Genomic DNA, 68,990 nt, shown 5'->3' with positions numbered 1-68,990 from the left:
GCCGAAAAGGATATTTGAGTCATTCAATTTCGCGAATGGGGAGTCAAATTCCGAACATTTTCATTCAAATTATGTTATTTCCTTTCTGATTAGTTGAGAACTTTTTGTTTCATCCACGCACTTTTAAGCTGTAAAATTATTACTTTTTGACCCGATATAACTCGACTTTGTTGATCTATGAATCCCGTTTTCTTTTATACATACAGTCCTACATGTACCAATACTACAGATTAACTTCATCTTCTTACAGTCATGATAGCACAAGTTAGATACAGACGTATATTTCAAGAAGACAGAGAAAGAATTATAGGAACATTTGATAATCATAACCTTTACTTCTTTGAACTGGTCGACACACTCGGAATAAAGCGCTCAACGGCCAGATAAGTTGTGGCCACATGCACTATTTTCGGACTGGGAGACTCAATAAGCACATAAAAAAAAAAAGCTGTTGCCAAAATCTCCAAAATAAATACAAAAATATGAAGTGTATTATGGTGCTTACAAAACAACAACTATGTTGTATAAAGTAAAGAAAGAACTAAAGCATAAACATGTGTGCTAAATTGACTGCAAAAGATGTTAAATTGGATGCCAAAAAACGAATTTGAATGAACGAGCACAGCATATACGTGATCACGTGATCAAATCATTCTAAAATTTGAATGAACGAATAACAAAATGGTGCTTGTTTAACGAATTTAAATAAAAACGTGTTAATTAGAATGAGGTTGAAGGTAATTTGAATGCTCCAAAATGAATTTGAATGAAGAGATCATAAAATTGAAATACCGAACATGTCATCTATGCTAAATTTTGCTAAATTTTGCTAAATTGAATGCAGCAATAACGAATTGGACTGACAAAAGTGCGAAAATGACCGGGAAAACCTATACTTAGAAAAAAATATATATAAGATAACACTGTTATTGATATTATGCGTAATAGAGTGCAATTTAGTTGGAGGTGATATGGATATAAAATCATGAATCAGTTTCATTAAATCCATGATTAATTTTTGAAGTTAAGTTCCAACTTTGGTCAAATTTAAAACCTCTGTACAAACTTGAACTTTACACAGAAACCAATGATGTGTATGTGAGTTTTATGTTTAAATGAACTTGAACAATAGACATGAATACTACGAATACCACATTTCCAGAGTCCTGGTGACTAGGCTCCTGGTCTCTTGCTCCAAGGCACATGAATGCTTTATTTGCATGATGGATTGCCCTGGGCACTGCTATTCTGAATTCATGGTAAAGGGTAAAATGTATGCACATTAAAACAGTAAGCACATGTTTTTATGTGCTTGCATACACTACATTTTAGAATGAATAAATCCCAGCTGTGATAATGGAATTCCTCATGAATATGTAATAGAGCATTCAAACCCCTGCCATTGTTCAGGACCATTGTCTGGGTGTTCACCACACACTCCTCATCAATTGACCCCTGTGCAAAGTTAAAACTTTTGCACAGAGGGTTGAAATAGAGCAAAATCTGAACCATAAAGTTCAGAATAATTTTCAACCAACGGGACATATTTCTTGCTGAATCTCCTTCGAATTTCCTTCAAATTTGAGATGAATGTATCCCATCATAGAGCTGTGGGTATATTACGGTTATGTAACTGCCGTCTGGTTGAGTTAGGTGTAGTTATTTATACTCTAGGTTGGGTCGTTCCTAACATGATAATATTTTGCCCCCTGCGACAAGTTTGCTCCCATTAAGATATCTAATTATTCTACCCACAAACATAATCCTTACCCAAATCATCATATCACACTAAACCTAAAACACTGACCCAATCCTACCCCAATTAGTCCTTGGCGAAAATACAAAAATAAGAAGACCGGAGCTATTGTCGCAGGAGCAAAAATAATGTCGTGTCACCCACTGATCTCTATAAAAATGTGGAGATCAGTGGTGTCACCAGGTTGCGTTCATAACAGCGCCCTCACGTGCTCTATCGTTTCAAAGGTGGATGAACGATGAGGCAGATATCATTTTCTGTTGCACTATAAATGTGACAAAATCACATTGGTCTTGGAAATGCATTTGCATTGCACGGCGTCGAACGTTCCTAATAAGTATGGAAGGAATTTTCTGTAAACGGCATTGCTCGTAGAGGGTTTCTTAAAAGAGAAAGTTCATACATGTTTAAACACGTAAACTACAAAACATAAAACAAAGCATTACTTTGATTTCAAATGACTTTGAATACTGCCCTGTGGATACACATAATGACGATTTCGAATTAAATTAGTCTCCAACACATACCAGCGGGAGTGACAACTCAATCGATCCACCTCTTTAAAAAAGAATATCTTACATAATCCACGTTGTTGTTGTTGATGTTGTTCTTTTGAATTTATTGAGCTTTGCAGGATAGGCAATCTGCTAACAAAAAATACAATTCATTAATTTCATTACTGAAATTTGAATACAAAACCTACCCTATACAACTAACCTTTGACATACTAGTGAGGCCCCACCTTTGACATACTAGTGAGGCCCCATTTACAATTATTACTATATAAAATATGCATGAATGTTTGGGTAAATTGTTTTTCTTTTTCATTCATACATGCGTGTGTGTGTGGGTTTTTTTTTTATGAGTCTGGAAATGAAAAAAAAATAATGTTAACTTATTTATTTCTTCTCAGAATATTTTTCTCAATTTGTTTCCGTCATATTGTGGGAATAAAACTTGCAATGAAAGAAAACGGTTGGTTCGCTTTGGTTGGCAAAACGTGCATGTATAACCAAGATTAATAAAATAACTTTAACCGGAGGTTATGCCGCAATCCTCTTAATTGATTTTTTTCATTCTCTCTTTTTTTTTTTAATTTCCCTTTTTCTGTCTTCATCTTTCGTATGGGAATGATACGAAGTGTGTTTACGTGTTTGTAATATCAGTAAATAAATTTCTTCATAACTCTCTAACCACCACTCTCCCTTTAATTTGTAGCCCTACCAGTTATAATTGAATTCTAGCAGCAGCTGTAACCACTGGTTACGTAGCCTTTTGCTAAGGCAGCTCGCTGTAATTTCAGCATGCGCGCACACAGCGCGCGACCGGCGAGCTGCGAGAGTAGCGAGCGTCGCTACCATCCGATCGTTGTGTGCGCGTGTCGCTACCATCCGATCGTTGTGTGCGCGCGAGTCCATCACCTGCATAGAGATGTATACTAATAATATACTAGAGCGCGGACTGCGTGTGGCGCGTACGCAGTGCTCGTGTGCCGAGATGAAGAGGCCGCGCGCCATCTTTGTCCGGGCAAAAACAAGCATCGCGTCCGGGCAGCGCAGTAGTGGTGGACACGTGAACACGTATACAACAAGCGCTCAAACACGTATTGCATTTCAGCAAAAAGATGAGGGGGTCGGAGATGAGAGAAGGAAACAACTCAAAAATTTAAGTTGCTAGCAATCTCTTATTATGAGTGGTAAAGAAAATGAAAATGAAAAAAAAAATTACTTTATTCTCAACGAGGTAATACTTTCAAGCCGACCAACACGACCATGGTCCATGCAATACAAAGGGTTCTCTTGGTCTCTAGACTGCCGGATGCCCCTTGTGATACAGTATACTGCGTCAATTTTTTTTTTTTTTTTTTTTGCAGTTATATTTTTTTTTTCTGTATGAGGGGACTGCATTCTATAGTCCTATCTGTGTATACGAGTGTTTCATTGTATTTCTTTTTTTTCTGGTGGTGGTGGAAATGAAATAAATCATTTTTATAAGTACGTGTAGGCATATTGGTTACATGACATATTGATGTTCAAGCTCGAAATGCTAATGTTGAAGCTTACATAAACCCTAACCCAAATCATAACACCCACGGTGACCCTAATCCTAATCCTCACCCTGCCTTTCTTACAAGAGCCAAAAGCCCAATCAGACCCATGATGGTAATTCTATTTTCAGAAAGATATCAATGCCGGAGCATATGTCCTGTCACCAGGCATATATTACGTATTCTGAGCTTTTCTCACACTATCTTAGTGAAATTAACTGCTGGTATAGCAAAGGGTGGAGGAACGATTTTTTTTTTTGGGAGGGGGGGGGGGCTCAAGGGCCAAATAGGGCACTTAGAAATGAGCACTTTTTTAACTTAAAAAGGGGAGTTTTTGTTTCTGTTTTTGTTTTGAAATGGGGCAAATGCCCCCTCCCCCGTTCCGCCGACCTTGCATATAGTTATGTACTGTATTAGCTATCTATATTATAGTAGCAATAGATCGAGAATAGCTGAGGGAGGGCGGAGTGCCCCTGACGAATTTTGCGAGACCTTTTCTTTTCTTTTTCCTTCTTTTTTTTTTGCCTTGAATCAATCTGTTTAACACACACTATAAATGTAATTTTAGTTACTTGTGAAAGGAAACTCCGCTCCCCTTCTTTTCTCCTGTTTCTACATCCAAAAGCAGCACATGAACCAGGCATTTTGCAACATAGATCTATGCTACTTTAAGTAGAATTTGCGAATTTAAGAACATTTTTCGATTTCCAAACTCCGATGGAGACCTTGGCATAGATGCTAGCCTACTGCCGTTGCATCCCGTCGTCGATCTCCCTGCATGCTCCGCTAGCGCTACACGTTATCGGTACGGTCGCTAGTCGAAATTTGCCCGGACCAAAATGGCGAACGCCTCCTTCTAGGGCTCACACCTGTAAATAAAATGGACTGTCCCAGACCCCTTCACAAATTCGTACCAAAGATACCAAAATAAATGAAGAAAAAAATTAATTAAAAATCAATGATGTAGTTTGGCAAAAAACTGAATAGCTGTAGATATTGAGTATGAATTCCTCTACAAACTGCATTTTGGTTGGAAGATGAAAGCTTTTCTGATGGAATTTGAGGGGACTATATTTCATTGGGTACGTGTACGGAAAATAGGTGATTTTTTGAGTGACAAGAACTCGTAGTCTGGCTTTGCGGACCCCTGGACAGAATTAGAGCTGAACAACCCACCCTGGCAATCTGATGGATGAAAGGTAATATCTCACTTATTCAGGTTAGTGAAGATGAAACACCTGATTTCTCCCAGCTATTTTACAGAATTTTTTGAAATTTGAATTTTAACACACGTCTCTATGGGGAATTATTTACCCGTGTGAGCCCTCTATCGGTCACAGGGATTTTACGGAGTCCGCCCTCTAGTGTTCTTAGTATACATCTCTATGATCACCTGCCGTATGGAGTCCATTTGCGAGCTGCTTTTGCAAAATGCTACTGGCCAGTACGTGGCAACCACCGCTTTCAAACAATTTATAATGATATTATAAAAATGTTCTTCCGTCTGTCGGCATAATGTCAGGTATCGCTCATTGATCGTAAATGTTCTTGTCTCCTGGCATAAACACTTCGATTTCCATCTTTCCCTTCACCATACCTTGTCACCAAGTAGGTTTTAATTTGTTATTCATTATTATCATTTCTTTCTTTTACATTTGAATTACTGAAACTGTACTGGTCTTACACTAGAGACACAGTGACCAGTTCCAGCGTGCACGTTTATTTTCATAACTATTAAATTTTCACTTGACATCTATACATACACTTAAAAAAAGCAAACTAACAAACAAAAACAAAAAACAAACAAGCAAAAATATGATATAAAGCGGGTCATGACTAGAAAGTGTGTCAGCATACATTCATGTACATAATTATGATTATCTACATAAAAGACAATTCTCTATAACTTGTGAAATATGATGGGACCGCAATAGGAAAGCACGTACACGCGGGTTCCAGGAAAAAAAAAAATCAAGGTAAATAATTTGTTTTGCAATGGAGATAGGACACGAAGTGCTAATGACGAAACTACATGAAAGCTAAAATAGCAAGGTACAAAGGTAAGAAGAAGTAAAAGAAAAGGAACATGGAATGAGAAAAAGAAAAAGAAAAAGAAACAAAGCAAAAACTATTATAACTGAATCATAATTTATTGATTTCATCATGAGGGGAAATATACCCGTATCCCCCTCCTCTCCATGGAATTGATCATGGGAAAGGACCACATGTCACGGATGGAAGAGAAATTCAATTAATTTACCTCATCTATGCACGACCTACCATTGGATGATTGATTTGCATTGCATGGGCCTCATACCATCGAGTGCTCTACGTTATATAGCTCTTAATTATTTGCGTTCATACTGGCTCGATGACAACACATCTATGGGCTTTATCAGTTTTGATTCAATGTTGGCTAGAATACCGACGCTACAGAGCCATCACGCTTCCTGCAACTAATCTGTTGCACACTGCATGCATCTACATAAAGCTATACATACATCGGTGACACGGAGAAACCATTTCCCCATCTCCACTTGATTATAATCATCATCTCACCTGTCCATTCTTCATCGTCTCTGATCGGACTTTAGCGATGCTCGTCTCCCAGATGGGAGGGTCTCTGCTGGACACCCTGGATGACCCACTGGTCCCGAGACCCAAGGATGATGTCCCCATCATCTCGCCGAAGAAACCGTGTCCTGTTGATGATTGGGGCAGTAAGTTGTCACCATTTACTCTCCCCTCTCTCTCAATTGTTTCTTTTTCTTCCTCTTCAGTGCAGTCTGTATTTTGTTGTTTCTCTCAACAACAACAACAACAACACACTTATTATAAAGATTGTTATTTTACAGCTATTTTAATTGTCTACATGTCTCCCCAGCATGTTACTAGCCGTAGCGTGTCGGTGTGTGTGTCGTAAAAAAATGACCGGGGTAAATATTTATAACGACACTTGCCCAGCAAAAAAAAAAAAAAAAAAAAAATGAAAAAAAAATGAATAAATAAATAAAATAAATAAATAAATAAACAAATGATTCATAATACTGAGCATCAAGATCATGCAAGCCGCCAGCATGAAAAACAACTTAATGAAGTGCCGCATTTATTATCAGAATACACCAAACCCGGGCGTGTAGGCGTGATTGCCGTAATGTAGGTGGCTTGGGTTGTCAGGCCTATAGATATTTGTAAAGACGATATCCCAATGAAAAAGAAAATGAATGAATAATTCTCAGCACCAAAGTCCTGCAAGTTGCCAGTGTATATCAAAAACAAAACAAAATGTGAAGAGAATCCTTCAAGAGTCAAACTAAATTGACCCATAGACTCATACTTGTTAAAATGACTAGAACAGTGCGAATGACAGTTTGTTCACGTGCATGTGATTAGGAGCACGACTGTTCTTATGCAATGATAATTATGCATAATGGTTCGCAGCCATTTCAAAATCTTAAACACCTCAGTCAAAAAAAAAGTTCTCAATATTTCCTTTAGAATGATGTACAGTGTCTGTAAAAATTTTCTGAAACTTCATCTTGTAACGTTTACTTGCCATATCACATGCTCCAGCACTAGAAAATATGTATGATGATTCGTGTGAGCCGTAGACAGAAAGCAGAAACAAAAACAATACAAATGAGCAACGGATGCAACTTTGTCGTATGTAATTTTATTTTTTAACTAATAGGGCCTAGTTGTTTGCTGACCACATTGAGTGTTTACTTAGGAAGTTAACTTATTCTGCGTGAATTTTGGACACCATTATGTGCATTTTATTCAAATGAATGTAAATTGCATAGAAAATGTCGACGTAATAACTATTCCATCTCCATTATTTTCATATTTCATATTACACTGACGTATATATTACCCTTAGCACAGTTTGTTGTGCTTCTGTGTTCTCTTTGTCACATACCCTTTATGTGAAACGTTCAACGTTGTTACCATAGTTACATCAATAATAAAACTCTGGCTCGTTCCCGTGGAAACCACGCATCTGAAACACAATTGCCACAGGCAGTTGTTAACTGTGGCTTAATGTTGACCTTCATCGCTTCTAGCAATGAGGAAAAAAGAGTTCGTGGCAATTACACTTATTGAGCGATATTGATGACATCGTCCTTCCGTATGGACGGGTATCACGTATAGACACCAAATTAATTCCATCACTTTTCGCACGGCATCAGGGTCATAGATCTTCATATGCTAATGTTTCTTTCTGTTGTAATATGTTTAAAAGCACATGCTTGATAAGTCACACACACACACACATACACACACATAAATAGTATGTTTCGATAGTAATTGTCTTCTCAAGAAAATTGTGCTTTACTTTTTAGTTCATGTGACACCGTGAGTAAAATTTTTTCATATGCCCATCATAATATGTCTATCAGAGCAAAGGTTTAACCGATCCACGACTTACATGTTTGTCTCAATGAATCTGTATTTTCTTCTTTTTCATATACATTTTATATGTTTGGGTCAAATATCCAAGACAAAACGTTGTTTGTTTTGCTTTGTTTCTTTTTTTTTTGTGGGGGGGGGGGGGGTGGGTGGAGGGCGGGGATATTTCTCAGACATATCTATGTTTATTTTGTGATATGTATCAAATTTTGAAATTTTCTCTTATTTATTAGTAGGATGATAGTGCTTGGTTTGGCTTTGGCTTGAATTGCTGCCTTATTTCTGCATTTTTCAAACACAAACAAAATACTATATGACATAACAGTTAAATAACAAATCATAAATTTTATGCATATTCGGTATCTAAATGCAGCGTGCAATATCTAACACACTTCAATCTTATGAAACATTTAAGCAATATAACTCCATGCCTTTCGGATAATGACAATAACGTTTCCATTAATTTTATCATGCATGTCTTTAAATCTCTTGGAAATGAGTCCAAAAAGTACAACTTTAGCCGCAAAATTGAAATGAGAAACGTTGAAAAAAGGGAAATAATATGTCATCTTTGAAGAAGACGAAGAAGACGGTTAATTACGTAGCGATATCTTTCTATTTCCACTGTTTGTATTGCACCTAGGCCATCGGGTATATAGTGCAAGCATTGAATATTACTCCATCCAGTTGAGCAAAATACACATCATCACCAAGAGAAGCGAATATCCATACAACTTTTCTAACGTTGGTTTTTTTTTTTTCTCATGTTTCTTTGCTTATTTCAGTGTTTCTGAGCAATACAACATGACTGAAGGATATGGATAAAATTTTCAAATTTGACCCATATTCTGTTTGGTTTTTTTTTTTTTTGTGCTGATGCCGAGTATGGTTTCGATCTTCTTTTTTTCTTCTTTTTCTTATTTTTTTTTCAAAGATGCGTCTATCGTTCTATGGTGGAAGTGACCTTTGAGGAGATTTTGCACCTTTTGAGCGTGTCTTGTAAATACTCGTGATAGTCCTGAAAGTAATTAAGGCCTAACATGCCGTCCTCACTGTCTTTTCATTAGTATCATAATTATTATCTTAATTGATTATTCGGTATTAAAATAATGACAAGTTTACTGCCGGTTCAGCACCACCAACGCTTGAATGAAAAACATGAATCGCCTCTGGAACATCGTGAGTTAATAATGAATCCTATGAAATAAGAAGCCATGTTTTCGATACCCTGTGAGTTCAACATTGTCAAAGCTCCCGAAATAGTAGCACTACCCAATTGTTGTTCATAGGCACAATGCCTTGCTCGTAAACAACAATCAACGTGGGAAGGTCATCGTTAAAATCGATGATTATTTAAGGTACTGCCTGAAGGGGGCGCCCTTGCATACCCTGTAAAATACGTTGAGCATAAATTATTAGTCAGGATCTTACTTTTCTTTTCCTTTTCTCTTCCATTCGTTGATTCCTCGTTGTCAACAGTTGAGTATGTGTTGATAACTTACTTTTGCGAAGGGTCTGTGAACGCAAAATTCTGCATTAATCAGTTTATTCTCTTCTTAGTTTAACGCAATGTCAGCCACTATTTGAAACGACCAGTACGGCCGATACATTCATATACAGTAGATTTCTTCTTGTCTATTCAACAATGCCTACTTTAGGGAAATCATTCGAAGAATTGAATACTAGTACATAACCTGGTCCTGCTTTTTGCTACCAGTCTTATCATAAAGAGGACATTGTGTCCATCATGCATGTAGCAATCCACTTGCTCGTAAATTGCACTCTGGGTTTGCGAAGTTATGAATTAATTCTGGACTACCACCATATTAGAACATTGTGAGTTCTGGACAACACATCCTGATAACTTATGGCAAATTGATAGAACAAAAAATAAACAAGTAAATTATACGACGTCATTACTAATTATACTCTTCACGTAAACGGTCTGTAGATAATGTTAAGCTGTCATATTGTCTACTCTATATACAGCGTATAATGATAACCTACGCTAGCGCAACCTACGCTAAGACAGTGAAATAGAGTACGGAACATACAAAAGGAATTAACGTCTCTTTTATCGAAAACTGTGAGTCACATGATAGCTTTAAACTTACACAGTACCAGCGGTAAAAGACTTACATTCTGAACTTTATCATAATCATAAGATAATAATCATTATCACATAATCATTTGCTAAAAACTTGTAAGAAGTACCGGGTGCTGTTCGTTATTCCGAAGGTCCGCTATTCCGAAGGTTCGTTATTCCCAAGGGTCGTTAATCCGAAACACGCAAATTCCCTATACCTAGAAGTTCGTTAATCCGAAAATGACAAGGGGTTCGTTTCTCCGAAAATTTGTGGCGTTATTCCGAAGGTTCGTTATTCCGAAGATTGGTTAATCCGAAAATAAATTCGGAACAATGAACCTTCGGAATAACGAATCTTAGGAATAAAGAGCCTTCGGAATAACGCGCTGTAACCGAAGTACCAACGATCATTGCTTCGTTTATGGGAAGCCCAAACTCGCAATGATAATATAGCACTTCCAGCAGAGAAATCTTATGTATCTCTCAGACTGATAAGATAAATAATCGAATATTGATTGTCTTAATGACCAAGAACCACAAGTATTGGTCATTACGTGCACATTTACACCACAATCAATACCGACCGCATGGTATATAGGTTACCAGAGATGGAGATCGACCTTGGAAGTTGAAAGTTAGTCTTTACTTTTAGTCAAGTCTAAAGTTTTTACGATAATGTGTTTGTCTCTATTTACCCTTCACTGTTTAATGAGTCCATGGTTTATCTTTGTCAAATAAGCGTTTTTCAAGACTTGTGTAAATTTATGCCTATAATATTGGTAGGTATATCTAAGCAAAGAAACAAAGACAGACCAAGTGAGCAATGTAAAGAAGGATAGAACAAACGAAAGACTACGATCTTCTAGTGCAACCCACCCCGCTGGTAGTTGTGTTTATATGTGAGACGAAATGACATCGTCTGCCAATGTTAGTAAACGCTGATCGGTAATAGAGATACCACGATCTCGTATAGTTTTCTCCCCGTGTAAACACATCACCCCCTGTGCGTATCCATTGACAGGTACACTGCATCGCGTGCAACCGCAGAGGTCAGTCTGCCGGTGAACCCGCCTTTGTATCGATCATGCAAATAAAGATTCACAAAGCGTCTCGTTTCTAGGGGACGGGGGATTAGTACACAGCGGTAGAACAGCGTGAAGAAGTTTGAGCTTATGACAGGGTACACAAACTTCCGCACATGCACGAAGACGTTGCATTGTAGACGGTAGGCCCACTATCTTTAACGACTCGCAGCCGTGAGCAAAACCGAAAGGGGCTTGTCGCCGCACCTGGCTCTCGAAGAGTTAGCGATTTGGGCAACAATATTGACGTTATCCATTGGGATTTGGAATAGTGTTAGTCTGGGAAAGACGCCCCTTTTGCTTGGTGAATCTCTGTCGATTATCTATTTTTCCCGGGCTTGTACCTATTTCCTTGACACCGTTGTAGACACCGATCTGCTTCGAAGTGGGCTGCAGCGCCGCCACAATGTAAAACCTTCTTGGGGAAGGTGCGATAAAGTCATCAACAGAACCCTTAGTAGTTCACAAAGTCTACTTGGATACGCACGTAGCCAATGATCTTTATTGCTGTGCACGCGGATATCACATACTCACTTTGTCATCTTGATAGAAAGCCCCACATCCATAGAACGTTGGTCAAGAATTAGGGGGAAAATTTTCTGCCGCGAGCTTCCTAAAGATGAGATCCACCTTCTTCGCCTATCTTTGAGACCATAATTGTGAGCGATCAACTACGTGTCTCGAGACATAATGCCAGTAGCAAAACCGAAGGGAAAAACGAAGAAAGATGACAGTGCCAAGGCCAAGAAGGAAGAACCTCCCCCAACGCCTACAGACGAGAACTTGAGTCCGGGTATGTATCTCGTAGACGTTGAGCTCATCAAACGTACAGTACACTGTACGTTTACTGGACTCTTTGGTTTCATTTTTGTTCATTTTCAACAACAGGTACAATTATTGTATTTCACGTTGTTGGTATACAAACAAAAGGATATAACACCCTGTCATACATTGTACATGTGGCGTGATATTGTTACATCCATGGCACACATCGTAATTCTCAAATCTCGACAAGACCTTTCATAGCATCCACATTGTTAGAATACAATGTACATGTATGTCAGTGCACAGTAATAATTATCACAATTACGTAGGAAGATATCATTTTTACCTCAGAAGCACAACATAACATTGTACACTGTGTACGTGGAAAAGGCGGCAACAATACACCGATGGGCTGAAATTTGGCCGAAATCACTATTGAGTTATTCTTAACATGTCAATAAAGCCTAGAGTACAATAATTATTTTAGTTGCCCAAGCAATTAAGGAGGGACTCTAAACAGGAATCGCTCCAGCAAGCAGCATGACTGAAATCCTAATATATTATTATCACAGCTACCATGTAGGAAGATCTGAAATATACGTAAGAATAAATGCCACGCAAAAGACATGAGAAATCCTCAAGTTAATCTTTCTCCGTGCATGCCTCAATGATGTTTTGTGTAAACCAACAAATTGACAAAACTATTAGATAATGATTAAAACATAAAGTAACCTGACCTGTACGTACATGAGCATTTACATGTACAATGTATGTTGGCCTACATGTACAAGTATTTCCAAAGCTTTTGATAGATTTAAGAAATAGAAAAAAATAAGCGCGAGTGTGCTCAATGTTATACTTTAAAAATGTGATATAGATCATTGCACCGCATGACCTCAAGCAGAGGAGAGTTACTTACAATTGTACGTGTACACTGTAACAGAAAAAAATGTCAGTCTATTTTGTATAGAAGAAACAGCTAGAAGCATTCAAAGCGGTATCTTCATCTATTATACACGAAATAGATAGAGAGTGAGTTTGCGGTTGTTCCCATGGCACGCATCATGAGAGCCACTCGGCACAGGGATTGATTCGTTTGATATCTACACTGTAAACCGTGAATACAGAGGTTGTACATCCAAACCTCAGAGCGAGTCGATGTTCTCGATGATGCGGATCTGTTTTTGCACGGTGGTTGATCAAAACAATCAGCACGAACAAACTTTATCCGCACAGAAAAAAAAAAACAACAACAAAGAAACAAACAGTTGACACCAAGGAGTTCGTCATGTTATGCTATTTCATTATCATTATCATTGTTATCAGTATTATTATTGTTTTTATTATCATCATTATCATTATTATCATTATTATTGTTGTTATCATTATTATCATTATCATCATTATTATTATTATCATCATCGTCATCATCATCATGTCTTATTACTCATTACTTATTACCCATTACTTACTCGACCAGATAAAGAGCAAATGCTTATCATAAACATGCCAGTAAAAGACTGCAAATTTCTAGTTATGAAGTTGAGTATGAGTACAAGTTTTCCGCGAACGGGTGGGTTGATTGTGGAAATGGCTGGTAGTTCTTTCGGTGTTTTCCCCCTTTCAAAGCACAGTGGCTGGTAAATTGCAATATTCCTTCTCTTCCGCATGTTCCGGGTACATGCACACTTGTACATGTACAAATGTACAAGTGTACATGTACGTGCAGCAGTCCCGCGATTACTTTTTCCCCCTTTGTCTCTGATTTCCTGAGCAAAAACAAACAAACAAACAAACAAACGAAACAAAACAAAACAAAACAAAAAACTTTGTAACTTTATCGGTGAGTTCTAATTACTGTATCACTCCGTGACGAGATCATCTACACTTTGTACCTCTCTTTTGCATCATCATACTTGATACCTTTCTGTGTGTCTATATGTTTGTACCTCTGATCTGTCTCACTAGATCACATGATGAACAAAGTTCATACCTTCGTATTTGATAATATAATTGTTATGTTGTGGATGAATTATTGTGCAAACTAATTTACACTTCGAATTGGCTCATTCTCATACCACAACTGATTAACTATCATCGACCCTTCGCCCACATTTTGATATCATTACTGTACATTTCAGCTTAACTAGTCCTGACTATAATCAGCGATGTTACCTCATTAGGGGAGAAAAATAGCCTTTTACATACTGTATACTAGTATGCAGCGTTCGCCTTTTCAAGGTTATCTTGATACACATCAGCAAAATACACTGTAAGTATCATCCTTTTGTCAATGAGATCGGATTCAAAGTTAATAGATTGCAAAGGGAATGATGACACCCGCTGTAAAGTTGAGTGGATAAAGCCTCCATAATATACAATGTATTATTCATAGTCATTGTATTACGATCATAATCGAGCCCATTTGAGGAGGAAAATAATGATTGACTGGAACTTGGGTCGTGCTTTATACTTGTTGCGTTTTCATCGCTGTGTACCCGTCGGGTGATTTCTTCGTATCGAGACCTCCGCGATGCCTTTTCCAGGCGATGTCATTATCTTCAGCAACTGAGTAAAAATTGTAATGTAGTACAGATCACCCACGATGTTTCCTTTATTTGATAGTCTTTTTTATCTTAAAATTTGACAAGGAGTCCCGCCCCTCCCCCCGGGCGCTCATTGTATAGCTGGTGCATGTAGGCCCTATACATACAAAGATTTTATCACCGATTTACATTCTTCTCCACTCCACAAAAAGTATACAACTGTGTGTCTTTTGAATATATTCAATGGAAACAGACGGTACACAAATTGTAATTGCCCACCAGTAAAGCTTGCAACCAAACAGCGAGGCAGATACGTGTACACCTATATTGCACACTGTGCTACAGGCAGAAAGCCGTCATGATTTACTGAGCACGATGTTTATTCTCAATTGAAAATAATCCAAAAGACCATCGCGGCGAAATTGACAAATGAAATTGAAACACACCAGCAACCATGGTAGGCCTAGATTGTAATAATGCAGTTGTATAAACGCCGTTGTCAGTTGATGTATTGGTTACATTCAATCCAAAGCATGTGGTCATGGCTTTCTGACAGCTTATTTTGAAAGTCTTCATGGAATATACTATGGTGGAAACATTGTGCGCCATAGCTTATGATGCCGTGGCAAAGCTCTAAATTTTCCATTATAACAAACTGCTAGAAAAGAAATAACGATGACAATGATGATGGCAACGAGTTGGATAGAGTTACTGTACACTTACACGTTACATGTATACACAAACCTCATACAACCAGTGCAAACACTATAAAGGCTGTCCTGGATCGAAACATCCAAGACATTCTCACCATTACATAAAATCTCCGTGAACCAAATTGGACCAAATCATAAACACGTTATCAAACTTCGTTTTCAACTGTATTTAGAATGTCCCTTACTAACATATAAGCATCAAATCGACATATTCAAAAAGCAACTGGCGAAGGTATACAGATGTAACTTCCTCACCGGGAGAAAAACAATATATACAAAGTATGTAATAGGACGAAACAAAACAAAGTGAGGAGCAAATCTCGATCAATTACATGATGCTGCGGTGTGTATGCCATTAATTGTACTCAGAAAATTTCTTGGTGACAACTCCAACTGCCGAACTATTATAACGTATTGTAAATCGCATTGATCAAGCTGTATTACATGTATTTTGAAAGCATCGCATTAAGAGGGTTATGCTTTGGAAGTAAGCTTTAAATCATACATGTAGATTATTAAATATAAGAATAGGCTGAGAATCAGCATCGACACTGTCCATACAGTAATATTACAAGACAAATCCGGTCACAGGTGAGTCGTATTTTGCTTTGTAATAGGGGCGATAGTCCAGTATATGTATCTGCCGGAGACAACGCTAAAAGTATTATTCTTTAACAAGTTGTAGCCTTTTGAGTAAGCGTATTAAGTCATTTACTTTATTGTGCCTGCTATGAAAACATGCCTAACGTATCAAATTTATATCACGCATTCACTATTCCTCCACATTAATTTGAAAATATACCCAGTATCCCAATGTGAACATTAACATCAACTATTATATCTCTATCAGTAATATTTTTCAAATGATGTTTTAAAAAAATATAGAAACCCTTCTCCTTATTTGTGTCAATTTCATGGTACGACATTTAGAAATGTCAGACAGGGAAAATTATTTCTTGATCCATGTCTACATCACACAAATCAATACACCAACCTCAGGTCTTTTGCATGTGTACTGAATTCTTACCATCAGTACTGACAATTATGTTCATCTACAATCTGATGTACAGGTTGTACATGTACAATATATATATCAAGTATATCAGGGAATTTTATTTTCTGAGTATATAAATGAAAAACAGGTAAAGGTTGTGTTCAAACTACATGGAGAGATGCTCAACATGTTCAGGTATGCAAATTGTAGATCACACAGACTTGACAATATTTTTTTCTCATTCTCTATAAACGTTTACTGTTCAAAAAATGTGTGTCCGTTCTTTTTCCAAATGTGTACCAATCTGCAACTCTAATTTATCTCTTTCATACAAAGCAACATAATCATAACGAGGGTGAAAGTCAATTTACAGATCAGTTATACTGTCAATCAAGTATTAATCAATGACAAAGTGAAATGCAAACAGGGTAATAGATAGAGCAAAACTACGAAACAAGAACTGCATGCAGTTGCTTGTACAATGTATTATTCGGAGAGAGGGCCAGCAAGATCTCACCAGGGAGGTGAGACACCTCCCTGATTTTACCCATAGCCAAGAAATCACATTGAAGGGATTGTATAGTATTGGTTGAGATGAGGATTCGGCTTGAACTTTTTGCGAAATATAATGCTAAGAGTATTTCAAAGTTTATTCGATGGGAATCGGTTTTGAAATGGCTGAGATATCCAGAAAACAAAGTTTGTAAAACCGAAGCAATCCTAATGAAAGGTGGGTCCAACATTTTATTATTTATCAGGAACACTTTGGTTTGGATATCTCAGCTATTTCAAAACCAATTTTCATCAAATAAACTTTGAATTCCACTAAGAATTGTGTGATCTTTCATATTTCATAAGAGGTTTCTAAATTATCTCTCAAACAAGTTGAAAAACGTAAAGCCCGATCTCAACCGAAACTGTATCATCCCTGTGAAGACTGTTGGAAGATGATACCTACCACCACAGGGTGCTCACCTTTTAAACTTCATTGTGTCATGGGTTGGATCATATTTTATTACCACTCGCTATATTGGTTCGTTTGTTTTGCTTCGTTTTTGTTTTGTTTTGCTTTGTTGTTTGTTTGTTTGTTTGTTTGTTTTGGGTTTTGTTTTGTTTTGTTTTGTTTGTTTTTTGGGGGATCTTTTTTTTCCCGTTCTTTCGTTGTTCCTGTGTGTCAGTTTGTGCAGTCTGTCTGAATAACTTTTTTGTTTGTCTTTTTACAACAACAGCGTATATATACAACTGTACATACATGTGTTTTACGTGTACATAAGTAGCTACGACTTGATCCACTTTGAGTTCGGGCGAATCTCGAATTGGCACGGCGCAGATAGTGATGAATCAATGACAAAAACAAAAAACAAAAAACAAAAAAAAAACCCGCAGCTTGTCTCCGTAGTAACCAGAAAGCTACTTCATATTTTATTAGCCATCACTTAAATCTATTGCAGGACTCGACAACTGCTAAGCGTGCCTTGATGTACAAGGAGATTACCGATCGCAGAGCATGCAGCTGCAATGTGGAGAGCAGATATCACTAGTACCCGAGTACTATAGACTTTTAATTCCGACGATATTTGCTCCACGCAAATAATCTGCCGTCATTAAACTTTACGAAGGGGCGTTTGATCTAACGCAACCAAGGTGAAATGCCTATTTTTGCTTCGTCTTCTTCTTCTTCTTCTTCTTGCGTAGGCCATAATTATGAGGCAGCGGCAGCTAAATAAAATCTCTCAGGTGTTCTAGCCAACCTACAAATGTACATTTCCTTCAATCGTAATATCTCGCGTCAGTAAAGAGCCTCAAGACTTACAATATACAAATGTAGTTCTACTTATGCCCTGTTTTGAGCATGAACACAGATCCTACTACTAGATACCTGTATGTCTCTAAACTGTGCATCATGAGCTGGAGTATTTATGATTTAACGACATGGACACGGGGAAGAAACAAACAAAAACATGAAAAAAGGTAGCGTCAACGTTGTACAAGTACATTATAGTATATGATATACTTTCTTTGTTATAGTTTGTAGTTTGTTTCTAATAGAAACACAGTACTAATTTTTACAGAAGTATATTCAATATGCAAGTGCTATGTAGCGCTGAGTAACGTGATTATAGTTACATAGTGATCGTTACAAGCCCCGATCTTGTCAGACGGGGATTTGTATTTCGTTCGAAGTGTTCTGAAAAAAAGATGAAAAGTTTTTACAAGACAGTGATAAGTTGAGATGACGACTTCTGATTTATTCCATTTTGAAATGTTTGCAATACATTGAAAGTCTCTACCAAGAAATTCTTATTTTATTTTTTTTAAAGTATAATCACTTTGAGATCAAAAGCGGAAGATTACTGAAGATCGGTTGATACTGCTGTTTCCCGATTTGTCGATCGTCGATTATCCATCTAAAAAAAAATGCGTAGCAACCACGATTGGGTATGCTATAGTCTTAGACTGTCGTACTTTCGGCGAACCAATCTTGGCTGATATTTCGCATTTACGTCGTCACCCAAGTGAAATCGTGTTATTACTTATTACAGCATTATTTCACACATTTCTTATGCATATGTGTACATTTTAGAGTAAAAATCGACAGTTCTGCAGACATGAGAACTATGCAAAACTGGGCGTGCCAAAATGAAACCATGTAAGCGCGTATTGTATTTTATAGTCCTTACTTGATAAAAACGCGCATATCTCATTCACACGCTCGGTCCGCGTACCATGTGACGCGCAGCATGCATGAAAGATCAAAACCCGGCATCGTGCAGCTCTACAGAGAGCTAGAGCTGTTCGTTTGAGATGATGAAGCGGAGATGGGGAAGAAGAGGAAGAGAAGGACCACGAGTAACCCGCGGAAACAGAGGAAGACCAGTGATGGCGACGTCTATGATATACGCAGCGAGCTGCTTGCCACTGTCGAGCGAATTTGCAACAAGGAGAGTCAAAATCGCCGGGACGGCGGGGATGAAGGTGAAGGTGAATGTTACCGAATCCAGAGAAACTGAGAACTTGGAGGGTTAACGTTGTTGTTGCTGTTAGCGTGGGAAGAGGTACATGTAAAAATGTATGTGCGAATTTTTCGGTCCAGTTTCTCTGTTGTTTAATATCTTGAGGCATTCATGTACTCTGTATGTATAGGCAATCGACAAAGCCTAGTCGGTATTCTTTCATGATCTTTTTTTCCCCGTCTCTTTCGTTTTCGTTTTCGTTTTCGTTCTTATAATAGATTGGAGGCTTTTGTTCATCCATTTTTCCTCATCCTCAGCTTTCTTTTGTTCCTTCGTCATCATTGTCATCTCCTTCCTTCCTTCCTTCTTCCTCTTCTGTCTCCTTCTCTCTTTCAGTCTTCTTCTCTTCGCTTCATCCCTCTGCCGTCGTTTTCAAAAGTGTGGGGGGCCCACTTCTGGGTTTCGTGAGCTAACAAGCTAAAAAAAAAAAAAAAAAAAGGTCCTCAGCTCATTATCTCCCCTTTCCGGGTGTTTTCACCTGACAGGCAAAAAAAAAAAAAAAGGTCTTCAGAGAAAAAAAAACATAACCTTAACGCCGCCATACTTAAAGATCTCTATCTACTGTATTTATATTTTAGTGCCACTTACGTACTTCCGGGTTAAAAAAAGTGTGGGGGCCCAAAGTGATGACACCTTATGTATTCCTTTGTATGGTGCACAAAAAGTGTGGGGGCCCGAGCCCGAGCTATTAGTTGGGTGCCGCCAGGCATCAAGCAAAGAACACTACATCACGCCAGTTTAGTTGTCTACAATTTTTATTTGCGCGGTTTGAGACTTGAAAAGAGCACCTGTAAATATGTACATATAACATTGCTTCTGTTAATAATGTAAATACGTTATATACAATGCAATCTATATCATTGAAAGGACTGGCCTCGACTAGCCTGCACGCTGTTGCTGGTTCTTTTTTTTTTTTTTTTTTTTTTTTTTTTTTTTTTTGCCAAAACTGTACTTCAACTATTGACTGTTTTGACTATGTTGACGATGTTAGTTTTGTAAATAAATTTCATTTCATTTCATAAGTGCGCCTTGTCGTCACGCGAAAGGAATCACGAAAATTCTGCCATTTGAGGCTCTAAATCGATAAAGAATTCTCTCGCTGTTGTACAGTCGTCACGAGCAATATTTCACCAAACTACCATAACACTGTCTAATAACTTTGTGCTTCATGTCAATTTCCGTGTATTGTCTTATATGTAGGTGCGTATGGATCGGTCGCTGCATCTAAACAATAAATATTATCGATCTTTTTATTGTGTTGTTTATTGGGGCTTTGAGTATCTCCGATTTGATTATGTTGTATGCATGTAATCTACATTCACGAAAATCTAGGTCGTTTAAAAATTGCTAGGGCCTTTGCCGAATGAAATACGTACGCATGAACTGTTCCAGTCAATTTATTGATTTCATCAAGAAACCTGGAAAATAAAAATGAGTACAGAGTAATGTCCTGACAAAGAAATGTAATATGAGGGGATGGGGGATTTCTGATAACAGAATGGATGAAGAAAGTGTCCTGTACACTCAAACATATACATTGTTGTAAGTAAAATAAACTTGGTATATATACATGTACATGACACATTGTATATGCAAATATGGATGATTGTGTTTATGCTCTCACGGTCATAGAAGTCGTAGATGCACAAAATGATTATTCCCTCGCTGGTATCAAAACCGTTTCGTGAAATGCTTCATTCGTACACTGTAATATGTCTTGGGATGTTGTGGTTTCATGCGTTCTTTTGCACACAATGTTTGAAATATTGGTATACAGCTAGCATTTAAGACCGTGCAGGTTAAAGTGAATACATTACCATTCATGCATTAAGAGGTGGAGAATAAGTTATCAGCAACAATATGAAAACAGTACATGACAGACATTATTCAGTGAGAGTTACTCAGTAGTCATTGTGTCGGTTGTCGTTGATTAATCGTCCCATATTCACTACAATTATATAGCATTAAGCACCGCTGTACAGACATCCAAGTACATTATGTAAACGAAGTTGTTGGTGGTTGAAAGACAGGCTTATTAGTAATTTTTTTCTACTACTCTTTTGTTTCGTAGCCGTACAGGAATGCCGGCAAATTCTCGTGCTCTACGGCCAGCCGCTGATCAACAACGTGATGGCCTACGACATGCTGCAGCACCTCCAGGAGAAGGTGGTCATCGACAACGAGAAGGCTCGACTGATGAGGCGGATGGGGAAGGGGCAGAACGGCGAGACGAACCGCCTGATCCTCACCGAGCTCGGGACCCGCGGCGTGCGTGAGTTCGAGGTGTACGTGGAAGGGTTACGCAAACAGGACTTCAATCTTCTCGCCGACCTGCTCGAACAAAAACACTACTCAAGTAAGTTAGCGAATCCAAGGGATATTCCTCCGTCCGGACAGATAGATGTGTCTTCCGGCAGTTTATTGATTTTTATGTCGAAATCCGAGCCTTTGTCTATTCGTGGACAGCGCCCTCTTTGTTTCGCCAACCGGTGTCCAATTCTAGGGACAACAATGCTTTGTTCTCTGCCCTACTGGAAAGAACACAGTGTCCCACAGTGTGTTTACAGTGTGTTCACAGTGTGTTCATATAGTTGACTATGTGAAAACGCTCGAATTTAAGTGTGAAAGATGATTTCACACTGTGGTGTGGTTTTCACAGCGTGTTCACATAGCAATACTTTGTTTCACACTGTGAATTGACGACTCGCATTGTGTTCACACTGTTAAAACGCTCGACTTTAACAGTGTGAAGAGATTTCACACTGTGTTCACAATGTGTTCTCACTGTGGGACACTGTATTCTTTCCAGCATTCTGATCTCTGTAATATCTCAGAAATTCTTCTCTGGATGACGACTGACCCAGGAATGAAAGGCATCAGGATATCAGTTAATCTGCATGCTAACCTTCTGTTTTGGTTGGGAAATATGAATTTGTATATTTAAAAGTCAAATTATTTAATTTTGAAGTATGTAAGTGCAGATTACTTCTCGTTCTTGTTTTCAATGCAAGACCAGAAAAGCTGTGAAAATGAGTTTTATTCTGCTCTTTCAGTATTTGAAATAAAATTATTTACAGACCCTAATGTTCAATAGCATTCTTACTGTTGTGTTCGTGCATGGAAACGATGCAAATGTTTATGATAATCATTATTATTAATATCAAAATCCAGTCCTTCTAATGGTTGAAAAATGCGTGTTGTTTTTGCGACTGGGGAATGTATTTCGTATTTCGGTTTGTTTGCTATTAAATCCATCGGAAGCAGTTGGTTGATATCTTCCGCATCTCTCTTCCCTTATTTTTTTTTTCTCTGTCAGAACTTATCAACATTCTCGATCCCGTTGCCAAGAAACTCGGTCACCACTGGAAGAGGGTTGCGCTGGAGCTGGGCACCGCCGGCTTCGTGGTAAAGATCGAGACCAAGTACTCGAAGATCAGAGAGCAGTCGCTGTACAGCCTGCTGCTCTGGGAGGAAACGTCGGGCGTGGCCGCCACGGAGAAGAGATTGGTTGACGCGCTGGACTTCTGCGGCATGAAATGGGCGATTGGTAGGTTGAGATGATGAAGCACCTGGGTATGTCTGTAACCATGGTAACCAGGAGATCATGGTAACAAGTCAGTTCGGGTTTAGATATAAAATTTGTGCATGGGTACAAATGACTTTTCTTTTTCTTTTTTTTTTCAGTTTGCTGGGCACAACGCTCCTTTAATTCAAAACGATATAATGCATAAACTTCCCCATCACGTAACAAATTATGGAATTCATTAGTCATGTTCAAACAACAGGATGATCTTGCATAGACCAGGTGACCAGAATGGTTCGTTAATCATTAACAATTAGGAAAGCACCGAAGTCATTATTTTGCATTTAATGCATTAACAATCCTTTTCTATTGATATTGCCAAATCTGAATTGCTATCAGGTGTATGTGCTTGCAAACACCAATCAAGTCATTTACACGGATTACTTGAATAATCGTGACATCACATTTGCATGTCACGGTGCAAATCAAAACAAACATGCCCTGATGATAAAGTTGATGACTTTATTCTGCTCATGTGCAAATAGGAACCTCGAACTGGCTTACTGCCAAGTACAGGAACCTATTCTGGTTTCCAAAAGAAAGAAAAAAAAAGAAAAACAATGAAAGAAAGAGACTAAAACAGACGTGCATAAATATAATGCGTAGGACAAGATCCACTGAATCGATTTTCGTTTCATGCCGGGATGACCCAGGTTAACGAACTCTTATAAAACATTTACGTTTGGAATTTGATAACTTGTGATCATGAATGTTGCATTAGATGTGCAATTTAAGACAAACTGTACAATAATCATCTTAATGTGAAACTCCATACAGCAACCCTTTACGTTGTACATGGAGTTATCATGATCTGTCTATTCTCTGCGACAGTGTACAGTTTGCTGAGCAAACGTTTCCGTTTCATGTTCTATGTTTACTTATTTGTTTCTGCAGCATATATCCGGAAACTACAAGGGAAAGGTGGCAAGAAGAGGAAGGGAAAGAAGAAAGGTAAAGATAACAAATGCAAACTTCACCAATATATATATAATATAGTTGTTGTTGTGTTTAAAAGAAAAAAGAGAGAAAAAAAATATAGACAAATAATAAGGGAATTACAAGGCATATTTCAGAATACAATCATAAAGAAGAGAGTATGAACATAACTGCTCATGGACCAAACCGCTCGAAAAACTAGATCAATATTTACATGGATGTTTTGAAATGTGATGGCTGAACGTGGCCGTTATTCAGACTTGGCATAGATTTCCCATGACGGAACGATTAGCGAGCGACTATACAATGTAGAAGGGAATCATTTTTATTGGAAGTTGATTATAAGTACAGCTGTATCCCGGTTGATGAGAACGTCAAGTAAATTACATTTTGCATTTTCATGTGATCACAGTTTCATCTTCATATTCGACGAACTTCGGCTCCACTTCAATTCTTTGCCCCGTCGTTGAATACAGTTAACGCTTGAGGATTTTATGTTTTTATTGAAGACTTCGTAGAAGTGTTCTGATGAAATGCCTTCTAGAAAATGTCAAATACCATAGTAACTCACTGCAGAAAAGTAGCAACTGACTGAAATGTTACTGGAATATGCTGTCGTAGCTCTATGTTGGTTCACGCCTGTTAAAACAAAAGAAAAAAAAAAACTGCATTGACCATTAAAATATGAGTTTTTTTGTTTTGTTTTAAATGCTACGAATAAAACGTCATTTTCACAGATGCCGAGAGTTACTATTTTGCCGTATTTTGTAATCTCGGATTTTATGTTGTTTTGTTTTGTTTGTTGTTTTTGTTGTTGTTGGGTTGTGTGGGGTTTTTTTGCCAAAACTACTGCAGGTTTCATTGGAAATACCGTTTTCTCTCATACTACATGTGTACATGTAAATTGCAGGGAAATGAAAATAATTTTATACTGTTTTTCCTGCAGACTTTTTTTCGGCGCTCAGAGAACACTGCCATGGTATTTTTCAAAGTTGCCATCCATATATTCTGGCTCTCTGTGCTGAATAAGACTACATTTGTACGTGAAAATCCAATTGCGAAATCTCTCCGATGTGTAACAATAATGTAACGCGGTGTATTTTTCTTATTTCTGTCATCTATCTCAACAGGGAAAAAGAAGAAGTGATGAGCGCCCTCTACGGCGAAAAAGTCACATCGGTCTGATCGACGAGGAAAATGCCTACTTGCCATTACAGAGGGAGCCAGCTTCAGTTTGCATTGGGGAAACACTCCTCTAGTGCATTTCTGTATTGTGTATCTGTTTTTGTGCCTTGCTGCTCTTTCTTGCACGTCTGTAGAAAACTAAACCAAAGTACAGGATGCTCGACCGAACTAAGATATTGACACCATCAACCAGCATGAATGGCGACACCACCTTGCCTTGAGAGCTTGAATCACAGATTACTTAATTGTCGCACAGCGAACTGCGACTATGGCTTCAAAATGTATAGTCAAGCGTTACGGCTGTAATTTCTGTGTATCACGTGATTCCTATTACTGTTCTCAAAACGCTAACTTTGTGTGACTTGCTTGTCACTTCAGATAATGTAATGTTAGTGTCTTAAGGCCACGGCACATCATGCGTCTTTCGGTCGCACGACTCACCGACTTTGGATCCGAAATGAATCACAATAGCCTCAGAATAAACACGCTTGTTTATTTCAGATCCGTAGTCGGTAAGTCATGCGACCGAAAGTCGTATAGTGTGCAGTGGCCTTTAAAGCGTATATAGAGTTATTGCAGTAACTGTTGGGGCACTGCATTCTTTTGTGTTTTTAATTTAGACGGTGGAAATGTGAGCGCTCTCGTCCTTTTCTATTGCGCTTGCTTAGTCAACAGTAATCACAAATCAACTGAGTGTTGAAAGTTGAATCGCAGTGCCTTGAAAGTCAATCGTTGTCGAGTCATGTCTTCTCCTTATCAGTCAAGATTCGAAGTAACCAAACATGAAATTTTGCACCACCCTATCAGCTGACCATAACGGAATCTACGTTAAAATTACAGGCGGTTTACTCGTGTGGAGTGTGGTGTCTGAGCTTACTCTTGCAGTTTCTTTGCGTTCCTGAGTACCGGTATGTCGGCCGGATGAAAATGACAAAGAATTCCAGGAATTGGACTGCATCGAGTACCTGGAGTTTCTAGGTCAAGTTGTACAATTTTCCTCGTCTTTATTTTTTGTCAAAAGATTTTTGTGTATCAGGCATTTCGTACTGCTCAAAATCGTTTATAATTGTCTGTCATCTGAAAGTATGAACAATTTGAATTGGCGGCGAGATGGGGGTTTTATTTTTAGACTTTTGAGAATACATTACCATCCCTTGCCAAAAAAAAAGAAAAAAAGGAGGGAAAAACCTTCAAATCAGATAAAATGGTCTTCAACAATGTCTTGGATCAAACAAACCATAAATGTATAAGATTACAAACAGGCAGATAAGCAAGAGAGCTATACAGGAGAGAAAGGCAGAGAAAGAAATGCTTGCGCGACTGTTTCAATCGTTTCCTTTTCTCGGTTTTCGTCATGAACACATACTTGTCATCTCGAACCTCCCACAGGTAACAAAAAGTGAAAGTGAACAGTACGTAGATAACATTTCCATTGTTACAAAATTTGAAGACCTCCATCAGAGGATTGTTCGTGGATGTCTTACGATTGTCATTGCGCTAATTACGCCTCTTGAAAGAAAGTTTCAACTCTCACGTGAGTTCATGTTTCATGCTTTAAAAAAAAAGTGTATTGCTATCCTCCATTTAATTGTCAAAGCAAAAATAGACGGCGTGTATTGTTACCTCTAAAATCACGCCCTGCCAAAGTACCTAGCTTAACCTCTGGGAGAATTTTTTTGATTTCCACATAGATTAATAAATTTATATGCACGTGGCAGGGTCTTGCTGGAATTGTGAATCATAGATGGGCGCACGCGTGCATATTACATACAGGGTGCAGAAAATAATAATGAGGGTACGCGAAAAGTAGGATAATGTCATTATGTTTCACCGCGTGTTCTTCTTGTTTCGTATGTATGATAACAACCGTCTTGACGATGAAGGGTTCCCAACGGATGCACAGTATATCAATATTTAATAGGTGTGAAATTATGATGCTTTCGATTTATGCTACTGATGCCGCCAAAGTACCACGTCGACTGTTTTTACAATGTGACTACGCAAATGGAAACGTATACCCAAAGAAGTGAAAGAAAGCATGCATATCGAGATTGTTGTTGGTTTTTGTTGGGGTTTTTTTTTTTTTTTGCTATCTTTGCCAAAAATGTTATCATCTTCCATGAAACATATCATGATGAAAAGAGCATGTGATCAAAATTATGACGATGTATCTGCCAAGCCAAGTATAAATTAGTCATTGTTTTCTTTTGGAAATTCCCGTATAGCGGAAGTATGGTAGAGACTAGTTTATTTTTATGTTACCTGTAATGCCAACACCATTTATTTCCCAGAGACTTTCCTGATTGATTCCTGATATTATATCCCACCCCGCTCCCCCCCCCCCCCCTCAAAAAAAAAAAAAAAAGTGCGGAAAGTAGTATCTATAAGCATGTAAATCACATTTCTATTCAAAAGTATTCTATGACACCGGTGAATCATGGTAATGATTACATGCAAAATATGGTTTTGTGGGTTTTTTTAATACAAATTTCATTACTCTATTATGCTATAGGTATTCAAAGAGTTTTGCAACTATTCATGAATCAAAGGGTGTATTATAGACCTTGCAATTCTAAGAAGAAAAAAATATACAAATTATAGTGGAGATTGTTCATTCAAGACGTCCGGTAGAGATTACAAGTGTAAAATTAATGTTTAACCACCCAACAATGCCCAAGATATTAAGTCAAGTATGAACCTCATATATGGTAATGTATTTGCAATATTCCGTACATTTTTTGTTGTTGTCTCTGCTTAGTTACATTGACTACTCTCCGAACTGAAAGAAACGACAACCCCAACCCCCAACAAAAACAAACAAAAACAAACAAAAAAAAATCCCGAAAAAACTAAGAAAATATTTCATCTTGTTGACAGGCTAATCAATAGAATCACTATACAATGTTTGATGTCAAGTCTTTCAATAAAATCAATTGAATTCGCAGTTGTATGGAGGTAGAACAGTCTTGTTCCCCTAAAATTGTGCTCACCTAACTGTAAAAAGTATCAGGATAGGTGTGAGGGGGTCAAAAGATGGACGACAATGACCATTTTGTCTTCAATGTAGTGTTCACTCATGCATGACTTAACGCATCATTCTCATTTCATACAGAAGTTAGTCAGTAATTAGAGTAGAAATACTCCTGCCAAATTATTTTGCTCAAAACTTTTTCGTTTAAAAGTTATGCTATTTTACCTTCGTTGCTGTTGTTGTGCAAAGATATCAATGTAGTGGAAATCATCAAAGTCTTGAATGGTGACTGTATAAAGCTTACTACATGACCGGACTGGACAAATGAAAGCTGGGAACCATATATACATTGTAGTGGTTTCAGTGTCCTGTAACAGTGAGCCTACTTACTATTTTGAGTATAACCTGACACGTGTTACAGGCAGAGCATACAATAAGCTAACTCCGTAATTCCTTTGTTGCGAATGTCATTTGATGATCAAAATGGTTATTCATACGCCTCATGACCATGATGACACGAGTACATACCTATATCATATCATATCAGCTGCAGATTTCAAACCCCATGTGTCTCTATATCCATTGTATAATCATGTAATGTCATGAAATATGAAATAACAACTACCATTCTAATTAGACGTGATAAAAATGAAATGAACACATTGTGTTATACAAAAGATGGTTGTTATTAGTCTGGTCCGCTGTTGACAGTGAGATTTTGAAAAAACGGCTTTGCACTGTTGTGCTGTTTGAACTTAGCTCACACTGTTTTGTTTACACTGTTTAAGTTTGTAAGCACGTTCTAAAGCAATGTGTGCATTGTATGAATATTTGTTTTCAGTAAAAGAAATCATGAAGGAATAAATTGTTTCACTGCTTTCTTAATTTAATTATTTTTTATCATAAGGTCCTTTGAAGAATGGATTGCCACAACGTCCCAAATATTTCAAAGATGTACCCAAAACCTAACGCATAAACACACACACACACGCACACACACACACACACACACACACGCACGCACACGCACGCACGCACACATACGCACACACACGCACACACACATAATGAGGACGGACGCAATCACATATTTTACAGGCAGACGCATAATCGAAACAAAGCCTTTCAAAGAGCCCTTCAGTGTTTCATCTTTATGAGGTTGTCATGACTGTGTATAGTGGAGCCCGTGTGTGTGTGTGTGTGTGTGTGTGTGTGTGTGTGTGCGTGCGTGTGTGCGTGTGTGCGTGTGCGTGGGTGACAAAGAGATTACACCACCCTATAAAATCTCTTTGGTGTGTGTATGTGGTGTGTGTGTGTGTGTGTGTGATGCACTCTCTACCACTGCCGTCAGGAGTTTGACATTTCCGATAACGGGTTTCTTTTTCATGTATTGGTTGCTGTCGTAGCTTCCTGATACCTTAGATTTTTTTTTTTGTTTCACTTTTGGGTCAGACATTGTATGGGACACCAGCGGGGCAGCGCCAAGAGTGACGTACGCACCGTGCATAAAGTTGCAGCCAGTTGGTACATACTTCCACCAGTGTTGAATATTGACTTACCTCTGACGGATTACTTTCCCCTAAAAAGAGTCGAGCCCTTTTCTTTGGAGTCTGCTGGTAAGGAACTGCTTTGGCATTGATTATTATGATTTATTGAAATGCAGCTTGTAATAGAACTAAAAACAAACAAATACAACTTTCGCCGAGTTCTACTGTCTCACTGTGCCATTTATATACGCGCATTTTTGATGGGACACTGGTTTTGATTTGAATGTACGTTCACTCCACTATAACCAAGCTTTACTGAAAATCCTTTTAGTTTTCCTCTGTAAATAATATTTTCAATGTGCAAGTTTAAAAAAAATATACTAACTTTATAAACCACAATATTGAATTCATAACGTTGCCATTAATTCATTGTTTTCTATAACTTATGAATAACTGGTATAATAATGATAATGTTAGACCCTTTTTATCTCATTGCTTAAGACCTCTTAATGATCGTCTAAAGCCAGGCAATCAAAATAAGTAAGATTTCGTTGTCGAACTTGGCCTAAGAGCAGTGTTTGAAATCTTTCTACAAATTAATGATCCCATGCACTAGTTATGTAACTCAAACACACACATACCAATAATTCATAGATACGCTTAACAATTTACTTTACGAACTTAGTTTACTGAGGGTATAATGGTGGTAGCTTATTGCGTACTCACAGATATGACAATGGCGGTGGAGTCAGGTATGTGCATTAGGCTACCGCAGACACGCAGTTGACATTGTGCGTTAGCTGAAGTCTTGTTTGTCCGGATTTTGTGGATAGGAAGTAGATTTTTTTCCTTTTCTTTTGTTTCAGTGCGTGCTGGCTCATGTTATTAAATGAGCCTGTTTATCCCGTGATTATTATGTTATCTGTGTTCGATTTCAAAAGGAAGTGCAGGGAAGTGCGGAAGGGGCATGTTTGTTTGCCGATAGTTTGCGTTGACGATGGAGAATAAAGGCATAATTTACCATTTGCAGATGAAACAGATGAAACAAAACCCAGCATTAATGCTTTAAAATAGTTCTAAAATGCATGTGAGTTAGGGATAGAAACAACCACTGTAAAAATTGAATCGTATAATCGATTTTAAGTGTTGTTAAATACACAGACTGTGAACAATAGTTATATTATTAAGAATGTTTCCAGACTAAACCGTCTACAGTTACGATTTATTGAGAAAAACACTGATATCTCCTTATATTTTAGGCTTTATTGCAAACATTTTATATGGTAGGATGTTTTGTGATACAACAGACCTGCACATATGAATCAAATATGATATCTTGAACATTTTTGAAATCACTGCTCCCAAAGGTAAACTGGACCTTTAAACTGGGAGAGGGCGTTGCTATGGCAACGGTTCATTTTTATCGCTGTGTTCCCAGCTAATCCATCATAGGAGATAAAGTTAGGTCATCCGCCATCTCCACCCACCCAGAACTATATTCTGGGTTATAGGCATGAAAGCCCTATGATACTTTCCAACTACATCCGTCCAGTTTGCTGGGGTCGACCCATGCTACAAAAATCTCCCCGGGAAAAATTATATAATTATGTGATACGTATATTGGCCAGTTCCCCAGACCTCAGCCAAAATATCATTTATTATTTTTCTGATGTGCCATAAGGACAGGTAAACTGGATGAGCACTGCATTGTTACTTCACATCAAGACCTATACACTTTGTATGGACATTGCATGTCAACAGAGGAATGGTATCGTCATATATTTCTAACTTGTATATAGGAGCCTACCTACATATCTGCCTTTTTTTTTCTTTGGATGGCACCTTTAGGGAGACAATCATATAGAATTATAAGCAATTCATTAAGGAGACATAAAACCTTTAAAAAAAGACATTTTTGTGTCTTAATTTTCAGGTGTGATATTCCATTCAATTCGCGTTTTACTGCTGACCACACTTAGTACACATTTTTTTTCACTGTCTGCGAAAGGTGCAATCTACATTATTGAATATATATATATTATATATATCCCTAGTTGGCACCTTAGGGAGACATATTGGGGGGAAGTGTCTTCATTAGGGAGACAACTGGTCATTTATAGGGAGACAATTTTCGTGTCTCCATTGCGTAAACTGCCATTGAACATGTATATAAAAATTTGCATATAAAACAAATGGAAATGTCTTCCAAATGACCCATCTAGGAGTATATATATATGTATATGTATTTATGTATATTCCAAACGAACTGTGAGGACGAAAATGACACCATGAGGTTCATGTAATACTTTTCTGGACCTCCATATACCTCGTCATCTGATAACACCTTTAATTGAATACGAAGTCTATGGTATTAAATGGTATAGGGTTAATTATCAAGTGAAAAGCGCTCTGCAATGATCATAAATCTGCTAGATGATCCAAGGCATAGCCTTAACTTGTTCAAGTGCGCCATTAATCTTAAAAAAGCGAAAATCAACGTTGCAACAACAATGAGATCGAGATAGTCGGGCAATAAGAGGCAAGCATTTGGCATGTTATTTTATTTCCCCACTTCACTACTGGCTGTGTCTACTATAATGGTACAAATTGGTTTGGTTCGCAAAGGTTAATGAGATACCTAAAACGATGAGTCGCTAAGCGAATGGGAAAAAAATGTTAACATTGTAGGTAAGCTATAGGAGTGAAATTAATCTCCCTATACATAGAAATGTCAGAAAACAAAAGAGAAATAAAATATGTCAAATCAATCAAACACACGGTTTCTATAATTATCATTTCTATGATAACCACCTATAGAGAATAATCATCATAAAGAATGGTTTGAGCAGCCCTATAGCACGACTTCATAGACTTACAGTATTTTTCACACTCTGCATTTATTCCTTTCAATTGGTCATTGCTGACACTGATTATCTTATATTGGATTTGAATGGTCTTAAATCCATCTTAAGTAATTTGCAATGCATCCTCATGATATAATAGTCACCTACAGAAGGTTGTTACACATCAACAGTGAATGACAATGATTTGAAGTCAAATTCCACTCCAAGTTAAAGCTGGCTTCGTAACAGTGTAAAATTGGATTTTAAGGGGGGGAAATGGTTTGTTTAGATTGTCTGCTTTAACTCGTATAGTATCGAATAGTTAGCATCTGGTGTTACCATGGTTACGTCTAGCTCATGAACACAGAGTGGAGATTAGATAAAAGATGCTCCGTGATATCCTGTGTGTGACTTTTTTTTTCTCTCTCTAATTTTTGATGCATGATAATGTAGGCGACCATGAGGCTGCTCAAGTACAGCGTTGGGCTGTTCGTCCTGCTTTTACTTTCTTTGGCGGCAAGCAGTGTGGCGGACTCTGGGCAATGCACAAGGGCAATCAGGTGCGTGTGTGACAACTTTTCTTCTTCATCTTCGCCCTCGCTTCTTCCTCCTACTCTCCTACTTCTCCTCCTCCTCTTCTTTGTTTTTATCATCTTGTGCATCTTCTTCTCCTTCCCTCGGACCTTCTCACTCTTCTTCTTGTCCTATTTCTGTTTTTCTTCTTTTATGTTCATGGGCATGATAGCTTCTTTCCTCGAAAAGCGTTTTTTTTTTTCATGAAAAGTAAATCGTACCCCTGAAATTGCATTATTTGAAATAATTATCAAAGGCAGCGTTTACCATTTGCAGGTGAAACAAAAACTCAGTTTTAGTGCTTCAAGATAGAAACAACCAATGTAAAAATTGGAATCAGAATAATCAATATTCGATAATATATTTCCCCCGAAATCGACATTTGAATGGGATTTATGAGAAATCAGTAGAATTCGCTTATAATGACTTGACACTTTATTTTTTTTTTGTTCTCTCTTGTCAATGTCCGACAGGACAAATAGGCACCACACATGCATTTCTTCTTTCCCCCTCATGTTCCTCTCTTTGTAAATACCCCCCCCCCCAACTCATTATTTAAATATTTGCAAGCATATAGATTGTGTGCACGGGGGTTGCAACGATTTTCAAGCTTTAAGCTTATGTTGCAATTCCTTTGCGTGTTCGTTACCTTGAATAATGTATAGCTCTCTTAGAGTTGTATACTATTTCTGTAACTGCTTCTTATCAATGTATACTGTCTTGGCTATATGAGATGTACTTGCATACATTTTGTATGCACTCCTATTTTGTGAACACACATGAAATTTTGAATAAATAAATAAATAAATAAATAATACTAAATGTAAAAAAATGTAAACAAAAGTTATAATAACAATATTTCTGGACTAAACCGTCTAGAGTTATGGTTTAGTGGGAAAAAAGGTATATATCCATGTATCTTAGGCTTTATTACAAAATTTTTATATGTAGGATGTTCTGTGATACAACTGACCTACACATATGCATCAAAACCAATATCTCAAAGCTCTTTTTGAACCACTGCTCTCTATGGTACACAACACCTTTAAGGGGGAACATGATATGTTCTGATAAGTGCGCAAAAGTGTTGACCTTTAGATGATATTAGGTGGTGATTTTATCTATTTAACTGTTGTTGTTGCTGTTGTTATTGTTTTTGTTATTTTGTTGTTGAACAACATGGAGAGATCAGATTGAATTAAGTTGTTCGCACGTCAGAAGAGACGAGAATCGGTCTTTTCCCCACCATCTACTTAATGCGAGCACATCATAATGTATCGGCAGCCATCCAACGCTACATATTTAGTCTGATCCTCGAGTATTTATACCTGTACATGTACTTCGGTTTGTACTGAGAAATCCGAAAGATTTAGCAGAGGTGAATTAACTCTACAAATCAAACAAGGAATCAATACTCGAAACAAACAAATAAACATAAAATAATTAATGCGGTTTTTTTTAATGGCTATAAACATTTAGGCTTGTGTAAGAAAATAAATAGAGTAGTTTTTACCACTCCTTTAAAATGACCAAACTTTGCAAAAGTACTTAGTTACTCTCCCATCACCGTTTAACTTCTCGTCATTGCTATAAATATATATGCTCACTTATCTAAATCATCCCATTGACAAATAACGACATTTATTTCCGCCCTATTGCCCGCAAACCTGACATATTGAAATCAACAGCGAACTCGGTACCATTAAAAGTAATTGCTGTACTTTCGTATTCACACAAGCACTGGCAAGTACTTACTCATGAGGGGATACCTCAGAAAGAATGACATAATTCACTCTTGATAAGACAGAGGGGTCGTGATTGATTCAGTTTTGCTTCGAGCTTCAAAGTAAGGGGAATGAAATGAAAACAGTCACAAAGGTAAACGAAGGCTCAAAGAAGTCAAAGGGTATACATGGTATAGGTGGTTTGAAATCCTAGAAATCGGGGCAGACCATTAAACACATATCCTCGTGTCACTGCCAGGAATTGGCTTCAGCTCAGTGGTGGTGGTGCGGCTTGCTTCGTAAAACCAGTAGTCTCACCTCCCTGGTAAAACGTAAGTGACGCCGTGTCGGCAAATCCAAGGGTATAGTTCCTTTTTTTTTTCAATTGGAGTTCATAGTAATACAGATCAAGCATCCGATCTTTTTCACGGAGCCCGAGCAGCAAAAAAAAAAAAAAAAAAAAAAAAAAAAAAAAAAAAAAAAACGAAACCCCGGTAACTACATTAAATTCTCTCCGAAAAAAAGAAAAAATATATATACATATCAATTTTATGATTATGTATATATATATATATATATATATATATATATATATATATATATATATATATACTTCTTGTCATTTCTTGTGCCCATGTTAGATAATTAATGGTTTATGTATAAATGTTTATCCTTTTATTCCGTCACCTAAGACCCCATTCTGCCACTGAAAACCAAATTCTTTTGAACCGGGCTGTCCGAGCAGAGGAATAGTCTCTGGTCTTGTAAATCAAAATCAAATCAAAATCAAATCAAATCGAGGAAATCTAAAACAGTGAAATGATAACAATAGTATAATATTGGTATATATTGGTGAGAACAGAGTTACTGAAAGTGAGGAAAAAGCATGATGTGATGAGTGTGGCATTAATGGTGGTGATCAAGTTAACGATGATGTCGTGGAATGATTATCAAAGAATAATGACGGCAAAATCTCTCTGTTTTACGATTATCATTGTACGTGGGAGAAAATGAGCCGCTGATTCAAGAGAACCAATATCAATTCACCACTCTCCAAATCACCATAGGCAACTGTCACCAACCACCAAGGAGAGTCCTACTTACCATAGTCTTTAAAACAAACAAAACCAAAAGGAAAAAAATCCAGACGGTGTCCAGAAAATAGACAAAGAGAATGATACAACCAAACACTCAACGCCTTCATCTTTCCGCCAGTCTTGTGTCTAATGAAATAAAAGCAGCGATTTATTAATGATTATTAATGAGAATCGTGATCACTGGTATACGCGTTGGTTGACAGGAGGGAGGTTGTCTGTGTCTGTGCATGCAAAATGAAGAAAGAGGAAATCACTCTGGTAGCCCACCCTCCGCCTTCTTGCTTCCGAATGAGTGATTACGTCACAATGGGGCCCAGTTGATACAATACGAACAATTTCCTGTCGTTGTGGAGTTTTCCCACGTGTTAGTGATTCAGAGAACTTGTCTACTGATATACAATGATGGATAATAGAAACAACCAGGCAGTCTAAAGCTGTATCAGTCTTGGTGGTGGAAGAAGGAGATAATCGATACAAAGTTCTTTAGAGAATGATATGATTCATATCTATATTTGTCATCAACTGAAGAAGTTATATTATTATCCGCAAATGCTTTCAAGTGATACGAGAATTCTTTCAAGTGGATGCGCCAGCACTGTTCAGTATTATTGTTTTAGCATATACCTCTTGACATGTCTTGACACACTGTCATGATCATGTATCTAACTGGAGGAGATTAGCAGGATAATTATACAGGACTAGAAACTTGCCTTAAAGAATCTGGTTTATTTGTTCGTAAGTAATTGGTTTTGTTTGTGTTATTTGTTTTTTTTTTATAGATAGTTACAGAGGTTGTTCTTTCTTTTTTTGCTTTTTTTCCTTGGTTTTGTCTTTGTTTGTTTGACTTTTTTTTTGCTATTTACTGTCCATGAATAAGATCGTTTAATGTGCCTTATTTGCACTATTGTGAATTACTAAATGAAAAACAGAAAGAACTACAGCCTGGGATTTAAAAGCTCGGCACTCACTTCATACAGGGCACGACAAATGAGGTGAAGCCAGTTCATGACAGCGATGATATTTTAATAAAATACTCCTGTTCTCTATAGCCTTATTCATAATTCGCTAGCCTCAAGAATTGGCGAGTTATAAGAATGGAAAGAATATGTTTGTTTGTTTTCGGAGAGAGTGTCAGAAGTTTTTTATTTTCATGCTGATAATCCCCCCCCCCCCCCCCATAAATAAGATTTTATGCTTGATCTGCATTATAACGAATACCATGGCAAGTGAAAAAAAAAAAAGGAAACTTACCCGGGATTTCTCGCATAGTAATAGCAAAAAAAAAAAAAGAAGACCCTAAAAATGACTTGCCTGTGTTATCACATTATTCTCGTATTTCCCCCCAAAAAAAGCATCTTACCCGCGGCGCATAAAGTAAGATGGACCAGCAATGGAATCGTTCATTAGTAGTCTTCTGTTTGAATGCTTTCACTTAGATTCAGTATCAATTTATACTAAATCTTTGGGATTCAATTCAATGTCGACAAGAAAGAAACAGCAATTCCCACCAACTAATCTTTTTGGAATTGTTATTTGGGCACTACGGTATGATGGAAAAGACTGTTGACTTTGAAACGGAGCTCCCGGAGGTTCCACGTTCGAGTTCTGCTACACGCATGTTTAAAAGGACGTTTTCACCCACAGCGTCCCTTTCTACCCGCTAGTAAAAATGAGTACCTGGGGATAATGATAGCCCCTATTACCCTAGCGTTGGAAGGTACCCATTTATACACCTTGGTTGAGAGGGACATGGTGGGTAAAAACATCTTGTCCAAGGACGTAAGCACTGGGCCGGATTCGAACTCGGATCCTCCGATCGGAAGTCGGGAGTTGTATCCACTATGCCACACTGAGCTAACACTAGCTTGAAAGCTACCCTAGATTAATGATACCATATTCATTATTTTTTTTTTTTTATCGTCGTCTTTGCTACAATAAAACATAAGCCTGGGGATTGTCAGAGGAAGAAGGGCCTGCCAATGATTAAAAACAATAATACTGATTTTCAAAGATAGTAAAAGAGGAACTACAGCAGTGTAAGGATGGTGTGACAGACCACTATGGGTTCAATTTCAGTAACCCTATTTGCCGAATTCCGTTCAAGCCTTCCCTCCTACAATAAAACTCGTCATGCGACGCCTTATATGCGGAGCTCATTACAAGCCCACACAAAACACTAGCCCTGGTGTTTTGGCTCGCCAGATATAAGTACGAGCTCATAAAGGCCAAACCAAAGCAGAATGGAGTACATCTTTACTTGAATAGCAGACATAATTGATCCTCTGAAATAAATGTCACCTAAGATCTGGGTATTAGCTTTAAATGGCTTGTGCTTCATGCCTTTGAAATCGAAGGACACATTTCGTATTGCACCTACTGTTCAATTGTGCAAGGAAGGAAAAACGTCACTCCTGTTTGAATGTTGTCAAACGTCAAGACAAGAGGTAGGGTTTTATATTATATATATATATATATATTTATATGCCTCATATGTAGATTCCTCTCATCTGACTGGTTAAAAGTGGAGTCATGAAAATAGCTGTGCCCCATTTTTGATCAAAATGACGTCATGATTTACTGTGCCCGGGGCATAGAATCAACTGCGCCCTGTAAATATGTTTGGAGGCAGTCGCAACCCCGTACACATGGATCACTCATAATAATTATGTACGCACCAATGATACGACCACCGCCCTGTCGATCAGCGTTGATTACGAGTGCTGTAAAAGAGACTAGATGTAGGTTTCAGCAAGAAAGTTAAAGAATTGATTTTAAACTTGTTCAACAAAATTGTGATATCATAATAGCAAAGACATAATAAGCGTATGTATATGCCAATATCGTCACGATAAAGCCAATTATGTCAGTCGCATTCTTTACATCAACTTGGATTGTACTTCCTGGGTTTTCGACAAAACCACTTGCTTGTTTGTATTATTTTGTACAAACCATGCAAAAAACGTAGAGGGCTAATCAATGCCGTTATCACCAACTCTTATTCCCGTGAGTAGTTGCTGATACCAATATCACCATTTGGTGATAACACGTGAAACTTGCATAGTTTCTTTCTTATTTTATTTTTTGTTCTTCTTGGAGTTTCTGCCATTGTTTTTTGGCCAATTTCGCTATTTTTTTAAAAGTTCTTATAAAAGGGGACTTTTTCAAAGGGTTTCAACGATTTGTGGTTGCGGTGATGAAACACTTGTTTGTTTATTTGCTTGTTTTAGAGTTTTTAGGTTCTATCGTTTTTACCTGGAGTCACTCCAACTATCGAAGAGATATGATCTAACAGAATCTGCCCGCTGTACAAGTCCTGTGTACATTTATAAATTCTCTAACGTCTCTGTAGAAAATTTATGTGTAGCGTCACATCTTGTCATTTTACAAACACTACTTTGCAGCTAGTAATCACACCCTCGTACTCCTTGCAGGATCTTTGATGCTACTACCAGATTACAAACAATGACTGTTCTCAAAAAAAATTATTTTTGCTCTTACGTCATTTTTTTTTTACTTGATGGTGTAACACGATTGCACAACCAATTATGCTATAATTAATCAAAAAAAAAAAAAAAAAAAAACCTAATAGCTGGCCTGCATTGTTTAGAATATTTCTGCTTTCAGGAACAAAAACGACAACAGCAATACTATGCCAGCTATCTTGACAGCATCATGCCAGTGAAATGTTGTCAGAGTAGATGCCCTCCTAGCATAACAATGACACCTAATTATTTCTTAAGTTTTGTTCCGACATCACTATTTTTCAGGTGCGAGTTTCTTCAGTGTGTCTCCCTCTACAAATTAAATTTGTTAAGATCGCCACAGACGAACTTTAAATTAACAAACATGTCGGAAAAAGGGAACCAGTGGGACTCGGACCTGAACATTGCCCTCTCCCCTCTGAATAATAATTTTCTTCCATCACTATTTGTATTTAAATTTCGAAACTTAAAACAGGAAGGCCATCTCTTTGTGAGTGGAACGTCGAAGAGTGATTCTCCTTATTAGAATATTGCCATCACTATGTTTCGACAAACGTATAGTACATCTCTTGAGATATAATGCGCACGTAGCTTCTCACTAACCCTATCTCAATAGACTTTCACTTGAACATCCATTTCACATCCGTGTAGGCGTATATAACGGAAATGAGCACACGGAGTCAACGTTGTGTCATTTGCTCATGTATTATGTGAATGTTACTCTCTGCAAATATCCAGTTTGAAACTCAGTCACAGGGAAATTCCTGTCCCATAAAAACCTAATGGAACGTACTTCATCTCTCATTTTATATGCAACATGACGGACAGAACATAATCACCTCTATTGACTGTCCTTCCGATTGAGATCAGTGGAGGAAAAACAATTCTCATTCTCTACACTTTCTCCATTACTTGCCAAGCGTTTGATTTCTGTATAGCGATCAAAGACATTTTTGCGCACATACACCTCGCGTTAGCGGAATATATATATGATATTATATATATATATATATATATATATATATATATATATATATATATATATACATATATATATATATATATATATATATATATATATATATATATATATATATATATATGTTTTATCTTCCCCCTCTCTGGTTCTGTTTCTTTCATCTGTAATATTACTTTGTACATTGCAGGTGGCATAAAGCAAATGCAGAGCTCCCAACGAGGAGTCTCGCACCACCAAACGTAGAATTTAACGGCCATCAATATTATAGCAAAAACACATAGCCACGTTCAGCCTGAATAGGAGAAAAAAATATGTACTGATTCAACTGTTCAACTCGTGTTGGTGGTGATGACAGCCTGCTGTACCATATAACTTTCCCCACGCACACATGACTTATTTCCTGAGAAGGCGGTGTTTTTTTTTTCCACTCGATGCCAAAACAACAGCAACGAAAATACCCTCTTATGCCACTTCCTTCCTATTACACTGCGTAACTGGCAGTTCGGCTGAAGTGTCCTTTCAATGCAAACTAACGAATAGACCATCAAAAGCGTGTTCTCTGATTTGAAATAGACATTTCGTTCATTTCATCCGATATCATACGCACATTACAAAACATTTCTACAGTTTTACGATTCATTTAGATGTAATAGTTTTAGTTCTCTCTTTTTTCCCCTTAACGGTATAAAATAATCAAAGGACAGATAGTATACAAAAAGGTAAAATTTGCAATCACTAAAGGCATTGTTTATCCCTTGACAGCACCGCCCAAAACATGCCTACGAAAATAGCAAACAGGAAAGTAGCGACAGTGCCGCTAAAATCATAATGTGAACGAGGAAAAGAACAATACAGGAAACCGACATCATGAACAGGGACATGTGATAGAACAAACAACAGATAATACATGAAAATCCATGATCGATACCAAAAGATGGCAATACTATAAGATATGCGTCTTATAGTCCCAGTCTTTACAAGAACTAATTCTACAGACTGTACATTTGCACGCACTCAAGAATCAACTCTACAAAATAAACCTGTAGCAGAAAGCATGCTGGTTTTTTTTTTTTTTTTAATCTACGCCAAACAACGTTTGTTTTGTTTCATAATGATAAGTTCGTAATATATGCGATATTATCTTTACGGGATATTGTTATGCATGAACATAATTTTTCTTATTGTATTTTGTGGTGTATGAGTGTTGTATGATACGTTACATTTGTTCCAATCATGTATTTGATAAAGGAAATAATGACCAACGAAGATATTATGGCAACGTAAGTGCTTACTGTTGATAGTTTGTGTACGGCCGTGCACGCTCTTATCTGTATGCTTTTATATCTTGTTTATGTGTATGTATACTTAAGGCGCGTGCTTGGTGCATTTGTACTATATACTACCTCCATTCCACAGGAATTTTATCTCATCGGTCACTCATCGGAAGCAAAGATCGTTGCTTTCGGCCACCCGCCGAAGTGTATCGGATCGCAGTCTGATGAATCCGACTTGGTCGGTCGACTATCAGGTCAATGTCAGACATGTCGCCCGTGATTCTCATCGGACGATCTTGCCTCATCAGATCACCGCCCATGTCTGACACTGACCTGATGTTCGACCAACACAAGTCGGATTCATCGGACGGCGATACAATACACTTCAGTGGGTGGTCAGAGTGATAAACTTAGCTTCCAATGAGTGACCGATGAGAGAAAATCTCTGTGGAATGGAGGTATCACTCTAACGGTCTGTGTCTTACTGTTTGTCTCCTTCGTCCTACACAGCCGTGGCATCTCCTACACTCAAACATTCAAGACGTCCGCGACGCAAAAGTACTACACGACGTGCGTCATAATATTTAAGTGCACAAGATACAGGTATGTATGAGACCCAACCACCTTGGACGACAAGGTACAACAAGAAAGCAAATGGTAACAAACAGATAGATAACAAAAATTAAACGGTAGAATAGATAAAATAGTAGCGACATTTTCAGGCCGGAAAGTCAGCAGATAAAATTAGGGAATTCTCCGTGTTGTAATAAATAAAAAAAAAATGAATAAATAAAATAAATAAATATATATATATATATATATATATATATATATATATATATATATATTATATATGATTTTTTCCAACTGATATCTATTTATTACACACAGACGCTGAACTTTCTTATTTTGATTATATATATATATATATATATATATATATATATATATATATATATATATAAACAATATGGCATAGTATAATACCTGGATTTTAAAAAAAAAATCGAGGCAAAGACAATCTCTCGCAGCAGTGAATTGCATATATTTTTCTGGGAACCATTGCAAGTTTCGTTAAAGGGAAATTTGTGTCACGAACAAGTTTGCCGGAAATGAATAACAAACAGACAGTCATCAGTGTTTCGCATTCCGGGTTTTGTTTTCACCGTTTCAAATGAAATGCCCTCGATCCAATAAGATGCCGATTTATGTATATTTTCAGACTATTCGTTTGCTATTTTTCTGTCCAGTTGAGAGTATTTTTCTGCAAAGTTGAAATCTATTTGCAAAGACTTGCGATAACTTGGGAGCATTTCAGTAATCTTTTATACTTTTTTGAATTGCATAGGTGAAAATGTTCGACTGTTGCCAAGATTCTTTTTAAAATTCAGTCGAACAGTCTCTTCATGCGGGAAAAAAATCATTCAACTTCATGGTAAAGTGTGCAGTGTGGGAAATACTTACCACAGAGGGTATTATCAATAGCTACGTGGAAAGTAAACACGTAATTTATCAACCTTACTCTTATCACCATACGCTGAACACAAGGAGATCGCATTTGAGTGTTCCATCTCGAGGACCGTCATCAGTATGTTTACAAAATTCCCTGAACATTTCTCTTATGTAATGTGGAACTGTAACATGAGGGAGTCTCCCCATGGCTTCATTTCCTGCATTGGCGCAACAGCGTTTACTATTTTTTCTTATATTTTGTTTATTGCTTACTAGGACAAGGCCAAATATGTCTGGCATCAAATTTAATGAGTAATGTCTTATTCCCTTTGAATGTACATTCCCTTATATAGGCATGTGTGGTGGTTTCCAAATGCAAAATAAATCAACTTTCATTTCCATTTTTCTGTCAGTAGCAACTAATTTTTGCCTTCATGGATTGCCGGAACACATCAAATTACACCCACGTTTCCCTTGCATCCGTTATTCATATTGGCCTTCCTAGCTTTCGTATGAAAAGTACAGGAAGGCACTGAGATACCAGACAGATCAGACGGAATTGCAGCTATCCCTACTATACTCAGTATTTGGTATTTTAAAACCTGTGAGCCACACTGTTTATAGTTCCTTTTCTTTCCTAGAGGGAACAGGTAGTGACACGTACACTTTGAAGCTAAAGAATTCTCATCGAATATTTGGGTATTATCGTTCTTGTAACGAAAAATTCTTTTTGGGACTTTTATTTTGTTAATAGGACGGTGTATTCTACCTCCACCCGCCAGAGCTATCGCGTGGGTTACGTCGCCGACTCCGTGTGCTGCCCTGGATGGCAAGAGCAGGACGGCAGGTGCATAACTACGATGTGTAAGTTTGTCGTTTGTCTCGATGCATTCGTTTGATTAGTATTATCATATCATGATTATTACTTCATTGCATTGATATGATAATATATCATATCACATTATATTGTATTATTATATGATATCATAATTATGCTGCAATATATTTCATCATGTTACATTATGTTATATATCATATCATAAAATATGTTGTACAACATGAGATCATTTTCAATTCCTTTTTCTCCAGCAATATCATCAAACATTTAATAAGTATTTAAATCGGTCAGCCACAGAAAAAAAAAATAGTTTAACCCTTATATCGTCCCAACTTGACTTTGGTAATGCACTTCTGTTTCAGCTACCACAATCTCAACTTTCAATGTTACAAAAACTGCAAAATTTGGCAGCCCGTATTGTTACCCTTACCAGATGAAATACTCGCATTACCCCTGTTTTATCTTCACTGCATTTGTTACCCGTTGCAGTGGCGGATCCAGAGGGGGCGCAACCGGCGCACCGGCGAACGCCCCCCCCCCCTTTCTTTTTCGTTAAAAACAGAAGAAATAAAAAGAAAAAAATGAAATGAAACCCGGAAGTGGCACGAGAAATATTAGTCACGCCCCCCCCCCCCTTTACAGAATTCCTGGATCCGCCCCTGCGTTGAGTCTAGCATTGTATTTAAATTATTATTTTTTGTATTTCATAGCATATATTGAACTGCCCCGAAGAACAATGCTAATTTGCTGACAATCTATAATCCTCCCATTTGCTTAAGATCATCCGATTGTAGATTGCTTGTTGTAACAAAAACGAAGAAATCATGGGGAGATCGGTCATTTGCACATGCTGGACCTTACCTGTGGAATCAGTTGCCTCAAGCTATCCGTTACATTTCGAATGTTGACTGCTTTGAAATTTCCCTCAAGATTCATTTTGTTTATAACTGCTGTCCAGTAGAGTTGTACATTATGTAATTTCTTTTTTTTTCGTCATTATTGTTTCATTTACTTTCATGCATGTACATCAGTGTGTGTATGATTTTTGTATTTCATAATTCACTTTTCTTACTGCGCCTTGGGCACATTAGTTATGTGGAATTGGCGCATTATGAGTACACTGTATTACCGTTATTATTATTATCATTATTATTATTATCATTATTTCTATTATTGTTATCAAACATAATAATTATATATACATACATGGTAATATATAATATCTAAACACTTCTGTTAGTTTCTGCAATTGCAACAATTTTCATATACATCTGTGTATTCTGTTGTATTATAGGCCTAAAAAAAATGATATGCGGCTTCCAAGTTACTAAAAAGTTTATCTTTTGATGGACCGATCGGGCACCTAAAAACAAAGTGAAATTTTTTGATTTTTTTCTTTTATTTCAGGCAACTTCATTTCTTTTTCGGACTACCAAAGAAATGTATTATTATCGAGTTATTATATACATTATAATGATATATAGCATATATTCAGTTATGTTCTTGTGAAGTTGTTAATTGATCTCCTACCGACATGAAACTTACTACTAAAATCCGCATAACAGCCCCGACAACAAGCACGCCACCGCCGACAACGCAGGCAACAACATCCGCGTCAAAAACGACCCAGAAGATGACGACAATGGTCCCGTCTACACTTGCAACTACTCGAGAGATTCGAACCAGTGATTCACTTCGGACAGCTACCGCGGGACCTGCCGCCACTGTCGAAAGCTTAACCAGGGCATCTGCGGGCTTTCTGTCGAATCCGACAATGATGTATGTGACTGTGGGCGTCGCCGTGATTGTCTTCCTCATCATCGTTGTCTGCGGAGTGTGTTGCTGCTGCAAGAAGTGTCGATCGGGAAAAAAGCGCGTAGCAAGGTGAGGAACATTGTCATGATTTGTAGGGAAACCACGGATAGCAGATTAACCGGTTAAAGGGCATTTCAGATGATTTTCATAATTTCACATCATGTATAGTACATATTATATCGACATATCCATGTATAGACTTGTGAAATTATTTGTGGTCCATGAGCAGAGAACTAATACTCTGAAAAATCTAAAACAAATTACACTGAACGGTGTTGATGACATGCAACATGTAGGAGCCTCACATATTTCAGAAATCTAACAGTGTAATTCCATTACAATACCGTTTGCTTAGCATGTTCACCTGTGTGAAATCTATGCATGCCTTCTTCTTTTGTTCTTCTTCCTTGAGCCACATTACTCATGCATTCTCATGGTGAGGATGCCATGTCATCATCCTTGTACATTGCAATTTGTTTTAAATTTTGAAAACATTCTTATTCCTCACCCCAATCACTATAAATTCTGAAACACTATACTCAACATAACTAATCTATAGTTGTTCAAATGTAAAAGTATGAAAAGGTCTCCTTTAACAATGATAATTGGCTTCAATGCTTCAATGAAAATTAATGCCGAAACTCAAGGAAGCTTACGACATGCAGAGACTTAGCAGACCAATTTTACCATTACCCTACCTTTTTATCATTTTCATAATAGACATTACTTTCGCTGTAAGATATATATATATATATATATATATATATATATATTTATCTTTTACAAAGTCGAATGTTTATGTTTATGATGTAATTCCAAATATATTATGCGTTATGTTTTGTTGGAAAAAGAAGAATAAAAAATAAATGAATTGAATTGAATATATATATATATATATATATATATATATAATTTATATATATATATATATATATATATATATATATATATATATATATTTATAGTAGATATCACCACCTGTATTTTTAAGATCGAAAACACTGAATACAATTTGAACCAACATGTTGGGGAAAAAAGAAAACAGGGGCATTGGAACGTGTTATAAAAACTGCTTTCTAAAAGACTCTTGTCATCATAAACACCGTTTCTTCAATTCTCACTTCCGTCATAATACTATACCAGTATAATGTTCATAATGGTGATGATTACAGCACATGTGTAATCTCACATCTTACTTACCTTCATTATTGATACCAAAACATGCAAAATGTTGCTGATTGCAATGTCATGTCAGTCATTATCATCAGCTTTGTTATCGGAATGATTTGCATTCTAATTTGCTATTGCCTAGTTTTGAAAACTTTTCCTCTTCTCTTTTGAAAGCATAATATTTTATGGGAAGTGAGGGTTATTTCTTAATGTTGAAATGGTGACTCCATATAAAGAAATATATTTTACGGAAAACAAGTGAAGAGCTTAATGGTAAAGCGAGTTAACTCCATTCTTGCTAAAATGAGATGTTTGGAGTAAACCTGGTAAAAAAACCAAAAAAACCAAAGCAAGTGATACCAGAAAAAAAAATAATGTGGTATTTCCAATCATAATTTCAAGAATATCACTTGTTATCTAACAATTTTTATTTTGCTCTACCTGATGACTTATATACTTTCAAATGTGGAAAAAATGGCGCTTAACTCGCTTTGGGATGAAACTCTTCATGTACAGAAAGATATTCAAAATTTGATATTGGCATACGGTATTGTGCACGTGCTAAACAAAGCCTTGGACTTTTTGTCGGTCATGCCGATCCTGGCAGACCTGGTGCACGTACTTTTGCTCTCTTAATGTCACATTGCGGATTGACGTAACTAACGTGAAAAGAAAACGTCATTCGCTTTCTGTATCCTTGATTATTTGGAACAGAAGACTTTTGATTTTGATCAGCTGTGATATAAATATATTTAAAGATGTAAATGATATATATGATATACCTCTATTCTGTCACGATGATTTCAAATATACTTTCATGGGCAAAGTATAGTCATGCTGAAAGATAAATCAGTTGGTATGTTCTCTCAAGTGATTTGTTAATCTATACCATGCACAAACAATAAATGAAAATGTAACCAAATGAAATTTAGATTTTGTATATATATATATATATATATATATATATATATATATATATATTACCCTGCATCACAAAACCAACAAAAAGTCGCCTAACATGGATTTTTAGTTAAGGACAGATTCTAAAAGAGCAGACTCTAAGCTTACTCCCCTAACCTACCTGAATACTGGAAAGAAAGCACACATTCTGGAAAAGTGTGAACTGAGAAAAGAGGCTCTGAAGTACAGGGTCTATTCAAGCGCTTAATCTTTCACCAAGCAGTGCTAGCTGTGCGATGAAAGGGTCAAAACACAGGACGTCAACCACTGGAGCAACAGCAATGAAGAAATTATCAGATTAGGCTGAAATTGAGCATATTCTATCAACACATTCTATCCATGATTAATGCAAACTTTCAAAGCAGTAAAATTATCCTTTCAAAAGTTATTAGACTTGAAAGTGAAGAGTGTACAAAGGATCTCAAGAAATGAAAAGGGGCCTCTATTATACATAGCTGATCATTCTACTCTCCCCCCAAAATGGGTTGTAGAAAAACTGCGGAAAACACACTTTCCCATTTATGTTATGATCCCAAACTAAAGAATAATATAGAAGAAAGATAGCTCTTTCAGAAAATATGAAAAACTCAAGATTGAGTCAGTTGACGCATTTCCCCTGTTATGAGCCCTCACGTAAAATTAAGGGGTGCGACTTTTTGTTTGTTTTGTGATGCACGGTCATATGTTATATTTATATATTCAGGTCAGCAAAACAGACAACTCTGTTTACTATGCCTTCTTAAAGGTTAGAAAGGAAATGAATTCGAGACAGATTATTCAAAAGTCAAATGCCTCTTGTCAGCTGTGAAGGTCTTAATAGGTGGCAATGCTGTAATCTTTCTATTTTTGCCTGTTTGCAGTCAGTAAAAATTTGACCGGATGTTGTAATAACTTGAAGTTGTAATAATAAAATCCCATTATGATTAGGGAAATCATCGCAAAATTTTCTAATCGACAAAAAAAAAATCATAACATTGAAAGGAAGTAATAATGTCACTAGATTTTTATGATTACATGGTTGATATGTGTATTGTTAAAGAGAAAACATGCCTTGCTATGGGTTTCCACACCCCCCACACACACACATACACAGATCCTCACTAATAAGCAAGTATTAAGTTCCATTACCTACTACATTTAATTTCCTGATAGCAATTAAATGCATCTGAACTTCATGACCGACTTCTATCCATTTTTTTCTTTCTATTTTTTTTCCTCTGAAAGAGTTAATCTGGAGTCAAATGTCTCAGATTTTCTGGAATAGAATCTGGTACGCAAGGATAACACATCGGGTCAAAATATTAGAGATCATCTGGACACTAAAGAGACAGAAGGACTATGAAATATCTAAATCAGAAGAAAGAAAAAATAATAATTACGCCGTGACTTAATTAGGTTTTCGTAATGAATATAACTGTGATGCGTTGTTAATTGAGAATTTTATGTGACTTTGAGTTCATCAGCATAATTGTATCTTCACATAGCGAGGGCAAAAAAGGTAAAAAAACCCAAAATCAACCGCGTGGATTGTTGTCGTTGTTGTTGCTTTCTTTGTTTTCCTATGCCAAAAAGTGAAAGTGGAAGACATGACGTACGTGCAAAGACGGCTCATGAATGGGAGACGAAATCCCAAATGACTCTCTATTCTTTTACTATTTGCGGGTAGCGTTTGACCTTCGCCGGAAATTTGACCTTTCATGAGATAAAAGTCCACCCTATAACTTCCGGTTTGCGTGATAAACCCGATAAACTGGCAAAACTAACGGGGATTGATTCGACATATTACCACTATGGAATCTATCACCTGCTAGAGAGGCTTGAATACGTATGCCCTATAGTGTTTACACGGGAAGTGGTAAATCTTTTTTTATCCGTGTAAAGTAATAGACTGCATTTTAATTATATAGGACTGTGTATAGAGACTATGTAAAAGACTGCGTTCATGGGTGTGATCGTGCCTTGACATTTGTACCTGACTATTACTGTGAGAATTCATGGGCGACTTTTTTTTTCCACTCATTTATAATGCTTTCACTCAAAACAGTCAGTATGTCTATGGAATGCAAGCTGCATCAGCACAGTACACAATGCAATACTCATGTTCAGAATATTACAACAGCAATATCTAAAGCAACTGGTGTTTTAAGAAGAATAAAATATTTAATTAATGATCAAACTTTAATTATGTTATACAACACTTTATTTTTACCATATGTAATGTACTGTAATATTGTATGGGGCAACAGTAGCAAAACAAAATTGAACACAATTTTTCTTCTCCAGAAAAAAGGCTCTTCGTATATGCACACATTCAAATTTTTTGGCTCACACTGATCCCATATTTTATCGCCTAAAAACTTTGAAGGCCCATGATATACATTTATACCTGACTGCCATATTTATGTATAAACACACTTGAAATTTATTACCATTTTTCCATAATACCCTAGTAACCAATGACCATATGTGGCCCTGCACCTCAAAACAAACAAAAAGTCGCCAGACATGAATTTTTAGTTAAGACCATATTCTGAAAGAGCAGACTTTAAGCTTTAAAATGAGGTATAACTCAAAGCATATGGACTCTCTTAACCTATCTAAATATTGGAAAGAAAGCACAAACTCAGGAAAAGTGTGAACTGAGAAAAGAGGCTCTGAAGTACAGTGTCTATTCAAGCGCTTAATCTTTACCAAACCGTGCTGGCTGTGCGATGAAAGGGACAAAAAACAGGAAGTAAACCACCAGAGTAACAACAATGAAGGGATTATTAGATTAAATTGAAATTAACCATGCCTCATTAACACATTCTGTCCATAATTAATGCCAACTTTCAATGCAGTAGCACTATCCTTTTAAAAGTTATTAGAGTTGAAAGTGAAGAGTGTGGACAAGGTTTTTCAGAAATGAAAAAGGGATTCTAAAGACACACCAAATCACACTATTCTACCAAAAATGTTTGAGATAAATTGCTAAAAAACCACACTTTCCTGCCGATTTTATGATACCAAATTTTAGCATAATGTAAAAGAAGACCCACTCTTTCAGAAAATATGAAAAAGTCAAGTTCGGCTAGGTTGACCCATTTCACTTATTTTCAGTCCTCACGCAAAATCAGTGTGTGCGACTTTATGTTCGTTTTGAGGTGCACGGTCACATATTCACTCATACCCTACCCGTCGTTCCCATGATTTTCACTTAAGTAATCCGAAGCTTTTACTTGCTCAAAAGTCGATTAGACATCAAGGTCCGGATGCATGGAACACTCTTCCTGAGGAGTTGAAACAGTGTGCCTCCTTGTTTTCATTTAAAGCAAACTTAAAGAAGTACATTTTATTACAGTATATTTCAAATATGAACTAAAAACAAATAAATTATATAACTAATGTTGGTCTCTTTCAGTAAACCAATTTCACTATTCTAAATTCCAGCCTATTTGCTATTGTGCACCTTCAAGCACCTGCACACACATTCACCACCACCACCATCACACACCAGAGTTTATTTTCCCCTGCTACCTTCGCAGCAGAATTTATATTGTTACGAATTTAGTACGTCCTTATCTTTTCCTCGGGCCGGCCATCTTTTCAAGCAATGCTTATAATGGCGGCCCTCTGCACAATCGTTTCTTAACTATAAATGTTATTCTTATCACTGCTGCATAGACATGCATACTGTATATTAAATTTCTTTCATATCGTTGTTTATGCAAGTCAAAAGACTGTGTTAAATTTATTTTACATATATCCTACATGTTCATGATTATGTACTTATATGTATCGTGGTTTATGCAAGTCAAACGACTTTGCGTTGAATTTACTTTGTATATTTCCTGCATTTTCATGATTATGTAACTTATGTGTATTGATTTGCAGAAAATAAAGTATTTATCAAACAATCAAACAAACAATAAATTTAACATTTTCCTTCTCTTTCATATAAGTTTATAGCCTACGTGTGTTATTTCCTCTTCATGACAGGCAATAAAATAAAAAGGCATGTGTCCAAACTAATGTCAAGGCAATGATTAACTCCAGAGATCATTTTTTCTTTATAGATTTAATACGTGATTTATCTATTTTCCCTTTACCAAGGAGCCCGTTGCTGACATTCTACATTCTACAAAAAAAAAAACACACACACACACACACACCCAAACACACAAAAGATTACATTGTAGAAAATTGAGAGGGCATTTGGGATCTAGATTTATTCATATAAACTATTGGAAGGCAATAATGCTCTTTCCTTAATTCTTTGATTTATTTATCCACCACTAAAACTTAGCATCTTCATAAATATCCCGCTCAGCTTTATAATGAGTTCAGATTACCTCTCCCACGAATGCTAGTATATATATTAGCTTAGAGCGCATTTATTTATACTGGTCCTAATTTTTGATACTCTTTAAATAACAAAATCAAAATCGTTCCGTCCATACATTGAGTTAAAAAAAGAAGAAGATTCAAGTCTTATCATTATACAATCTTATAGTTCCATAGAACTGAATTAGCATGTAGGTCTGTTATTACTGTCGACATTTACACTGGCCTTTTGATATTGCCACTTTACCCGAGTGTAGGTACCACAATTTTGTGTCTCTCTTTAATTAATTTCTGCAATTCTTCTATTTTCCTCTTATTATTCATAAACACGGTGTTACACGGTGTATTCCCCAGTTATTCTTTTCCATGTCGCTGTCTGTGTTGTATTCTCTCGTCTCTTTTGTTGTCTTTTTTTTTCACGTCAGTTGTGTCTCTTATCATCCTGTTTTTATGTTATTCTTATCTCTTTAGTGGGCTTCCGAACTTACAGTATGTTGTATCTATTTTTATGCCTCCGCCACGAAGTGGTGCCGGAGGCATTATATTTTCGGGTTGTTCGTCCTTCCGTCCGTCCGTCCGTCCGTAATGAATTTTGTGGACAGCGTAAAACTTTTTGAGGTATCCTAATGGAACTTGGCATGTATGTGTATTAGGGGGTGAAGTTGTGCCTATCAACTTTTGGGTGCACATGCTCAAGGTCAAAGGTCAAAAGGTCAAGGTCAAATGCTTAAGATTCCACTATTTCCCCCATATCTATACAATGCCTGAAGATATGTTCTTGAAACCTAGTGTATACATGTATTACCCAATTAAAGATTCTCTGGTGAAAGTTTGGGGTCATGAGGTCAAAGGTCAAAAGGTCAAGTAAAAATGTTAACATTTGACTTTTTTCTCCGCTTTTGGAAATTGTTCAAGGTATCTTCATGGAACATAGTATATATGCATGTACTGACTGGCAGTGATTATCTAGGAAATTTGGGGTTCATGGGGTCAAAGGTCAGGGGTCAAAGGTCAAGGGCAACACTTCAAAATTTTACTATTTCCCTCATATTTATGCAATGCCAGCAGGACTTTTTTTTTATTTGGTGTATGCATGTATAACCCAATAGAGATTCTCTTGGAAGTTTTTTTTTTTTTTGGCCAAAAAGGTAAAAGGTCAAAGGTCAAAGATCAAGTGAAAGTGCTGAACTTACTTCTTCCTCCATATCTCGGAAGTGGCTCAAGTTATCTTGAAACTTAGTAGGCCTACGTATCTATGCATGTTCTGCCTGACAGTGATTCTCTTATGAATTTTAGGGTCAAAGGCCAGATGAAAATGGTAACAATTTACTATTCAATACAGAAATTGCATTTTTTCTCCATACCTTGAAAATTACTCAATGCATAAACTTACGAAAGGATCAAAGTCAAGTTACAGTCCTTAAATCCCCAAATACATGCTCTCTTATTCATCCAATTAAACCTAGGTCAAGGAAGGTGATCATTCAACACATTTGCGACAAACATGTCATTTTAATATTTTGCCAATTTTGTGAAAATGTAATCACACATTGTTCACATGTACTATAGACCTATTAGGAGAATCATGCATTATGGCGGAGGCATACCAGTCGCCATAGCGACATTTCTAGTTGTTTTTGTTTTTTCTTACTTCAGAGTGGTCCACATATCACAAGCATTGTCTTTTCAGTAGGTCCCTCCATTTTTCGTACAGTACTTATTGTTCTCTTTGGTGATTTATTACAGTGTTTCTTTCTAACGATTATGTATCATAATGTCTCACTATAGGTATACACTCTTTCTGTCACAATGTGCCGCTTACATTATTATTTTGTCACCAAAAAGTGTGAAATGTACGTTATGTTTGTCAAAAAAAATGAAAATAAATTGAATTGAGCTGAATTGAACTAATTTTTTATGAGGAAATCATAACTGATTATGTCATCTGGGACCTAACTTGCACGCATATCAACTAAATCATACAATAATACTAATTCTGACTTCCCCTCATGTTATTTTTCTCTTTTCTACATCATGCTGATAACATCAAGACTGGAGAGCCAGAATTCAACAGAGGGACAGAATGTGGGTAAGAACTAATTTTTATATTCTATGAAACCGTCCATAGATTATTGATAAAGTGATTTTCTTATCTCTAGGTAGTACGCTGTAGACTTTTAAGAATATTCATGCTATTACTAAACGTCCCCCGTCATCCATTTTCCACATTGTCCATAATGTCTCTAATGCTTTTCTTCATGCAATATTCAATATAAGGTGAAATATGTTAATTCATCATTCCCGAAAATGATATCTAACTATAATCTGATGATTCAGAGATCAAAATTGCTGCGATCTTTTTCACTGTGAAGAAACAAGAACTCAAGAAATCAATTAAAATTACATGAGATATAAGCTTTATATCATTAGAACGTCTTCTATAACGTGAAAATATGCGTTCGCTTCTCTTTGACCTACTGATACCAGGTTTTGAGGAGGCCGGAGTCGGCATGGGAGGGGCTGAAGGACCGAGAACTCGAGCCAATCGCCACGCCAAGATGAAAGGGAAGAAGAAAGATAAAAACCTCACAGCAGCTTCGAACCCCGGTTATGACAGGTTGGCACTTGATGAGGTTGCTGAACCAAGCACCTACGAGATTCTGCGAGATTCAAATGCGCCAATCACAGCTAGCGAGAATGGTATGATGGCGGCTGGAGCTACCTACCAAGGCGCGCAAGCATTTCCTAAAGGAAAGCTGGAACCAGAGGAACCAGTTTACGAAATTGACGAGTTAGTCACTGAGAACGAGTACGTCACACTGGACCAAGAAAAACAAACCTTTCATAAGACTCCTTCGACGGCGCCAAGCAAAGCAGATATGAACAGCGACACCAACGTCAATCGTAAGAAAGTACCTCCCAAGCCCGCTCCCAAAGTACGCAAGGAGAATAAGATTGATACTGTGCCGCCACCTACGGCAGCAAATCACTTGCTTGTTGTACCTCAATCCAAGAAGGCTGGGTACCTTGACATGACAAACTCTAAATCGAAACATGGAACCGCGGAAAAGATCTATCCACCCACCCCTAAACATCCTGGCGGAGAAAAACCCAAACCATCACCTAGGGTGCCGAGGAAGCCTCAACCGGGGAAGATTACTCCTAGAGGCAAGGGGTCAAAGTCACCTGAAGCCTGTCGTGTGCTGGATGCAAGAGCCACGCCCGATTCCTGTAATAATGTCTACGACATAGTCAACAACCCCGACCATTCCCCGATAAAGGGCCAAATTAGCCTCTCAATGGATGGCATGTACGTGAAGCCAGGAACTGCCACGGCATCTCAGCCCCTGCTGAGAGGGACTTCCCCAGGGAAGAAAACCGCCATCGAGAACGGAGATGACGTGGCATGTACATACATGGCCGGCGACCAAGCTACGTGCCCCTTTTCCAGCGACAATTACGATCTCGTTGGCGTCCCGGGATCCAATAGCTGTGGTGGAAACGAGTCCGACTCAAATCCGAATAACCACTATGACATGGTCATGACTCCTACAGGGTCAAAGAAGAGTCAGTCAACGCCTAAATTTGGTTATGACATTCCTCGGCACGCATCCATTGATTCCAGCAGTCCGTACGAGAATGAGCGAAGGTCGTCGTCATCGCTCCCATTCAAGACGCAGCCGCCTTCGATCTCAGTGTTCGCAGATGACGAGGTCTACGACGTCGTCGAAGTGAGGGACGAACACTCGAAGAACACAAAGACCATGTCAGGGCGCCCTCTCGTGAAGCACGGGGAGAGTGTCTCTCAGATGGAGAAGGAATCTCAGAAGTCTAAGACAGCGATTTGGAGGAGTCATTCAGGTCCGTCTCTGCTGAAATCTGCAGAATTAGAGTCCGTCTATGTAAATACGTCGAGATTTTGAGCCAATAAGACGTCAAAGTGATCATACCTGGCTTGCATAGAGACAAAAGTGAATCGAACTTTGCATAGTGTAAGTGATATTGTGCCACGGAAGACTGTACTCTCTCTGTTGTTGCTGTTTTACAATCTTGTTTACTTCAGTACTCGTTCAATTATGTTGAGTCCTTTTCCTCGTTCATTCTTTGGACCTTGTTCACATTAAATGAAAAAAAAAAACCTAAACAAATCCGATTGGGAAAGAACATTTTCCACTGAATAATTTTAGTAACTCTACTCCTTGCCTCTTCAGATGCGCTTTACTGCACTGATGTACACACAGCAGTGCCTATTATACATGCCCAGAGAGGGCGGTTGATAGGTGCCTCCCATCATGGGTCATTCCACTTCAACAGACCAGCCTTAGCATAGATACATTGAATATGATCAATTCAAATTTCTACAGCAACAGGCTCCACACATTCACAAACAAACTTATTCATTCTAGGTTTGAAGCATTCATAGGTTTTGAAGCTCGGAAAGAAGATGCCACGAAGTTAGATATCGGACTTTTTTTTTACATAAAGTACTTGTATTATAGATATTATATATACTGCTGTTATATAATATACTGCAGGCAAATAAAGTATATTTGCCCATTTTAAGGCTCATCTGATTGTAAATATATGAAGATCATAGGGAGAAGGATAAGATGTCTTTGTTTGTTTGTTTGTTTGTTTGGGTAATCATTGTTTGTTTTTGTTGTTGTTATAATGATCCTCTTGAGACTGATTCCGATCACGAAGAAAATATGCAATCATTGCCAAGGTTCAAATAGTATATGATTATATACTCATAAGAGAAAAAAAAAACATGATGACTTTAGACGTCTTAGAAAATGAATGAAATTTTTTATATCAGTGTCGGATTAGCTGATTTTTGACATCACCGAAGGGATTTCGTCTATGTTCAGGTGTTTGATGACTTTGTTAACACTTGGTTAAGGCTTTCTGTAAGGAAATTTCACTAAGCAGGGATAGAGATTTATGCTGCAATGCTGTCATGCTTTCTAGGCTAAACATTAACCTTTTCGTAAACATTCTTTGTCATGTAACAAACAATGTAACCGCCTTGTCCACGACATGTTACTTTAGATATGAAATTTATCTTCCTGAAATTGTTCACCGTAATAGTTATCTTCACCACTTAGGCAGGTCCTCAGTGCGTGATGATTTTAATGCTAGCACTTGTTTAGTATCTCATGGCCTACGTTTTTAATAAATAAGTGTGCTGACCTCAAGAAAATGTTTCGTTGCTTATGATCATGAGATTAAAGGCAGAAACTATAGTCCTGCTATCATGATTGTAATGATCGTGTTCCTTACATCAGTTTTTTCTTTCCAATTAAACAATAATTTCAGAAGTAATGTTGAGAAGAAGGTTGTTGGTAGCCAAATGACAAGGAAGTATTTTGCTTCATTTGTGAGAATTCTAATATTATCTGTACAAATGTAATATATCTCTCGAGATTTAGAATTAAAAAAAAAAGATACCGGCAGGTACGGTTCTAATTAGTTATAATTTGCCATAACGTGCGTCTAATCTGCATACACATAATCACGTGTTGTTCTTAATACTATTGATAATATATACATTGTACAGTATAATTAGAAAAAAAAAATGATCAAGGACAGCTGAAAAGGGTAACCATTATATAGAACACTCGAGAGGCGTAATAATCATTTTAACATAGCCCGAGGCCATACGCATTTTATCTGTTTACATACACCGTACGACTAAAAGTGACATGATATTAAACTGAAACACGAATAATGGTTGTGTGTATATAGTATTTCTACATGCGGTAGTCTGATTTGAATGATCGGATGAGGGCACTGCACTTTGAATCGAATGGAACCAATTTATATAGCACGTGAAGCATGTGTCATGGTCATGATATAGCATGTGTACGATGGGAAGCAGCGAATGCTTGAAGACTGTAGAAGTATACACATGTCCAGTGTTGTGTACGGGACTGCGAATTGTTTCAAACAAACGACATGCAATGCAAATATCAGTCTCATAAAAACGTACTGCTTGTCAAGAAAAAATGACATATTGTGGCAAGTGTGTTGCCAGATAATATGTTACGTCGCCTCAAAAAAGTACTAAAAGTGATAAAGATAGCCTTAAACGTCTACATTACACCCAGCTACCATGGATGTTACAGAAAACATCAGAAAAAGAGGGGGAAAGAAAAAACACCATATAGGCCTTTCTACAGGAAATACAAGAGATTTGACAGTTTACTATTATCTGAAATTCGAATAATGATATAATTATTGTGATGCCAGTTGCAACTTCCAGATAACGTGTAGTTAAGTGGCTGGGACTGCAAGCTTTGAGCGCCTTTGGAGATCACTTGAAACCTATACTCTCATAATTATGTTTTCTGCTGTTAATATCATTAAAAGCATTTCTTTACGTATAAGGGAATATCGACTTCGTTTGGAAAATTTGCCGCTGCGATGTGAGGTTCTTCTCTGTTACAAAGACTTTGGGGCGTGAAATATTAGTTTTTCTGATTGTTCAGTGTGCGACATGTATATAATGGTTATAGGATTTATAAAGAGAACTGATTTTGTCGATATTGTTGTTTATCATGGCGTGGATCTGTGATTGAATTTGATGGACTCACTAATGAAGCTTGAGTATTGACTATAATAATAATGAGATAAATGCATATAAATTTGTCAAACATGACAATCATGACTTTCGCCATTATCAAAACTTGAAGTTATGATTAACAGTTTGTTAATCAATAGCTGCAAACACAAATTAATATCTGAAGACGTAGTAACTTAGAAACAGGAGAACTCAGCATCTAAAGAGGTAACGAAGCATAGAATAGCGTTTCTTCTGCCTTCTTACGAACTTATAAACTTCTTAAGACCGATGGGCCGAGAGTCAGGATAGAAGGAAAAAAAACGGGAAAGTTGCAATTACGGGGAGATATAATTGCTACGTTTTTTGATAGGGGTATTTATTCATCTTATTCGTACACACACAAACACACACACAAACTCACTCACACACAAGCACAAAAAAAAACATGATAATCCACACATATAAACACACACACATATAAATATAGTATAACATGTTGGTAGATAGACAGACAGAGAGACAGACAGACAGTGAGGGAAAGGGGAGAGAGGATGGAGGAGAGGTTTTTTTTCTTTTCTTTGTAACCCATTCACTCGTGAGGTAAAATTACATAATGTTTCATTCCACACAGGGTTTTTTTTTCCTAGAAAAGGTGCCTTCCACGATTATTATCATTGGTATCATTATTATCATTGTTATTATTAATGTTATTATCATCATCATGATCATGATCATCATTTCAATCTATAGAGCCATTTCATTTTTATTATAGTATCGAGACCTTATTGTCAGACATCACTTCTGCTCAACACGAGATAATGGTATTCTGTCACATTCTACCATTTTCGATTGACTGATGACCGACTCTGTTGCCAACGGCAACATAGTCACGATAACAGCCAAGCAGATTACCACTGGCATTGCATGGAATATGCTCGTTCACAATAAGAAGGTAATTCTCCGAAGTAGAAATTTTTCATAGGCCACGGGAATCATTAATTCAATAATTTGTCATATTCAGCAGCCAGCGGGGAGGGAGCAGTACCTGTACAGGTCACGTTCGAGACTTGCCAGCCATGTCCCTTTAATACCACAATACACTCTACATATTAAAGCAACGTCGCGTGTATGTCGACTACTCTAATATGTAGATGAATACAATTAGTAAATTAGCGCGCGATGCCAATCAGCTTTTAGTAATTGATCTGGCCTTTAGTATGGTGTCTATACTGCTACCCAAGTTAATTTTGTTACTCTCTTTTCTTTTGTTCAAGTCATTATGATATTACACTGGATTTGACTATGCCATCAGCTATCTTTAATGAATCCTCATAGAGCTGCGTTATATTTCCCATGTGGTGGATGGATGGTACAATGGCTGAAAACATGCAGATGTACCACTCTTATAGACATCCAGATACAGATGTAGGGGTTTGTTTTTTTTTTTCTCTCTCTCTCTCTCTTCACAGCGTCATAGCAAGCATACTTGGGGGTTTGTAAAGAATATTTGCTTGACCCTTTCCAGCAAGTATTCTAGTGTGTTATGCAGACATCAACACTAGGTGATGGAGCCGCTTAGAAACACAACCATGGCAACAAAATAATTTATAGTTGTGACTGGCTAAAAGAAACTATATAACAACGCATAATATTACTTATATCTGGTCTTCTTTGTTTTACTCTGTCCATATCCAAAATAAAAAAGAAGAAAACAGAAACCACACATACAATTTTGGTGTGTAATTCAAGCCCTGATGTACAAGTATTAAAGTTTATCGTGACAATCAAACGGAAAAACAAAAACAAAACACCAGTAACAAAGCACCTGTAGCTTCGCGGCATACTTAACACAATTACATTTGCGGCTCTCCCGTTTAAGCCCTATTTCACTTGCAGTCCTAGTAAAGCCTTCGAAAGGAAATTGATTCCTTCTTGAATAGAGCTATTATTGGGCGTCAATGGCATTTTATTTTTCTTTTCCAGCTTCAGTGCCTCAGGTCACTTGTGTAATTGCACTGTACGATGGTCACGTGACGTTTTATCATTTTTATCATTATTTTTTGCCGGCACACTGGGCGCCGTTCAACCATTATCGATGAAAATTATATGCATCTCATGCAGCTTGTCATACCTCTTTGTTATATGATATGATAATGGATAAGCTATTACAGCTGCAAGTATAGTGTGTGTGTGTGTGTGTGTGTGTGTGTGTGTGTGCCATTATGATGATGACTTATATACATAACAAAAGAGGTTATTGTATGGAAACACAGAATTGTATGAAACTAAACAAAAACACAAATCCCAAAGTGAATGAATGAATGCAATGAATGAGTAAACCTTTATTTTCTAGGAATTATATAGTTGAAGTGGATTTAGACCCTTTTGCAAGAAAACTCGTCATAAATCATTCAACATGCTGTTAGAATAAGCGTGGTATGAAAACTATCATCGTCTTGCTTTCTGTCTGCTGGATCCCATTATGCTACCTATACATACTGACATGGGAATGCTGACGGGGACGAATATTAAGTTGAAGAAGGAATAATATTCCGGGGAATAGATGGTTGTTGTTTCTACTTTGCAAATAGTGACAGGTAAAATGTAAACCCATGAGAAATACACATGCCAACGAATGCAGTCAAACAAACAAACATACAGAAATATATAACAAGAAACACAATCATTTTAGGAAGTATGTGATCTTTTAAATGTCGGTAATTCCTAGAAGATGGTCATTTATTGAGTCCCCGAAAGGTCGGCTTGGTCTCGTGTCTTTCATCTCCTTTGTGGGACTGTAAACGGAGTACACTTAAGTAGTGACCTGGTCTCAACGGAGTCGCGAGAGAATCGAAAGTGTTCATTTGTGGTTTTTTTTTCTTTCGTCTTTCGAGTCGTGGCTATTTATTGGTCGCGGTAGCAGCGAGACGTCTCAGCCAATGAGATAGATCCTTTAAAGGACATGTGTACAGTTCTGGTGGAGGTGAGGATTTTAACTTTTAACGCTTTGTGAGATATTCAGAAACCACTCCATGAGATGTCAAAGAGCACGCAATTCTAAGGGGTATCAAAAGTTTATTTCATGAAAATCGGTTTTGAAATGGCTGAGATATCCAAAAACAAGGTGAAATATAGAGATCCTAATAAAAGGCGTGGCCTGTCGTCTTTTGTTATTATCACTCTTTTAGATATCTCGGTCATTGAAAACAAATTTTCATCAAATAAACGTTGAATCCTTCGTAAAATTGCTCTTGGCAGGACTCGAACTCGGACACTCCGTTTCAAAGCCAGGAGACTTGTCCACTATACAACAGTGCCCCCATTAAACGTGACCCATCGGAACATGTCTGAAAAAAGGCTTTTGATGGAGCTTTCCTTCATAAAGTAAAAAGCCTAAAGGTGAGGCTCTAAAGGGTTCATCTCTGCATCATGGCCTTGTTTGTTTGTTTGTTTGTTTTTTCCTGTATGCCTCGCAACGATGGAAATGAATTAGTGAATACATTCACTGATAGAAACGAGTAGCGTATTGATTTTATCCGCGTATGTGTGTGTGTGTGTGTGTGTGTGTGTGTGTGTGTGTGTGTGTGTGTGTATTTTGGCCCTTGTTTCCGCTGATTGATTGTTCCCTGAATTTCCATGATGAAATCCATTATGAAATTATTCGGCAGGAGGTAAGACATTCATTAAAAAAAAAGAAATACACATAGATCATCATCGTCGTCATCCAAGGATTGGCTAAAAAATTAAAATGGCAATGATGGGTATAGACACTGGTGGACGAGTCGACAGAATGCATAATTTGGAACCTGTTGTCTGCGCGTTATAGTTGGCTCGTGTGTATGTTTGTATGTTTGTTTGTTTGTTTGTGTATGTGTGTGTGTGTGTGTGTGTGTGTGTGGTACGTATGTGTGTGTTTGTGTTTGTGTGTGTGTGTATGGTGTACCAGGGCCTTCAGGCTGCATATCGTACTTAACAGCCTAATCAACCTTTATACTTGAATAGATGGGCGTGCAGACTAAGTGGCTTGCTATCGATCCTAATGAATGAACTGTTAGTGCACTCCAGCCAATTGAAATTTCATGCATAGGGTAAGAAAAAAAAATGCTATAAAAAGACAAAGTTGCATGATATTGTCATGAAAAATACTGAATAATACAGAGAAGTGATGTTCAGAGTGCACATAGGAGAAATAGAGAGAGCCAGGTGTATATCAAACGATGATTTGATATTTCACATGAACACACAGAGATAACAAGAATGTTACATTACCACATTACCACAACTTTTTCACTGGTTTGGCAAATAAAGAATAAGAACACTGGTAACTGCAACCTCTGTCTATTAAAAAATCACAATTACAGCACGATAACAATCTTGATCTAAAGGATACAGCTGTAGTCTGCTTTTTCCCCTTTCAGGAAAATATGTATATAAGGAATGCCTATATCACGTTTGCAGGTTAGTTTGGGACTTGTGAGACAACGACATCTATAATTGTTACATCTAATTTGCATAAATGTTATGTTAATTCAACTAATATCACTTCTTCGAGAAAGTGTGTGATAACTTTTACCAAAAAAAAAAAAAAACCAACTAAGACTACTTGTTGTCTGCATGCATGTATACTATACGATTTTGATGGAACTTCCATCAATGAGTTGATGAACTCTTGCTCTGTCTATCAACTTCAGCTGGAATATGAAGTGGAATATCTTTTTAAGGAAGAGAAATTAAAAGTGATATTTTTTCTGTATGTTAGCTTACAGGCCATACATTGTTAAGGCTAATTATGTCGCGTTGCTGTTGGATACCCGAAAACATTTCAGTCGTTTCTTACACATGCGCGCTGGGTCGCTATCTCGATTCGCGGTTCGAAGCGACGCTTGGGGATTTTTCATTAACAAGGCTTGGTGCGGTCAAGTCAGTCACCCGTTCTACGCAGTTCTTGATATCCAGTTCCCAGTAGGCGGCGATCTACCTTTGGAGGTTTCATCCCTTGTATTTGTACCATCGCATCTTTTTCGTCCGTGAGTATAAACCCTATAGTAATTATGTTATTATATAGACATAATTATGTGACCCTGCATCACAAAAACACCAAAAAGTCACCAGACATGAGTTTTTGGTCATGGACAGATCTTGAAAGAGCAGACTCTACAAAGCTTTAAAATGATGTATAACTCAAGACAAATTGGAGTTTCCCCCAATCTATATAGATAATGGAAAGAATTTACACACTCTGGAAAAGTGGTCACTGAAAAAAAAGCATTTTAAATTGCGGGTTTATTCAAGCGCTTTATCCTCATCAAGCCGCGCTCTGTGCAATGAATGTAACCAAAAAGGTGTAAGACCCCATGGTAACCACAATGAAGGGGTTATCAGAGTAATACGAAATTTTGCAGGCTGTAAAAGTACAGTTTATTCATGACTAATACTAAATTTCAAAGCTGAAGCAGCATCTTTTCAAAATGCAACGAAACATGCCCAATCACACTACTCTACAAGAAAGCGTTGTAGAAAAACTGCAAAATTCATAATTTCCATTCGTGATTTCAAACTTTGCAGTTATGTAGAAGAAGAATTGCTCTTTCAGAAAATATAAAAAAGACTTCAGATTGACCACGTTCACCTATTTCACCTACTTTTTTTCCTTTTTTTTCTAGCCCTCGGGTAAAATATGGGCATGTGACTTTTTGTTGGCTTTGTGATTCACGGTGACATGTAATTTATCTAACTCTTTCCTCTCCCTCTCCAATCCTTCTCCCTTTATTCTCCGTCGTTGCATTTTGTTCGCTGCCTCCATCAGCTGTCAATGCGTGCGTTGCCACTGCTCCTTTTGGTCTGATGGCAAACTGATATTTTCCCGTCCCTCTCCTGGGCGGAGGATTCAGGTTACTCCAACCATTCATGTATCAAAACCATAGCACTTTACACCAGCAGAACTTCTCCTGTCGCGACCGTCATTCTCTCATCTTCTTTCTCACATTTAAGGCAAAATAATCACAAAATCAAAATAAGAAGAGATAACTTCAACAGCGAGATTGTCTTAACGTTATGTGCTTATCTTTGCTTCTTGTGACATTCACATTTGTTGGAAACTGTTCTAAGTATATACTGCTCCTAACTCTCTCTTTCGAAAAAAAAAAACAACCAAAAAAGCACACACACAATGAATCTACTCATGTCATTTTATTACCTTCAATGATGCATTCGTGGTAACAATATTACATTCGTTTCGTTTTGTTTTGTTTTGGATATTTATTTCGGATATTTCGGATATTGCTCTACCTATTGATTTGTGTATTATTACGATATTTTCTCACTCATTTTTATCATACGTGTAAATGCTTTATTTTGTAACTATCTGAAGATTTGAATTTGTCTGTACATAGTATTTATAATGTTATACGCAATATACGAATGAATAAACCTTTCTATACAAACCTTTTCATATTTAGTATGTTCATCATGCTATCAACGCCGTAAGAAAAACTTAGAAACTGTGTAAAACAAACACATGAAATAACACAAATAAAATTTGTCTCTCGCAGCGCGGCTCAAAACCAATCTTCCCACAGTCTTTGGAAATGGCATTTACATATCTCAAATGAACGAATTTGTGTGAGATCAACTCTGATGGGGCAATCTTTTGCACACACTACTGAACTAGTATTTTATACACACCTGTTTTGGAAGTCTACAAAGCGGGGTATATTGTTTGTGGATGATCCTCCAAGTATGAAAAGTTACACGTCTACGTCTTGTAACATTCCACAAATTCGTAGACGGTGGCTTCCTGCTTCACATCTACGTGATAACTATGTAATAGGAAAAAGAAAAAAATCACCCAAGATATTTTCCATACTCTTTATAATTGCTCAAAAGAAGATGAAAATGCATCGTATGGCAACACGTCACGGGCCGTGGAGCACGCGCGTGTGCGCACGCACGCACGCACACACACACAATCCACAAAAGAAAAATATGGTCCCCATTATTTAAAAACCTTTATTCTTAAAAAAAAAAAATATTCTGGCCATTTGAAGAAATTTTCCTGCTGTGTATGCGATACTTGATGTTAGATACTCTTCGACAGACTCCACCTGTCCAGAGATCAAACTACCTGAATTGGGACCTACGCTCAACAAGCTCGCTTTTAAGTAGGTTCCTTCATATTTCTTTAGCATTCATTCACAGATTCCAAACTTCATAGATCGACCACTATATGTTTTATATTTGCAATATTTATTATGTCTCCAGCTTGATATCATGTACTTCATTTAATTTTGTTATATTTGATGTATTTTTTTCATCGAGAAATATGAAAATAAATTGAAATTGAAATTGAAATTGAATTCTTTTTGGCAGTTTTTGCTGTCAGTATGTAAATGTCGAGGTTTTCAAGGAGAGATGTTTGAAAAGCATAGTAATTGTCGACAGCTTTCTCCCAAGGAATATTTGAATCACCCATTACTCTTTAGACTGTCAATTCTAAACAGGTTTTGTTTTGTTTTGCTTGTTTTGGTTTGGTTTTTCGTCATATCGAGATTTCGCTACAGCCGAATAGTAAAGTGTATGAAGATATGCACATGATAATTTTAATTTCCATTTTGTTGTAAAGTGTATTTTTTTTACTGACAACCGTGTTTGCTATTATGGAAGTGGACTGTATGAAATTTATTTTCATATTTTACATCCAATGCAAATTTTCCCTCTGTTATTCATGATATTCGCACTGGGTCCATTATCTTCTTTTTTTCTTGGATACTCGCTGGATGAGCTGTAACACTATTGCTGGTATCATTCTACACAACAGAACCTCTGTCAGTACTATAAAATGTAAAACTGTTGGAACAAGATTGTGGTGGACTCAACAGACTTTCATGTACATCTCTCACGTTGTTGCAATAAAGAGAATAGATCAGGCGTATAACTTGACTTTCGTTGCCTTCTTTTATCTCTTGAAGTATACAAACGGACAAATTCAACAACAGTGTCGGTTACCCTGTAGAGGAAACAGACAAGAAAGGCATTCATGAAATAAAACATAAGAATGCTACACTAATAAACATACTCAACTTCTTCACCTCAACTGATGAATGACAAAATTGAGTTTCTTCTCTCATTTTTTTATGCTGAAGTTTTCCACAATGTATCTATAATACAGTGTATTTATAAATACATTGTGGAAAACATCAGCATAAAAATGAGAGAAGAAACTCATTTTTGTCATTCATCAGTTGAGGTGAAGAAGGTGAGTACCGTATGTTTATTAGTGTAGCATTCTACATGTGTTATTCCATGAATGCCTTTCTTGTCTGTTTCCTCTACAGGGTAATCGACACTGTTGTTGAATTTGTCCGTTTGTATACTTCAAGAGATTAAAGAAGGCAACAAAAGTCAGTTATACGCCTGATCTATTCTCTTTATTGCAACAACGTGAGAGATGCACATGAAAGTCTATTGAGTCCGCCACAATCTTCAACAACAAGTGTAAGCGTGGGAAAACTGCTACAAACGTACGTAAACTGAGACTCCATGGCTGACATCAATAAGCTGAAACTCTCAAGAAGAAACACAAAGGGTAATTTGACCCGAACCCTTTCAACTTTCAAAAGTCTTCTTGAAGATGATGCCAGTGATTAGGAAGTATCAAAGGGTTATGTCACCAAAGCTGAAGACCAGTTTCACCGAGTGGAGGAGAAGCATGCGGAGTTAATCGACGCAATCGAAGCTGAATCACAATTCGATGAGGAAGAGAAGTGGATGACGGATTGTGAGAAGGAGTTCATTCAAGTTCTCGTCCGAGCAAAGCGTTTGATTAATCATCTTTCTCACACCACAAGTAATACTGATTCATCAACCTCTCCAACACACACTGCATCGCTAGGTCCTTCAGAGCCTGTGCGTATGGGAACCACGATGCCAATCTCTAGTCAAGCTCCCCCTACGCCGTCCCCTGCTCCAATGCAGTCAACGTCATCTACGCCAAAGATGGCAAGGATGAAATTCCCAACCTTCAGTGGGGATTTAAAGGACTACAAACGTTTCAAGGAGCTATTTGTCCACTTTGCAGGAGGTTTAACAGAGATTGAATGCTTTTACCAGCTCACCGAGGCAATGGTTAACAACAGAGAGCGCAATATGATCAAAGGATGCATTAGTGTTGAGCGTGCATGGCAAGTGCTAGATGAATATTTTGGAGATCAAGACAAGGTGGTTGATAGTCTTCTGAAAGAGCTTGACGACTTGAAACCATACGAGTACAAGGGCAGGGTCAATCTACCAGCCATGAGACGGTTTGTTCAGACCCTGCAAACGTTTGTTTTGTTTTTTGTTTTTTATTGTTCTATATTCCACATTTCAACACATACATAACAAAAAAAAACATCACAATACAAAAGCATGGATGAATTGTCAAGTACAGCTTATAAGACAATAAAACATGTGAAATATGAGGAATCTACATAGAAGCATTGCTTGTAGGGTGTAGATTACCAGATGCGGATGTGAGATTATTTCTTATTTGGTATATGTAATTAAAAGAATTACAATTTGTGAATTGGAGAAATATAACGCCGAAAAGTAAAAAAGAAAAAGAAAAAACAAAGAAAACAATGTCCGCGGCACAAGACTTCTTGAGAGTTGCGTGATCACCCGAGCGAGGTACAAGGCAGATGCAGTGTACAATAGCAGAGATACCAAATGTGTACAAAGGATGTTCAGGAGATAATACAGAAATCACGAGCGAGGCACATGTTACATAATCGATAATGCTCAGTAATGTGAAGTATGAACAGAGAATGTCGAGGAGGATTGTAGAAAAATTGTAGAAAAACTAGTTTAAGTTTATGCTTAAATGAATAAAGAGAGACCGTTGGTCTCTCAGGAGAGCTGAATAGCAGGATTATTTTAAGCAACATCAGGCAGAAACTACCGGAGGAGCACCGCATAGCTTTCTTCAAAAGTGTGAGAGACGAGCACACACCGGATACACTGACCGGTCTTGTGGGATGGCTGTACAGTCAATTACTGTTGCTCGATAAATCTAAGCCAGCCCGTACAGAAACACCAACGTTATACAAGAGTGACAAAACCAGTAGATCATCCAACTCTGCCACAGTTAATCCCTCTTCGAGACAACAAGGCAAAGGTTCTCGACCTGAGGTACCCAAGTGTGTATTGCACAAGGATTTACACACACATTACCTGAAAACTTGTAACAAGTTTTGGGGACTTCAGTTCAAGGAGAAGTATGACCTGATGAAGAAACACAACATAATTATGCAGCCGGTGTGGACACAACAACTGTATTGCTGG

The 68,990-nt window shown here is 37.3% G+C and overlaps 2 protein-coding genes across 2 annotated transcripts; both read left to right on the top strand.

Annotated features, from left to right (window-relative positions):
- Positions 1–12,071: 12,071 nt before the first annotated feature.
- LOC139726143 (uncharacterized) lies at positions 12,072–25,322 on the top strand. Its single transcript, XM_071637221.1, has 5 exons — positions 12,072–12,174; positions 21,485–21,769; positions 22,730–22,960; positions 23,891–23,947; positions 25,063–25,322. The coding sequence occupies exons 1-5, from the start codon at positions 12,072–12,074 to the stop codon at positions 25,077–25,079; spliced, it is 693 nt and encodes a 230-aa protein (XP_071493322.1). The 3' UTR covers positions 25,080–25,322.
- A 4,201-nt stretch (positions 25,323–29,523) lies between these two features.
- LOC139726142 (uncharacterized) lies at positions 29,524–56,722 on the top strand. The gene is made up of 7 exons (XM_071637220.1): positions 29,524–29,704; positions 32,872–32,978; positions 42,058–42,150; positions 43,754–43,863; positions 45,403–45,721; positions 54,157–54,194; positions 54,593–56,722. Exons 2-7 carry the CDS (start codon positions 32,878–32,880, stop codon positions 56,026–56,028), a joined length of 2,097 nt encoding a protein of 698 aa, XP_071493321.1. The 5' UTR covers positions 29,524–29,704; positions 32,872–32,877; the 3' UTR covers positions 56,029–56,722.
- Positions 56,723–68,990: the final 12,268 nt, after the last annotated feature.

The sequence above is a fragment of the Diadema antillarum genome, unplaced genomic scaffold (genome assembly GCF_040938485.1).
Source record: "Diadema antillarum isolate AM-2024a unplaced genomic scaffold, OU_Dant_1.0 seq00000079_RagTag, whole genome shotgun sequence".
Classification (NCBI taxonomy): Eukaryota; Metazoa; Echinodermata; class Echinoidea; order Diadematoida; family Diadematidae; genus Diadema; species Diadema antillarum.
This window is presented reverse-complemented; position numbering and strand designations above follow the sequence as displayed.

Coding starts and splice junctions, on each gene's coding strand:
- LOC139726143 (XM_071637221.1), top strand. CDS start 12,072: ATGCCAGTAGCAAAACCGAAGGGAAAAACGAAGAAAGATGACAGTGCC. Junction 21,770..22,729: donor CGAACAAAAACACTACTCAA/GTAAGTTAGCGA, acceptor TTTCTCTGTCAG/AACTTATCAACATTCTCGAT. Junction 22,961..23,890: donor CGGCATGAAATGGGCGATTG/GTAGGTTGAGAT, acceptor TTGTTTCTGCAG/CATATATCCGGAAACTACAA.
- LOC139726142 (XM_071637220.1), top strand. CDS start 32,878: ATGAGGCTGCTCAAGTACAGCGTTGGGCTGTTCGTCCTGCTTTTACTT. Junction 42,151..43,753: donor TTTAAGTGCACAAGATACAG/GTATGTATGAGA, acceptor TTTTGTTAATAG/GACGGTGTATTCTACCTCCA. Junction 54,195..54,592: donor AACAGAGGGACAGAATGTGG/GTAAGAACTAAT, acceptor TACTGATACCAG/GTTTTGAGGAGGCCGGAGTC.